At 39.4% G+C, this 72,089-nt stretch overlaps 2 protein-coding genes across 2 annotated transcripts in view; both read left to right on the top strand.

Moving 5' to 3' along the window:
- Positions 1 to 37,099: 37,099 nt before the first annotated feature.
- On the top strand, positions 37,100 to 58,850 carry LOC128371107 (protein Aster-B-like). Its single transcript, XM_053331314.1, has 17 exons — positions 37,100 to 37,371; positions 39,129 to 39,213; positions 39,366 to 39,469; positions 39,608 to 39,703; positions 39,986 to 40,066; positions 41,660 to 41,775; positions 42,427 to 42,595; positions 46,168 to 46,339; positions 46,462 to 46,605; positions 48,554 to 48,672; positions 48,790 to 48,932; positions 54,367 to 54,470; positions 55,163 to 55,354; positions 55,513 to 55,600; positions 56,315 to 56,422; positions 56,622 to 56,742; positions 58,624 to 58,850. The coding sequence occupies exons 1-17, from the start codon at positions 37,156 to 37,158 to the stop codon at positions 58,711 to 58,713; spliced, it is 2,148 nt and encodes a 715-aa protein (XP_053187289.1). The 5' UTR covers positions 37,100 to 37,155; the 3' UTR covers positions 58,714 to 58,850.
- Positions 58,851 to 66,341: 7,491 nt separating this feature from the next.
- The window catches only part of LOC128371416 (dapper homolog 3-like), a 25,080-nt gene continuing 19,332 nt past the window's right edge, over positions 66,342 to 72,089 (top strand). Inside the window, exon 1 of the mRNA XM_053331733.1 lies at positions 66,342 to 67,057. Within this exon, the coding sequence (XP_053187708.1) occupies positions 66,773 to 67,057 (285 nt within the window). The 5' untranslated portion in view covers positions 66,342 to 66,772. The remainder of the gene's footprint in view (positions 67,058 to 72,089) is intronic.

The following is a 72,089-nucleotide window of genomic DNA, read 5'->3' as shown; positions in this document are numbered from 1 at the left end:
TTATATAGAGGCTGCGCTTCAGTGCCTCGTGTACTCGCATTATACAGATATACACGGCGCAACACTGGAGCTAATTTAGTCCAAATGACTCCAAATGACACCAAAGTTGTCAGGGTGAGTAAATGATCGTATTTTATGCTAGAAATAAGGTCCAGGTTGTAAAAAAGTAGTTCTTGTATGAGTCGTGGTCTCTGTTCCCAGACGTAGATATACAACTTTAGTTAAAGTGATTTTTGTTGTTGCCAAGAAAATTCTTAATCTTTCCTTTAATAACCATAACACATGCCATGTAAAAATTGTAACACTGCTTTATTTGCTTAAAGTAGATCTATATATATATATATATATATATATATATATATATATATATATATATATATATACATACATATATATATGGATATATAAGATTTCAGCCTGACTTTTCTTTCTGTGTTATTACAATAGGAAAGGTGAGAGGTACATTGAGATATGAGCCTAGGTAGTGTTCCACTGCTCTAAAATAACCACCATGTGAATATATTACTTTACTATATAGTACATATATTAATAAATGTTTCTATAATGTTATTTTATTGAAAGTAATTGATGTGTCTTTGTTTTACTTTATTTTAAAATAGTAACGCTCACCTCAAGAGTAAGAATTTAAAGCAGAGTATATGATGAAATGTACAGTTTTATTGTTGATGGTGTTATTTTTCTTTTCTTCTTGCTAGTGTTATTTCCTTTCCCATACAGACTTCTACGTTTACCACTTTTTCTCCTGTCACCATCTGTACACAAGCATTTCCCAAGTTCCCACACTCATTTTTAGTCATTTGTGCTATGTTAATGAGAAAACTGTCCAGAAGTTTCAGCAAGTTGTTGTCGGGGCAAAAGAGCAGAGTTCATCTCATTTTGTGTACATAAAAATTCACAAATCTTTATTCAGCGCACGAATAAGAAGCTCATGACCACTGTTCTGTACACATGAAACTCAAATATTAGGAGTGGAAATATTTCTTCAGTCACTCATTTTACAATTCTAATTGGTCAGCTTAAACCCATAGCAGACGTTTTTAATCAAGGTGCAATGTGTGCCATTTTATTTCAATCATCAAACATTATCATATAAGTTGAGACATTTTAAGACGTTTTATTCCTGTAAATAAGTCAAACATTAACAAGAACGTGAGGTCACTGGTTCAATGAATATGTGTTGCAGTGTTTTCCAGCTCTGAGGCTGATTTATGGCACAGACCAGAGAGAGACAGAGAGAGAGAGACAGAGAGACAGAGAGACAGAAAGAGTCCAGCTTTGAGACAACAGAGCTCATGTGTGAAGACTGTCAGATAGATGATGGAACATGATGACACAACTCAGTTTACTGGAAATGTGCTCTTAAATGTGAGCAACACTAGTATTGTCTATAACACACAGTAGAGGGAATGAGTCTCATTCATATACAGTCTTTTATTTATCTTGGCAAATGATCACTGTAGAAAAAACATGATCTCACAACTTCAGTATTGTATTAACCCTGGGTGTTATCTCATGTTGAATTAAAACTAAAAAGTGAAACCTTTTGTATGCTGTGCTTCATTTAGACAGTGTTTTTATCCAGCGCTTCTGAGTGGTGCGAAATTTTCTCACTAGTCACCTAAAGCCCCAGTGCATTTATTCATGGGGAGGCTCCCTCGTGGTTTATTCTGGTGGAAATGAAGGCTGGTTAATGATTTATCACTATGCAAATGTGTTTACCTCTGCTGTTGTGTGTCTCTTGAAGTGAGGTTAGTGCAGCCGTGAGGTTTGTATGTAGCCGTATTTCTTTGCTTGTATATGCAGGAGTGTGCGTGCATGTGTGTGTGTGTGTGTGTGTGTGTGTGTGTGTGTGTGTGTGTGTGTACGTCAGGAGGGGGATATAACAGGAAAGAGGTCACAGGCTTGATGATTGTTAGTTGATATTCAGTGAACATATCAATTCATAATGATTTTCTTCACTTGTTTTACTTACACATTTAGTCTAATCTATCATTGTATTCTTTCATCCCACAAAATAATTGATGCTGCATTGCACCATTTGCACAACTTGTGTCAACACTTTCACCAGTGAAGCATGGTACCAGGGAAACATAACAAGGACAAAAGAATCATGCTCACATTGTATTTACATGGACTTCCAGGCATGTATGCACGCACACACATACACACTTGGCAGCTAATACACACAGTAGACCAGCTCTGCATAGACAGCACATGAAAAATGCAGTATCCTTGTGCAAGCATGCAGTGTTTCCCTGTGGGCTGCAGGATGATGCCAGAGCACTGTACCTGCAAGTGTGCAGAATGTGAGCAGGTGTGCACTGGAGTAAGATATACAGCCTAGAAGAAATGGGTCACTCAGAAAGAGCAAAGAGGGAGGGCATGGGGGGGTGGGGGGTGTCGTATGGTTGGAGGAGAGGAATGTGAGGGAGGTACAGAAAGGCAAATTCTAATGGGGAGGCGTGGAAGAGGAGTAAGAAACAAAAGAGTCTGCTGAGGATTTAAGAAGCAAAAGAAGAGAATGTATTTGTGTGATCTGCTACCAGCAGCTCAGCTCCCCATCCAGTGGGTTTTGATACAGTGAGACTGTAGTTAATGGATGGGTCACCATGGTGGTCCAGAGTGGCGTGGGTATCAAGCAGGGCTGTCATATGCGGGTGTCTTCTCTCAGGAGGAGGCTGGCCTTCCACAGGGTCAAGTGAGTGTCACTGCAAATGTTCTTAACAATGCATGTGTGTTGTACTGGCTCTATCGTGTGCTAGAAACTACACAACTGTTTGTTCTTACTGATTGCTACAAATAAATGTTAGGGTTTTAATTACATTTTAGACTTTTACTTTAGAAACGGTTTCTTATGTAATGTTATCCAAACAGACGGACACAATGCACAAAAGCTGCTTATATTTGCATCAAATGTGGAAATAGCTTTCAGTCCATACAGGAGAAATTCGCATATTAACAGCTGTTAACACAAAAGTCAACGGTTCCATTTAAAGGCACTCTTAGTAACAGTGCATAGTGCCTTGAAGGGCAACTTTACACATTTTCAAATTGTTTCCTTTGATTATAATGTGGGGAATTCATGTTTATGAATGACAGTAACTTCCCTCTGCACGCTGTGGACTTTGTCACTATTGACACTATAAACACATCCACATGTGTCGAGCCGGAAGTGATGTACATCAGCAATGATGTATGATTGATCTATCTATCTATCTATCTATCTATCTATCTATCTATCTATCTATCTATCTATCTATCTATCTATCTATCCATCTATCCATAAACAGATCACAATCTGAATTGTGACCCTCGCAAAAAGTTTGGCTAGAAGTTGGCAAGCACATGCAATGCATTGTAGTCTCTTTAGGGCAATAAAGTAATTGCAGCTTTTTTGTGTTTCTAAGTGTTTTCTGGCCATAGGGTACCCCTTGAAAAATAACTTTAAAATAATTGCACATTATATAAGGGATCCAGTGTTTAGATGTGACAGACTTTGCAGCTATGAAATGACTTTAAAATGTGTGAACAACAGTGAGTCAAGGAATCAAATGAATCCTAAAGACTTCTGTTTGATCTACTGTGGTTTGCATTGTGCCTTATTTGTCTCTCTGGGCAAAAGTGTCAACAAATGAATAAATGTAAAGGTACAGTAAATATAATTCATAGTTTTCTTTGTACAGATGTCCATCAGTTACAGATGAGATTAAGAACATGTATGATCATTTTTGGGGTTTCTTTTCACCAACATTAAGGACTCTTTATCCTTCTGTCTCTAGAGCTAACAGAGGGGCTGGAAACCTGAGGTGAGGTTCATCAACACATTACAGCTTATAATGTACAAATGTTTCCTAAATCAGGCTGTTTTTGCTTCTCTGAGGTGCTGAAAAAATTGTTTGATCTTTTCCAACTCCTCCTGTTATGGAAACAGCAGCTGTGTGGTTTTGTTGAGCTTGTGGTTTTAGGACATTCTTAAGTCAGACTGCGTACTACAAACAATACTGTGAACCCTTACCTCCCTTACCTCCATTACATCAATATTCTTTCAGGAGTTAGGCTACACTGACACAAAGACCCAACAAAACCTTTCATGTTAAATAGATGACTTTCCCTCCTGGCTACACTCTGAACTTGGATGTTAGAATACCTGATGAGTGAATGGGACCCACCAAAGCCTCTGGTGCCCTCTGTTGGTATGGAGCAGAAACAGTTTCAGGGTGTCATTGGAAATGGATCGAGGGTGTTTCAGGTTTTACTCTGCTGTTATCAAAGAACATCAGTATTCATGCTCCAGTATTCAGTAACCATTCTTCCTCTCAACATTTGTTCTGTCTCCATCCCTCTTTAATAACTAGACACATATAATCTATTTTAAATATGTATCAATTTAGTGAAATTGTTGCTCCATGTGTCTTGTGAAGTCAGCTGTTCATTACACAGTAAAGGTATTCTGTTGCATGCATGGTTTTGACTGGTTTGTAAAGTATAGGTATGGTGTGTAAAGAATGGTGATGCACATCATGTGAAGTATCTGCCTTCTTTTGCACCTCTTTACCTTCACTAAAAGAAAGGCTGATGTTTAACTTGTCTTTGATGCTACAGTATCTTTTAGTTTAGTAGAAATCTGGTTCTAAACAGCCCCTTTTATGAATGTGTTTTATGTCACATCAATAGCATTTGTTTAAGGTGGAATGATTTTACAGCTGTGTTATAAGAAGACAGATATGAGTTAAACTGACAAAGAACAGACTTACAGAACTATGTATCAGGTTGGTAGTTTATGCTTTATCACTACAGGGTCACACAAATTACAACAATAATATAATGTAAGAAATGCATTCTTCTCTGGTACTGAAAAGGAAATTACTATTGATATGTATGGCTGGCAACAGTCAAGTAAGCTATGCGGCAGCTGGTTGGCAGAAAAATCAATGTTGTCATCAAACTTCTTTTGTGAAATGTTTAATCAGTTTCTGACGTGGAGGGAGAAGTGGACTCGTCCTTCCAAACACTTGGATTTCAGTGAAGATCAACCTTCTGATCTCAATGCCATTCTTAGAATAAATTAGACTTTTTCATATTATGTACCTGCTTTCCTGTGCTGCTTCATGCATACCATACACACCAGGTCTCTTAACTTATCCACAAAACTCTTTTTTTCCTTTTTTAGGTGCTCCTCCAAAACAAATTTGTATTAGTAAGTGGCTTGTGGTCTGATGCTAAAATGTTGGAGCCTGAAATGAAAGCTCATGGTTTTGGTGGAGGATATTGAGCTTTGACTGAGGTTCCATGTCAGATTCACTCCAACATTTCTTTTGTCATGTTTCAATTTTAAATTAAAAAGTAGTCTATTCAAAACTTAACCAATTATTTTATGGATCTAATGAAACCCTTATATTACCCAGCAGGGAGTGTTTTTGTTTTATGTTGATTTTGTTTTTCAAGAAAATAGCAAGATGTGCAAAAATTAGTGCATGCCAGGGGAAGAGAGCTGATTTGTCTCCTCCATGAAATGTTTTGTTTGTTCTTCTTGCTCTCTCATCTAAGTTGTTACATTCCTGTGAATGAATCTTCTTACACACTTCAACAAAAACATCTCTCTCTCTCTCTCTGTTTCACACACACACACACACACACACACACACACACACACACACACATGCAGTGTGTCAGAAACAATTAGTTGGTTCTTTGTTTTGTTTTTTAAAATCAAATTAGCAAAATCAATCAACTCTAACACTTCTAAAATATTTGTTCAAATGCTAATGATTCACCGATTATCTTCATGTGCACTTCCGGACATGAAATGTTAAAAAGGGGGGGGGGGGGGGGGATTTAAACTATGTTGAAGTCCTGTATTTATTCATAAAGATCAATGGCTGAAAGTATATAATTACCACTGTGTACTGTTGCATCCATCTCCAAATGAATGTGTGTGTGTGTGTGTGTGTGTGTGTGCATTGTGTGAACTGAGCCTGGGTCTCCAGAGATCTCCAGCAGGATATCCCCGTTAGCATGCAGGTACAATTACACTGATCACACAGCTATCAGTGGTATCGTAATACTAGTCACCTTGCCAGACATGACACTTCTGCCATTCAGATTCCACCCCAAAGGGACTTGTCTGAGATCAATGTGAGGCTGAAGTAATGCAGTGTAACTTAGAGCTAAGGAAATGCTGTGGTTAATCTGCTCAATATCTTTCAGGAAACAGAAAGTGCTCCATTGATTTCAGTGGTAGGGTTAGTACCAGAGAGACACTATCTGCAGTGATACACAGAGCATGTTACTTCTTCTTTTGCTTTGCAGCTAGGGTGTTCAGCACATTTATTTCTAATTTGTTGACAAATACATACAATATATGACTACATTTAAAAATCATTCATTGTTGCATACTTCTCACCACTGCAAACAATTGTTGCAGATCACCTGCTCAGCACCAAACAGCAGACAGACAAAGTTAGAGACTAGCTAGTGGACATAGTGGCACACAGAAGAGGATTAGGGCCACTGTGGAAAAAAAAGAGTCAGAATTCTGACTTTTTTCTCATGTTTTGAGTTTGTGTGTGTGTGTGTGTGTGTGTGTGTGTGAGTTTGGCCACACAACACAATGCAATGATAATGTTCGATTGTAGACAATTGTTTGGTCAAACATTAGCTGTAAAACATCAATTATGAATGTAGCAAAGGTTCTATGTATTCCAGATGATCATCAGATGGTATGAAATACATGGACATCATGAGTTGCATGCATGAGCAGGATAATACATGAGTCACACATTTGACCTGGGTGACACAAGCATCCTCATAAAGGGCCCTGGCACCCAGTAGCCATCTCCTACAGGATCTTGACAATCAGTCATCCAGAATTGATCAAACTTTAGTTACATGCATAACTCTCATTCTGTTTCATCCTTCCTGACTGTCAGAGGTGGTATACTGTATACTCAGAGAAGACCACTGTTCCCAAAGGATGATGGGCGACCACTCTGTAGAAGCAGAAAAAAGTTAAAGGAAGAAGCCCAAGTAGCTACAGCACAGATGTCACTTTAAGGGCGCACTCACACTAGGGCCAGTTGTTCCGTACTGTGCTGAAGCACAGCTTCAGCTCCCCTGTCCCCCACTGGCCCACACTCACATTACCCCAAACCCAAGTGTACTCAAGTATGGTTGCCTTCGACACATACATCATCATTAAGTGACTGTTGATTTACGCAGTTGTAGCAGCGAGATGGAGAATGAACCAGAAAACATGGCTCAAACTTTATGACTGAGTTGTCCAGTTGTTGCTGGATGCCATCCTCTGCCCAAATCTCAATCAAACACTCTACCTCTTCATCTGACCAACGTGAGCCCTTCGACACCGCCATTGTTATTGTTGTTGTGGAAGGATGGTCGCATGGTTCATTCGTCTTCACCACGTTTGGCGCGTTGTGTACGTAACCGTGTGCGCACCACGTTTCGAGCATTGTGTACGTAAGCGTGTGCACTGCGTGACCAAGTGTACCGTGTTCAAGCACACCTCTTCCAACCGTACTGGGCAAGGGAAGTGTACCGTACTCAAACATGGTACACTTGCACTCACACTAGCCAAATAATCCGGACTTTAGGGGGCAAACGTGCTTGGGCACAGTACCATTGCCTAGTGTGAGTGCGCCCTAAGGCAGCCCAAGAAATGGAGACACTCCTGGTTGAATGACATTTCACAGGTTAGTCCTGTTTAGAAGCGGCACAGCCAATTTTGTTCCCTCCATGACAAAAAAATCAACGCATCAGACTCACAGAACCTGGTGGACTCATTTATGGACTGTATGAGATCCCTATAGGCCACCTTTGGGCAGCTGTGGTTCAAGAGGTAGAGCGGTGATCCACCAATTGGAAGATTTTTGGTTCGCTTCCCGGATCCTCCAGTCTACATGTCGATGTGTCCTTTTGGCAAGATACTTAACCCCAAATTACTCCTGATAGCTGCACCAACAGTGTGTGGATGGGTGAATGTGACATGTGGTGTAAAAGTGCTTTGAGTGGAACAGCTGCGCTACGGTTTAGCTCCGTCCTCTGCCCGGCGTCAACTCACACCGGGAGCGTTACAGCAGCAGAGCGGAGCATGCTCTGGTAGAGAAAGCTGCCTTTTAAAATGAAGTTACACTGTTAATACAGTAATTACGGCAGCACAATCAAATCCGAATGAGTGCCTTTAGTCTACCGTAATTACTATAGTAGCAGCACAACTAAATGGCTCGATTTTGTTAACTTGCTCAATTTTGGTTGATTTGGTAATTTTCTTAGATTTTTGTGCTTATCTCATGTGTCAGTAGGCTATGTAGCTAGATGGTGTCTTTATCTGTCTGTTTTATTCCTGTTTGTTGCTGAAATACGTTAGGGAGGCTGCACGGGTTGTTTTATTTTGAAAAACGGAAGTTTTATTATGCCGATTCTGTGTCTGACTTCCTGTCTGGTGCAATCTGCTCTGTTGAGCTTGTCGCGAGTTAGAAACAGATCCGTCAAAAATAGAAATGCTGCCTGTTGATAGCGCTGCGGCGCGGAGTGCTGCTGCTGGGACATTGCTGACACGCTGCTGAGACGCTCCCGGTGGAAACACTCTCAGTGGTACCTATCAGCTCCGGTGACCGCGGCGCAGCTGTAACGTGCTGCTGACGGACCCGGTGGAAATTGGGCTTGCCTGGGAGGAATCTGTTACCACTTTCTTCCAGTGGGAGGGAAGTGAGGATAAGGTAACACAGAAGAGCTTGAATGCATATGTTTCCCTTCCTGGTACACCTGTCCCTCAAAGGCAAAATGAAGAAATTAAATGTGGTGGGGTGCCAGTGGCAAGTGTGCCAGTGGCACCCCACCACAGACCAGACCCTTAAGTCAGTGCTTGTAAGCCAGTCTCTCCATGACACTGCATGAGGAACATCTGCTGTGCAAACCATGTGAAAACAAAGAACCTTGACAACCTGTTTCAGCTGCCTGAGCTCAAGGATCAGGTAAAAGCTGCCATCCTTCTTTAAACAAAGAAATACATTCAGTTGAACCCTTTCAATTGAATTCAACTTTCTACATATTGGCACCTTTCATTAGAAGCACTGGAATATTCTGCCCAAGAGCCAGAGACCTCAGAGGGTCTTTGAGAACAGCCAGTCTAATGAACTTTGGGGGGTGGTACCTGAACTAAATGCTGTATCCCTTGGAAATAATTAGTAAAGCCCAAGGGTTCAGGCTTCATCTTGAGATACTATCAGAGAAGCAATGGATGCATCAGTGACAGGCATTTGGTCTAGACCATATTGGGCAGTGTATGTCATAGCAACCAAAGCCCTGTAGTTAATCGGTATATGGATGAGCACCTTGGGATCTGGCCAGCACCTCTGTAGTTCGTCAGTATATGGCACAGAGGGTGGAACTCTGGAACTCTGCAGGCAGATGGTTGTGTAGTGTACTAGATAAAGGCACGAGAGGGAGCAGCCTCTACCGGGGCAGTGTCTACACCAAGCCGTATCATGGCCAATTGGATGGCTGGCTTAAGTGTGGAATGACCAGCTTCAGCCACCCTTCAAGGAATCTGCTCCTTGCTGTGATTTGTTTGGGCAGGTGTAAACACAGTAATTGCACTTGGGTGCAGACCGCAATAAGTGCACCAAGTGCATTAAATCTATATTTTCCATTATATGGAAGTCATTACAACATTTAGAGAATCACAACTCACAACAATGTGACTTCTTTAAGTGACACTGTCTAACTAAATAAATGGAAAACTTTTGTTTGAAGTTCAATTCGAGGATCTTCATTTAAAATTCAGTTTAACACCTGATAATGCTCCTTGCAACACATTGTCACACAGTTATTGAAATTTTAGCACTTTTTTTTACCCATCTTTGAGTACATAGTACTGTGTCTGAGCATTAAGGAGACACATCATCTGGTTATTGTAAAGGTCTCACCTAAATTCATATTTCTTGTGACTGATGATGTGAGATAGAGGATAGGTGAATCATTTAGGCTCCATGTGGCTTCGGGCTTTCCCGCGTTTTATCCCTGGCATTTCAGAGGTTCCCATAGTAACAGGTGCATCATTGGCTGTGTGACATAAATTGGCCTCCCATACTGCAATGCATTGTGGGCAATGTGACTCAGTGCCATTTTAGTTGTCTTGGGGACAAGGGGAGGGGAGGGCAGAACAGTGAGGTAGCATTATTTGTCACTTTTCTCTTCTCTGTCCCTCCAGATGTGTATGGAAAAAACATTCACACTCATGTCTTTGCATTTAAAATTCCTAAATCACAAATTCAGTCAACATAATGCAGACCCACAGGAATAAATGACACATAGTGATTAAGATAGTCACTTATCCAATTGCCTTCATAGATAAATACTTCCCTTTTCCTATTTTCATGCATATTTAAATCAATACATGGTCTTCTGTTCTGACTGTCGTCATACAAAAAAACCCCACACATAACCATACACATTAGGAGATTAGAGGGCCAGCTGCTAGGACTGACCAAAACAACACAGACAGTAATCCCTGTCAGAGCATCCAGTGTATGTCACTAAATGAGGCAGAGAGAGATGGACAGATCTTGGCACCAGAGTGGCAGTGGTGCTCTGTGTAGTCAGGAGGTGTTTAGGATGAGGGGAATGGGGGCATTGGACGGATGAGAGTAACAAAGCATGCTCAGTTGCTTTCTCTCTCTCTCTCTCTCTCTCTCTCTCTCTCTCCCTCTCTCTCTGTCTCTCTCTCTCTCTCTCTCTGTCTGGCAAATGTCTTCATCTGCAGAGACGGAGTCTGCTGCATATGGGAGAGAGAGCATGTGAGCAGTTGCTGCTGCTGCTGCTGTATCCCCACACACACACTCACCTAAGGCACAAAGACATGCGCAAATACTTCACACACTGCCATCCAAGCTCACCTCGCACACACACTTTCAGATGAGGCTGAAAGCATCCGGAAGAGGCTGCATGCTGAACTTATAGCAGGGCTGTGCTTTAGCCATCCACGCATTTTATGTTCAATCTGCTCCTTCCATGGGCAACTGCTGCAAGGCCTCGAGTCCCAGGATTGAACCCCCAACTCCTTCTACCATCACCACACAACAACAACAGCAACAACAATATGGCACAGGATGACTGAATGGCTAATTGAGGAGACCTGGCGATGGCTTTTGGACAGCACTTTCTGCACTGATGAAAGGCTTCAAGCTCAACTGGTAAGACTTCTGATATACTCTTTGTACATGATGTACATTGCACATGCACACACAGAGTATGTTGGTGTTTCAAGATGTGGAAATAGAAGTGGATGAATGGAATGGAAGTACAAAGAGGAGATATTTGTGTGGTATGTGTTTTTACTTATATGAATGGTACTCTCATACCTACACTCTTCTCTCATCTCTTCCGTTCCTACCATCTGTTCACCAATACCACTCTGTGACCTTAATAGCAGGCTTTCCTGGCTTTTGTTCATTACTATCCACCATTGAGGGCCCTGTGCTAATTTCTCCTATGTCTCCCTGTTACTCCTATTTATCCTAATCTGACACCTGTTTTACTTGCAGACTATTACGGTGACAATATCAGCATTGTTTCTATGACTGTCAGTGAAGAGAGTGGAGGGTTTGGATTGAATGGGCCAAGTATATGTATGTTAATGTCTTGATTAGATGTAAAATTCCTTTTCTATGTTGGTTTTTGACATGTTCACACTCACAGTTTGCAACAATGACATTACATTGCTCTCTTAAACTGAAGCACATCTGTGCACTGATGGTGATGAGAATAATGCACTACTACAGGGCCTTGTGCTGAAGGTATTCAACCAGGCTTGTGAGGTCGGTGAAGGCAGCCCTCTCACCCTCCATTGCTCCAGCATCCAAATATTTGGGCCATTCTCTTCTTACGAGTTGCCTCTAAATCCCTGCTTGGTCCAGAATTTGACTTTTAATTTTCAGTTAACTCTTATTTTCCAGATACATGTGGAGATTGCTGTGACTATATTTTGTATTCTGCACTTGAACCTAGAGAAAGAAAGTGTGTTAGTCACATGCATAAACCCGCCCCTGCTGCTGTAGAGGTATAAATACATTCAGCGCACACTACTAACTGGCTAACTGTAGACTGTCTACGGTTAGCCAGTTAGCTGAGTTACCCGCCAAGTTAGCAGCCGAGCTAGCCGCTAAGCTAGACGTAGCGTCCATGTTTCTGGTAGAGGTGGTGACTTTGATTGACAGGTGACACTTGGTAGGGGGCGGGGTTTCAGTGAACTCGGCGGGCACTCCCACAGCGTTTGGCAGCAGAGAAAGAGACTGAGTTTTACACAACTTTGAAGCCTAATTTCATATATTTGGCGATTTTTTTTAATCATTCAAATTTCGCAGGGTGGTTAACAAAACACTTGCAGCTAGTGCTCATAGCCACATATAACAGAACAGAACAAACTCACATATTCATGGACGCACAGGAAGATAAATGTCCATTAAGCGTTTAGATGTCATCAGTCTCACTCTGCAGGTACAGGAACACAGAGAACATGAGAACTTTAAGCGAATGGTGCAGAGGGGACAGCCTTTTTTACAGGGATACTTGGAGTTTGGTCATCTTTGGGTCATTTAGGGAAAGTTACAACTTGTGAACTTGACCCGTTTTGATTTATAGATTTGCAGTATGATTGTTGGTGAAGAAATGGATGGTTTACAAAATCCACAATTAATGCCAGCTTCAATTCAATGGTTGTATTGTTTGAAAACAATAACCTCTGAACACAGTTACATGAAAGAGACCCAACTACAAACTGCCAGTAGTAGTAGTATGGAGTGTATAGTTGATTGGTCAGAAACTAACCTGGATTAATTTTTCAGTTCCAGTTTTTACAGTCTTTGCTATTTAATTAAATGGCAGACAGATGAGCTTGCAAGCAGCTCAGATCAGGGTTGAGTTTTCACAAACCACGTTCTCTGAAATCACTCTTAAAAAATAAAAGTACCCTTGTATGATGAAAGAATAAAAGAACAAGAAGAAAGTAACTGCCACTGTTCTGCAGGTCAATGTATAAAAAGGATTTATTGCAATATTTAAAACTCTACCCCTGAAATTACATTAAAACGTTACAAGTAACCCCATAGCAGGCAGTAATGCCAACAGCTGCTTTCAGGGTGGTAACATTAGAATGTGTGTGTGTGTGTGTGTGTGTGTGTGTGTGTGACGCAAAGAGGATGCAGGAATTAAAATGGCTGCATTCCAACGCTTTCTAATTAGGAAAGCATCCTTTGGGACAGCTGCTCATCATTATACCTCTGCCACTACTCATTAACACTGCACAAAAGTAGAGCTGAGTTACCTAAGAATAAGTGCATATTAAGAACAGTGTCCACTGGGTGTCTAATGCCTGCGCTGCATAGAAAGGAGTGTTATATAGTTATAAAAGGACAGGTATGGACATGACTGATATTGCAATACCTGGAATAAAAATTGTTAGAACAGAATATACACCTCCATGATTGTTGAAAACAGGACTTAAACTTGAGTGGCTGAGAAAAAAAAAGAATACAATTAAATATTGCACATATAAGCAACAACCCATATGGGCTCTTTTTGAAAATATTTTCATCCCTAATGCTATTTCTGGCAGCTGAGTAAACTGCTATTCGCTGGGTAATCTGCAGGGGACATTCGTCCTCTGAACCAGCAGGGGCATAATATTTCAGGTAAAGAATGCTGACTAAGAGTGCAGAGCAGAGATGTTAGACCACTAACTGACTGTGGTGTGAAGGCCAGAACTCGCTTACACAATCAACTACTCACAACTAACTACTAACATATGAACTGTGAATCTGTGAACAGAGAAACAGGGGTTTCAAATAGTGACGGTGTGAAATTCCACAAATGATTGTAGCTCACAAATTGCAGATATATTTGTGTCCTACACAGTTCCTGCATGATCATGCATATGTTATGATTTTGACTCTTGATCAGTGAAGCATGTCAAACTGAATAATATGAAACTGAAAAGATTTTCATGCAAAATTGCAGCTTTTGGGTAACTATCTATAAAGCTGATAAAAAGCTCATGAGCTTAGTAGGGTTTGCAGATGATAGAATGGGAGAGAAACTGAACTGCACTTGGAAGATGCAAATAATTCTGGGAAGGCGGTGTGTTGAGCAGAAGCTGGACTGTGTTGATGAGACTGTGGTTGACTTCTTGTTGTGCAAGGTCCATGGATCTCCACAGATTCAGCTAATTTGAGTTATGACAACTGAAGCCAGATGTATAAAACTGAATGAATGCATGCACATTTTTTATGTCAGATTTATAAGCTGTGTGTACGCATGGTTCTGTTTAAGGAATCTTATTGTGAAACTGGGTGCATACACACAACCTTCATTTTCACTCCTACAGGTAGATAAATGTAACCCTTAACCAGTTGTTTTCATATTTATACGGCTGAAAAGTGCAGTCTCTGCAATTGTGTTCTATCAGGGCAATTAGTTATTTAATGTGCCCATAGCATTAACTTTTCATGGACCTGTAAACAGTAATCTGCAGTGATATCTCATCATTTTCAAACATCAGAAATGTAATCAATGATTAGTTCAGTCAGGAACACCATTTATTGTAACAAATGGAAATAGGATATGGATAAATCTATGTGTAGCAGTAAGCATGCTGCTGACCTCGGAAATTCATTGAAGAATTAGGACGCAAGCACACATCCTGAAGATGTTATGTGAACAACCAATGCTGCAGACCTCAGCTGTACCAACTGCTTCTGAGAGGGATGTAGACATGCAACCCAGGAGTGGTCATACTGCTCATGTTAGCAATGAACCCCAGCCAACCAATGCACTCAGCCTGTTGAGCTACAGTTATTTAATTGTATCCCAGGCAACGTAATGTTCCTAGGCACCTGAAGACCAGCACCACTGGCTTTTAGAGTGGATGCAGGAACCCAGGTAGTTGCAGAGGAAGGATGGGAGGTGCTCAGTTCAGAGTAGGGCCTCATGTTTGTAGAGGAGATGAAGGCAGGCAGTAAACCAAGACCTTGACATAGCCTTTCTTTGTCAGTCAGGAACAGAGGTTCACCTTGCCCCGCCTGAGGACGCCACTTCAGGTTCCAGATTATAGAGGATAAAGGACAAAAGCAGTGTTAGTTTGAGAGATAATTGATGGACCTTTACTCATCCTGTCTGTTTTTGAATGTTTAAGGTGGAGAGTGGACATGTGAGTGTTTATGGTTAAATCAGAAATGGTGAAATCATGCTGTGGGTCAAAAGTGTCTGAACTAGTTGTATATTCACCACACGTGAGGAAACCATAAAATGCAGTGAGAAAAATGCTTCCAATAATAATCGACATCAGAACCAAAACACCCCCGCCTTATGTGAGATACCAGTTTGTGCACTAGTGGTAATGAGAACAGAAGGCTCTTATCATTGCTTCCTGGATGCTCTTTTTGGGCCATTGAAGAGAAGGTGAATGGAAGGATTTCCAAATAGGCTACATCGAAAATGAAACTGAATAGCTGCTACATTGCTTTGATTTGATGAAGAGGGTTGAAACAGTGAATAATAAAAGCACAAATCATAGATCATCAGATCTACATCCTTCATCTAAAGCAACATGATCATGAAGTTTATCCTCACTCTTAGACAGGTCTAGCAATCTGGATATGAATGATCTGCCCTGGTAAATCACTCTCATGTGAAGTTAAAGAGGCCTAATAAAGACAGCAAGTCGTGCTTGGTAATAGACACTGTGTCTAACACGCCTTTCATGGCTTCCTGAATGTGGACCAGTTTTTGAGGGAAATGATGCTAGCATGAGGTTAGTGTCCAATGTGATGCTTAAACACCTAGTTGCTCAAAAGGCTCTTTAGCACTAATGCATCGATCTGGTTTGGACTGAGAATAATCTACCACTAGGAAATCTAAGAGGTGCAAAACAAATGGCAACTTGCACTTATTCAGCAGAACGCCTCTGAAAGGGTACTGAATGTGCAGGGGCTACTGTGGCAGCCCAAAGTTAGACTGACAGAAAAGTAAACCATCACACCATTTCACATCAAAAAGTTGCCACTGCCACGGATGGAGCAGCATGACCTTAAAAGGTGTCATTATGTCTGCTTTACCCAACCATGCACCTTCATCAGCTTGCTTAATGAACTGAATTGCAGAGAGACTGATTGATTGAGTTATTTGATTAGTTATTTAATTATTACATTGCTGCTTTTGCAGAGAAAGATTTATAGTAGCTACACATAAAGAGAGCACCCTCATACAACATAGCCAGGTCTGAGATAATGCTAAATATGAGTCCATCAGATACTTCAGCTGAACACAGCACAATTTAACTCAATTAATGTCATTGCCTGCAAGGATTTGATTCCTCAGCTGAGAAGAAAAGAGACTGCAGGAAGTGGGTACTCCCGTTGATGCTGTGGGGACTGCATTTCCCAGGGTTCTGTGCAGCGTGACGTCAGTCGGGAGCGCGCTGATGGCAGTGGTCATAGCTGCAGCCAGGTGATGCTGAAGTTGAAGTTTGGAGAAGATTTTAACCCCCGCCAGTTTTTAATGAAGGAGGCTTTTTCTTACCAGGAGGGAACTACAATTGACGGCCCTTTCTTCTGATTCTTTGGGTTTCAAAGACTTGTCTTTATCCATAACAGGTCATCATCCAGCTAAAGAAGTGACGTGACGAGCACAGAGATAAGTAATGAAATAACAATAGAAGTTTATTATAGCTTTCATACCTTGAAGCTTTGCCAGCAGCAGTGTGAGGACAGTGTTAGTAAGATCAGTGTAGGTGAGAATCATATTTAAATAGGTGTGTGAATGATAAGGTATGGTGATCCAATCAGAGGCTGTCAGCTGATTACAGCTGGGGAGTATGACTTCCTGCCCTGCATGAACTAACGCAATGCTTCATTTATTGTGAAACTGGGCACATACACACAACCTTCATTTCCACTCTACAATCAGACATAACTGAATGAGGACTGAATAAGGATGAATGAGGGCCTTTAACCAGTCATTTTTGATACAGCTGAAACATGAGAAATGTAATCAATGATTAGTTTGCAGAGGTCATATCAAAACCAGCTATACAGGGTGTGTCCCAAATAAGGATGGAAGGAAATATTAACAGCAAAATACAATGATGCCTACTGTGTATAAGAATAATTATACAACTGATCAAAGAGTACGGTTTAACAAAAGTCATCTCCCTTGAGATGACATTTGTTGATTGATTGATTGATCAGAAAAAATAATAATAATACTTTATAATAATAATAAAATGCTAATGCTGGATTTATGTCACAGGTGCGCCACGCCGGGCGGAACAATAATCATTTTATGTTGATTATTATGTTTTTATAATCGTGGGAGGCCAAAATCGATATCGCGATTAATATTCAATTAATCGTCCAGCCCTAATAGATAGATAGATAGATAGATAGCCTTTATTGTCCCATGGGGAAATTCGTTTTCACAATCTGTCAGAAACACCACCAAACATTGAACAATATACAAACAGAGATATGTCAGTATAATTGTATGTAATTGTATAATATGTCAGATGCTTGTTAGTCATCATTCCAGGTGTTTTTCTGCTCAAAATAACAGTGCTTGTGTAGTTGTGTAACTACTGCATGTACACAATATTATGTTCTGCTACATGATCATGAATGTATGTGTAATCAGGTTGAAATTATATCTTTACTTTATGTTTGAAATGTCACCAAATCCTGATGAATATTGTTTTCTATATGTTTAAGATGTGTTTTATTGCCTATATTTATACCTGAATGTTGTGTTCAGACCAAGGTGTAAAGGGATAGTTCAGGTTTTTTGACATGAAGTTGTATGACATCCTCATCATCAGTGGCATTTCCCCCACTGCCTCCCGCTTTCGGTGTTCCGGCTAGTTTCTGGGGTCACAAAGATAAAGTGTTTTGCTTCAAAAAACAATATGTGTTCAAAAGACCGTGAAACAGCTGATGGAAAGGTGCGCAGCTGGCAACAGACGGCAGACGGTGATATTTTACTCGTAATTTTTTAACATTTATTTCGGTTTTTGGACAATGCAAAGCTTGTTTTATGCATTTATAAATGTTAGTTTCTAGGTTGTGAACATGCATTTAATGTGTCAATTGAATATAAACTTTGTAAACGGATTTTTTGCTACCTTTAAAGTCGACATGTTTCCACATGCTAGTCTACAGGGTTTTCTGTACGTTTATCTGCTAACAGGAGCTTGAGACCTGTGTGCTGTGGGGAGGAGACTGCATGTTACAGAGCCTTGTGTGTTTTTCTGTGTTGGTTGCATTAAAGGATAATTACCATTTTTTACAACCTGGACCTTATTTCTAGCATAAAATACGATCATTTACTCACCCAGACAACTTTGGTGTCATTTGGAGTCGTTTGGACTAAATTAGCTCCAGTGTTGCGCCGTGTATATCTGTATAATGCGAGTACACGAGGCACTGAAGCGCAGCCTCTATATAACGCATTATCTGCCACCAAACTAGTTCATTTCACCAATATTTAGTTATGATACGTTAGTGCTATTCCCCTCCGAGCCCTTGGTGGCATGTGAGGCCAGGAGATACGCATCTGGATGTGTCAATAAACGTCTGTATCACAACACTGGAGGATTTCCACTCCATGATAAACCCATAGACATATATATGTAGACGCCGCATTGACTGCTGCTGCTGATTGGAGCGACGTGCTTACACAGCGGCCATCTTGGTACAGGGCCACTCGCTCCTGCAGCGCATTATGTCTATAGAGGAATGATGTGTTTGCACTATTAAAAAGTGATCATACATCACTCAATTGTAATAAAAATAAATAAATAAATCAATTAAACATATATTCACACAGGTTGTTTGTTACAAATGTCAGACAGATAGACAGACAGACAGATAGATAGACACGTTTTTAACAAATCAAACCGTTTGGAAATCGGTCGAGATTTCAGTGAATAATTCTACTTTGAAACTGTGGAGTAGCTCTTACCTCCGTAGACATACATGCACTACTGCCTCTGCTCGCCCTGTACCAAGATGGCTGTGCTTTAGGCACGCCTCTCCACAGTCAATGCGGCGTCTACGTATATATGTCTATGGATAAACCGGGCTATGGTAGAGACGTTCAGAAATGACATCATCCAGATCAGAGGTTAGTAGGTCAACCTACAGACCCCGGATGTTGATAACACTAAAACACATGCTACTGTACTATCAGAGAAATAAATGCTGCTTCCAAAACTAAAGCTAACCTACCGTCCTGCAGCAGAGGCTTCAGAGTCCGCCATGTTGGTCAGCTTGTGCAGTGGATACGTCCGTTACCATGGCAATGCACGTCCATGAACTTCGGGGGTGGAGCCCCAGAAGGAGCAAGGGGGGAGGGGGAGTGTTATAGTTTTCACTCAAATATCAATAACTTTTGTCCTTGTTTTCTCCCACATCGCTTACTATACCTTTTTAAAAGAGCAACCAGCAGCTGATCGTGGTCCTGGTCCTTCCTTCCTTCAAGCATAACATAGAACACAATGCAGAACTTATAAGGGTTAATGGACGTGCATTCAACCTGATATGAAACTGTTAAAGACAATGCATGCCTGTTGCATATGCAAATTGTAATCTGAATCAAATTGATGTTTTACTCAAAACCAGGAAATCATGATTCAGTTTGTGTTATGCACTCATCTTTTTCACAGACCTGCAGGCACTGACTCACATAGCCTACCCTTTAACCTTCTGCACATATATAAAAGCACCATAGTATTATGTACCATAGTCAAACATACAGTAGCTTTAGCTATGCCTCCTTTCTGTCAGGTTGTTAACTGGAGCAGATGAAACCTTCTCAATGAAACACAATGTTCATCTATGCCATTATGTCTTTAAACAGCAGCTAATGGATATGGAGTACAGCTCTTTGTTGACTGTATTGGATTAATGCAGGGACACTTTTGTTGTGGCCAAGTAAATATTACATCATCAATACATCTTTAAATCCTGCCAGATACTGTCTTTGCAGTAAGATTAAATATGCAGTGTATAAAATCATTAGTATCATCATTTGTAATCATTGAGAATGTCACTGGTCAACACCGTCTGCAAGTGTTTTTGCCATTCTGTTTATTTGCATGTTCCCCAGTAACTCTCCTCTCATTCCACACCAGTCCTTCCACTATTACAAGATTGCTTCATCTTAGGGATGGGCATTTGAAGACATTTCAGCCATAGATGAAATCATCAGGGGGCAGTAATGATCAAGGGCAGTGACATCACTAGATCAAGGTGTTGTTCTCAGATGTCACTTGATTACATCACATCTCTGGCCATACATGCATTTCTTCTTCAATGGTCATTACAGCATATTTGTCATACTTTATAGTTAAGGTTATATATTTGATACAGTTCATTATAACATCCTCAGATAATTCTATATGTCTTAAATTCAACACACAACTAATGACTTATGATATGTAATGATTTATGGTCACTATTATCCTGTATGGTATATGTTACACACATCCCTTATTTGGTTCCTACTATCTGTACACTGAGAAAGACATCTATAGCTTCTGCCTGTAGGCATTAATATTACCTTACATTTTCATAATTTTCTCTGACTGCGCCCTCCAGTGGCTGCATCTCAAACAACTCAGCATTGAAGCACTCTGTGATTGGCTGCCACATGGCTCAGTGGGCAGCACAGAGCATCACAATTGGCTGCTTCGGTCTGAGGCCATATCATAGGGATTTGTCCCGGGGGAGATTAGGAATCTGGGTTACTCGACAGAATGGGATCGACTGTATGCACGGGATGGATGACTGTAGAGGAGGAAGAACAATATAGAAAATGTTCATCCTTAGTGTTTATATGGAACAGGGTATACTTCTCCATCACATTCTCTCTAATATTCCTCTCAGATCTGATTCAAGCCACAGTATCAGGACAGAGCAGCATGGTGACTAAAAGGGATGTTTGAAGTAAATATCTAATACAAATATGTAGCTTTGTTTTGATTATAACAAACTGATTGAATATATTTTCATGTCCACAAGTTGATAGTTGATAAGTTGATAATCAGAATTAGCTGTGTATGGTAGCAATTATACAAGCAACAAAAAATAAATGTTATTATTATGCTACAGCTATGAAATCATATTTCCCTACAGACTATGGCCTCATTGCATTTGTTTGAATCTGTGCACTGCAGTCTGTTAGTTTGATGTGATTTTAAACCAACTGTGTCACAAATATTGTCCACTTGGTAATGAATCAGTGGGAGTTAAATAAATACTTGGTGTTCAAAGTTGTCATATTAACTGTCTGACAGCAGACGTAATCCTGACAAAAAGCTGGTACAAGTCAGTTGAAATCACAGGTCAGCGAGAGGTTAGGGAGCTTTTCAACTCTCTACAGACAAAGCAATGCAAATACATCACCATGCAGTCTACTAAATGAATGAATAGACTTTATATATAAACCATACAGAGAAAATGTATTATTTCATTTGCATATATATATATATATATATATATATATAGACACCATCAGTCATTAATACATGTTTGATTCATCTAATGGAAAAATAGACATTCACAATCATTATTTTATGGTGCTAATTAAGACATTGACTTTATCACAACTTATATTTGGCATTGAAAAATGTAAGAGTATGTATGTGTGTGTACGTGTGTTTGATCGTGTGAGCATTTGTGCGGTCTGTTTAATGGGGAGGGGCTGGCAGCATGGTGTGACAGTGAGGGTTAACCCACGTCAGCAGCTTTCATTCATGGAGCTCATGAATTAGTGAGAGGAGGGAGTGGCCCTATGCATGCGATGCTGAGGCCCAGTCACCAGTAGTGTGCTTTGGCATCCAATCACTGCATGGTGGGTCGAGGGGGGTGGGGGGGTTTGCTGAGTGAGAGGGGTGCAGAGAGAACGAGGGCCTTTGCAGCAGCAGGAGCTTGTGAATCATCCTGCAGGAAGAAAAAGAGAGGGAAACAATAAGAAAGGAGACAGGAAAGAAGCATGAAGCACTAGCCTCTTCAAACCACTAAACTGCTTTTCTTGAAGGGGGGGGGGGGCAGCGTATCGGTCTGTTTACGACCAACCCCCATACACGGACTCTTTGCCAAGGACCCATCCTCCTCCTCCTCTCTGCTTCCTTGTCTCCTCCTCTTCTCCTGCTATTGCTGTCTGAATGAGTGGATGAATGAAGCAGGTAGAGTCTGATGCTGTGGGCTGAGGTCTTCTATGGCTGCCAGGTTGGTTAGTGTCTCTCCTAATAATACCTCGTCCCCTGTCTCTGTGTGGCTGTTGCTCTGTGCTTGCAGTGCTTGTGTGTTATTGAGAGAGGATGTGTCACCTTGCACCATTTTTTACATCCCACCATGTCTGCTGCGTTATTGAGACACAAATCATTTCATTTTCATCCCAGCGGTTCTGCATGATGGCTGTGTCTGTAGACAGCAGACAGTGTGGTGTCTCGCTGGCATGTTCTGGCACATTTTATAGTTAAATTAATTATTCAAATACAATAATTGTTGTTGCATATTTATTCAACTTCCCCACAGATGGAACATGAAGTGATTCAGTTTGATAGGATTTGATATTTTACAAGTTTATAGTGCAGAGTAATCAATAACTACACATCTGTGGTGTTACAGTTAGAGGAGAGAGATATTGAGTTAGTCAGTGTTCTCTGTCAGCGTCATTTGCCGATACTGGTATCACATCATGTGCTTTTTTCCAGCCGAAGAAAATCAGTTGAGAACGAATACGCTAACTGACATGATAATGCCGGTACTGGCAGGAAGGCTAGATTGACCTCTGTACAGTAGGTTTCTAATTTGACCTTTGAATGAGGGCTGCAATGCAGTGGGGGGTTGCATCCAGACTCACTGTGTATCTGTCAGTCTCACCACTTCTCTGGGTTAGACACCTTGACTCAGACAGAGCAGTAATGAGATGGTCTGAAGTTGAGGCACATTTGATCTCACTATCTTGATAACGGATTCCACTATTGAGAGTCTTAATATTGAGTATTATATTAGAGAACTGCTGTACTTTAATAGTGTCCCTCTGTCTAATGCTTGCCAAGGGAATCCATACATATAGAGTATTGTGATGATGTTCTCTACAGATGTTAGTGTTTGTGTCATCACTTATGATGTCTCAGTCATTCTCTGGTCTAGTCATTTTCTGGGATCATGGAGTGGCAATTTATTATGCCATTGCTTTAGTAGCACCAGCTGTTTTCTACTTACAGCAGCTGCAGGTGTTGTTACAGACTGATATATGAGACAATATCATTTTACTAATACAGTGGAACTGTATATTGTAGTTGTCCATGTCTCATTTGATCAGTATATTTGTAACATGCCAATTGTTGTTTTATATTTATCAAGCATGAGTCACCATGTTACTGTTAAGAGTTGTAGTTTTTTTGGAGCAGCTTGGAAGTCGAGTGGTTACCATGTATGGCACATGGCAGTGTCCCTGGTTCGATTCTGGCAAGGGACCTTTGCTGCAGGTCATTCCTCTCTCTCTCTGTCTCTCTCTCTCCCCCCGTTTCCTGTCGGCCTCTATGCCAAGTACTCTCAAATAAAGGCAAAAAAGCCCAAAAACACATCTTAAAAAAAAAAAGAGTTGTAGAGTTTCAAGTTATCCATTTTTTTAAAAGCTGCACTAATCAACATAATATTATATCAACAATGAACCACATGACTGAGAGGATGCTGCTCATGTTGCAAAGCCATAGCAGTTAATGCAGCTTAAAGCTTTGCACACATGACCCTTGTGACAGTTTGAGTCAATTCAACAAAAAACACAAGCTTCAAGATCTTTCTTCTTCTTCTTTTCAGTACTGCCACAAACTCTAACCAGAGCACCCCCGCCTGCTCACCTGTCCTGCGAAAGCGTTCCCGCTCGTCCACGCCCCAGCTGAGCCCTGAGGTCGACAGCATCATGGTGGAGAAAGGTTCATCAGACCAGGCCTCAGACCGTTCCCCCACCACCCCTGAACAGCAACAGACCTCCCAGCACCCACGCACCTACTCCCAGTCTGTCCATCCCACCAGTACCCGGAGTGGTGGCAAGAACTCCAAGGTGAGCAGACAGACAAAGGTGTTAGGTAATCACTGAGGTGTTCAGATACACCAAGTAGCATACCATGTGTTCAAGGCAGTAAGCAGCATTGTGCCAAAGATATAAACATACATAGATACAGCATCTGGTCTGTGGAACGTACCTCTGCCATATTGCTGTAGGGATCTAGACTCTTTAATCAGTAGAGAATGCCAGACTTTATACTACTTTTGATGCCAAAACCAAGAAATGATGAATAACATTTCATAGGCAAGTAGTCATTTTACTCTTAATAACATGCTGAATTTTACTGTTATTACTTTGGAAAATGAGTTTGATCTTATTGAATATACTGTGGAAACCCAGGAAGGCATTGACAACCATCACTTTAGCTTCATATGTTTGATTGTGAGCATCTTTCATACATTGACACCACACGTCAAAAGTCCAAACCCTGCAACTAAACAGTAGCAGTTTAAGAAGACAGATGGGTACAGTACTGTTGTTCCAGAGTTATTCATATTCATGCTGGGAATTTGTGGGTAAAGTCAACTTGTAGCTTGTAGTAAACCCTGTTGAAACTTTTTGCACACATTGGAGCCCACCAGAGCTCACACACCTACATGAAGATCTCCCTTAAACACTCAAAGAATAAATAATAGTTTAGCCAATCAGTGCAAGCGTTCTTCGATTTAATGTAACGTGATTGTCTGAAAGTCATAATAATTGGAAGACTTTCAAAATGCATTTGTATAAAAATCAAATCATTTAAAAGTGGGGGAGTGGTGGCATTTTATGTAATTTAATGCTTCTATTCACATGATGGGTATCAATGAAGTAGTCAATTAGTATCGGTATCATTTTAATCGCAATTAAATATTTTAATCAATTGACAGCCCTAATTAATATATATATATATATAAATATATATAGATTTTTGGTATGAAAACCATCAATTTGGTTCAACTAAGTATTTTGTACTGCACATAACTGTCTGGCATTTTGTGAACTCAAACTGCTAAACAATTGACTGATAATTCACTGAGTTATAACAGCTGTAAGAGAAGACAGACCTCTTCTCACTATAGACTTGTAGTATTCAGAAGGGCCTCTGCCCTGCTGACATGTCAATACAATGACTAGCAGCGCAAAAAGTGCCATTCATGTGTTTATACTGTATCTATGGGATTGTGTTTTTAGACTGTTTTGTAACTGAAAGAATACTAAAGGCAAAAAAACCAAACTTTATTGATCTCCCTAGGGGTTAAGTGATAAAAAAGAAAAGAAAATATACAATAAACAATCTCTAAAATACCACACTCAACAAACAATCTCTAAAATAATCTAGAATTATATAAATCTACAATATACATAAATTCCATATACTATATACAAGTGTGCATTGTTCCTGGGATTAAACAGTAAGGATAGCTTCAGTCTTATTAGTGGGAGTGGGAGATACTGGTGATATTTAAAATATACAAGCACAGGGTTAAGGTTAACTGGGATCCACAGTGTAAAATATAATACCAGTAACTGAACCAGACTGAATTAATGATGTTATTTCCCCCCATGAATTCATTTCATAAAAACATACAGAAAAAAACATTTACAAATGGATGGCCAATCAGAGGAGGAATCATCAATGATAATGAGTCTTAATGATCTTTATTAGCTCTACTTGTATAGTCTCCAGCAGCAGTCAGAGATGGTAGTATCTCAGAACGCTAATGTCAGTTTCTTACTCTTACAAAATGACTGTGTAAAACTGAAGTTCATGGACAGAACTATTCAGAATCACAAAGCTTATCATGACAATCAAACACACATCTCAAAACCTGCATTAAAACACTGGCAAACTATTCATACTGCATTCACATTACAGCCTGAACCAAGCAGTACATGTGGATCAACAGAGAGAAGAACAAAGTGAGTCTCTGTGTTGCTGAGCTGAGCTTGTGTTTATTGTGATTGTCTGCCTCATGGATCCACAACAGTACCACAGCACCATCTACTGACTGTCTGATATAAAGACTGTACATTATGTTTGAATAATACAATTATTAACACACATTTAGTGGGTGCAGGTCAGACCTGGTACACCCCAAAACACATATTTGCCTCAGATGGATCTCATAGTCATAGTTCTAGTCACTGTGGTCTGTCTCAGCATGTTACCCACCAGTCATGTTCCTGATGAAAAGCAGCTGTTCTGATGTTGTTTAAGAGTTGTACTAATCACTGTTAACCTAGCTTAGTTTAAACAAAGGTAAGCCATGTTGTTCACTTGATCTGATCACTTAAAAGCCACATATTGATTTTATACATGAACATGAGATGTCCTAAATCTCCATCATTATAGAAGCACAGCATCAAGGCCCTCTAGTGGTCAACACAATGAACAGTTCTTAAAACATTTCAACACCTACAGAAGAGAGGAGCAGTCCCACAGCAGGCTTGGGAGGTATAGACACACATTCATTAGAAATGAATGATTTGTATTTTCTAACATACATAACATACAGAACACTCCACTACTCACTTTAGGGTTAACGTGTATGAAATCCTCTTTTATCAAATATTAAACAGCAGTCCTGCAGCATTGTATGTGTGAAATAAATCAGAAACCAATAAAACAATACTATTATTGATCATGACTGTCTCACTCTCATGATTTCATTTCATGCCAGTGTTCTTTGTTTCTTAGAAGATGTGATTTTGTTAAAGCTCACATTATAATTTTATGTCCATTTCTTTTCTCTTTTTCTTTTCATTGTTTTAGACTGACTGCTGTCGTATGCTTTCTGCTGATAGCCACTCAAAGTCATGGACTCTTTGATTTCATTTTTTTATACTTTGCCATGTCTTTGTTTTTGAATCTCTTTCTTTCTTTCTTTCTTTCTTTCTTTCTTTCTTTCTTTCTTTCTTTCTTTCTTTCTTTCTTTCTTTCTTTCTTTCTCATGCATGCAATAGTCTCACAAGCGACATCCGAAAGTAAGCATCATTCTTCTTTGGATCTTTTCTCTTTCCTGGAACTTATTGTGTCTGAAATTTATCCTCCGATTATGAGTTGCCTCAAACTGCTTGAATATTGCAGGAATTACTTTGAATGAATCCATCTTGAAGGTGACATATTCCCACCACTAACAGCTATTATATATATACATAATAATAATCTGAAATAAGACTTAATCTGAAATAAGACTTCAATCAAATTCAAAATAATACATAAAACAAACAATATATAATTATGACTTTAAAAAAGGAACAAGCTTCATTACACAGTTCACAACTAATCATAATATGCAGAGAAATATTTAGCCATTCAGGATGCATATAGAGTGTGATGTCAGCCAATAAGAGGGGATTTTTATTGCTCTGGTTGTGTTACTTGTTAGTAATAACAACAAGCCAACTTCACAAAGCACATTACTGTGCACTAATGTGGCTGTTAGCTGTGTAGTTTGATAAAATCAGTTAAAATCTCCATGGTAACAGCAATGTCTCTCATTGGTGCATCTTGCATTAGTATTGCAGGTAGGATGCTACTTAACAAAAGTTTAAAGTTACACATGAAACCAACCTATACTTTCTAAAAGAACATAGTTTGTAAAATGCAAAATGTCAAATTCTCAAATCTATTGCTAACTACCAGCTACACATCTGTACTATCAATCAATCAATCAATCAATCAATCAATCTTTATTTGTATAGCGCCAAATCACAACAGAGTTATCTCAAGGCACTTTACACATAGAGCAGGTTCTAAACCGAACTCTTCAGGTTTTAACTTTAAAGAGACCCAACATTCCCACATGAGCAACAGTGGCAAGAAAAAACTCCCTTTTAACAGGAAGGAACCTCAGAACCAGACTCAGCTGGACGGCCATCTGCCTCGACCGGTTGGGGTAGAGAGGAGAGAGAGGAAGGATAGAGGAGAGAAGCACAATGAAAATCAACAATGAAGCTAGAAGGTCCGGGACTGGAATCTGTCATCCGGACGTCTACAGGCCCAGATTACCTGTGAGACAAGAAAGCACAGACAACTCCAGGGAAGAAGTTTAGGTTATTGAATGTATTAATAGTACATGAATGTTAATGGATATAGATGGATGGATAGAGAGAGTGAGGGAGGAGGAGAGAATATATATATTAAGCCTACTCTTAAATGTAGGGAGGGTGTCTGCCCCCGGACCAAATCTGGAAGATTGTTCCACAGGAGAGGAGCCTGATAGCTGAAGGCTCTGCCTCCTGTTCTACTTTTAGAGATACTAGGAACCACAGGTAGACCTGCATGCTGGGAGCACAGTGTTCTAGTAGGTACATAAGGTACTATCAGCTCTTAAAGATATGATGGAGCCTGACCATTGAGAGCTTTGAAGGTGAGGAGAAGGATTTTGAATTCTATTCTGAATTTTACAGGAAGCCAATGCAGTGGAGCCAAGATGGGAGTAATATGATCTCTCTTTCTAGTTTTTGTCAGAACACGAGCAGCTGCATTCTGAAACAACTGGAGAGTCTTTAGAGACTTGTTAGGACAGCCTGATAATAATGAATTACAGTAGTCCAGCCTAGAAGTAACAAATGCATGGACTAGTTGTTCTGCATCATTTTGAGACCGATTGTGTCTACTTTTTGCAATATCACGCAGATGAAAGAAGGCATTCCTTGAAATGTGTTTTATGTGGGAATTAAAGGACAGATCCTGATCAAATATAACTCCTAGGTTTCTTACAGTGCTGGAGGCCAGAGTAATGCCATCCAGAGTAGTTATGTCATTTGATAATGAATTTCTAAGGTGTACAATAACTTCAGGTTTTTCTGAGTTTAATAACAGGAAGTTGCAGGTCATCCAGGCCTTTATGTCCTTAATGCATGTTTGTAGTTTAGTTAATTGGTTAATTTCATTTGGCTTTATTGATAGATATAATTGAGTATCATCTGCATAACAATGAAAATTTATTGAGTGATTCCGAATAATTTTTCCTAAAAGAAGCATATATGTCATATATACTATATATACTGTCAGCATGTTGCAGTCCTTCTTGAGGTGAACTGCTGCAGTGGCTGATTGGATACTCACATTTTCTGATATTTAGAAAGACATAAACCTGGAACCTCACATACACCAAGAGGCTTACACACTTTTACAGTTTTGATTTGTAATCTTCATACAGATCATTTTCACACAAAATTCCCATTTGTGTCATTCAGGTGAACATGTGTTCATGTCTGTATGTTTACATTCTCACATCTGCAGCATCTTTCTTCTTCTCTGTTTATGAATGCTCTTCCCAGCATGACAGGTTGAAATTCATTAAAGTAAGCATGCACCTTTCTGTTATACTTTGCCCTTACCCTGACCCAGTATGTTAACTCAAACTGACCTCTCCTCATCTGTAGGTCACGTTGTTCCCCTGCTCATCCTGCATCTTCCCCACCACCCCCACCCCCTGTTCTCATGATACTGTACATTCAGTGAGCTCTCTACAGTTGCCTCTGTACAACACAGTAGTTGAATTGGCAATAAATGTCCACACTTCTAATGACTATTTTTTATGACACATTATTTTCAATGATTTAATCTCCCAGTGATCTAAAAAGTCAGTGAGTGTAAGTGTAACAATAATATAAAGTTTTGGAAATAAACACTTGATATGAAATGTTCTCAAGGCAAAATTGTTCTTACAGAACACCCAAAGCAGGGGTGTGATGCGTCAGTGTATCAACAGCTGCTCAAACAATACAGATCTAACTAATCTAGAACGGAAAGAGCAGACATGTGTAACAAGCTACTGAGGATGTTTTACCAGTCTGTGGTAGTGAGTGCACTGCTCTTTACAACTGCATGCTGGGGAGGAAGCAACAAGGTTGCTGATGCCAACAAACTTAGCCAGGAAGACTAAATATGTGTTTGGGCTGGAACTGGAAAATCTGGAGGCAGTGGCAGAGGGGAGGATGAGGGACAAGATCAGTTCCATCCTTCACATCCCCTCTCACCCGCTCTAAACTGTGGCAAATTGGCAACTCATTCAATCACAGACTAAAAAACAAGACAGAGTGCTTCAGGCGCTCATTTGTGCCCACTGCCATCAGACTGTATGACAAGAACTGTGAAAACAGGATAAAACAGCTGTGAAGACCCACCACCCCCATCTCCATCCCACTCCATCCTATGTACAGTATATATATATATATGTACATTTTTGTCTGTGTTTGTGTATATCTGAATGTGTATACAGTATATATATATCTATATATATATATAGATATATATATATAGATATATATTAGTGGTGGGCACTAATATAGGTAGATTAATCTCACTGGTTTTCCAGGGGCTCATCTCCTGTTTCCAAAATGCATCATAAACTGCTTGAGAAAGCTGCTCTATGATAATTGGTGATGAAAATAAATCATGTTCAATAAGATGTACTTGTGTTTACTAACTGTTTATTCAGTTAAACATGAATTTTGAACTGTAGGCCTACATAAGAGGTCGTGATGAACTGTTTACAGTCAGTAGCTTTGTGTCAATCAGTCTTTCAACTTTCTTACACCAGTCACTCAGGCAGACCAGCTTGTTCACATTTTCTGGTGACAAACTAGATCTCCGCGCTACCACTACATCCGCGCTAAAATATTGTAACGAACTGGGCATGTTACTGTTTTGTGTTTTACAAATTTGAGAGTTTAAGCCAGATTCTGTTCTGTTCAGTTAAAGTACTGGCTTTTCCGAGTGTCTGTGAACGCGTCTTGAGAGTGAGCCTTGCAGCTAGCGTGTAGGTGTGTTTGTCGTTAGCCTGTGCATAAGAAGACGGCAGCACGTGTGTGTCTAGTGAGCTACTGATGTTAGGTTTTTGTTGTTTTGGCGTTGGCTACGGCCCACAGTAGCCTGTGTAACAGTGAAGAATAAAAAGCCAGCTAAACCGGCTAACGTCTCGGCGTGTGGTTATTGAGGGACGTTACAATATCAAGGTGAAAGTCATCATAGTTTGCGTAGTATAGACCCAGCTCCCAACCCAACTTTGAGAATAGATTGACGGCGATTTTTTTTTGTTGCCCGATAAGAGTCTGACGTTAACGCAGCACGTTAACGCCGAGTGGCCCACCACTAATGTATATATATATATATATATATACACACATGTATATATGTATGTGTGTGTATATATATATATATATGTAAATATATATACATATATATATATGTGTGTGCGTGTGTGTGTGTATATGTGTGTGTTCATTACTTCACTGACATCATTTATACATACATGTCTATAGCCACATCTACTGGAACCATTACTTCATTACTTGAAGTCATTTTTGCACAACTTTTCCTATTTTTACAATCCACACATCAGGTCACACAGCCTAGTGTTGTAATGTGTATAATGTCAATAGATCATATGAATTTCCCCTCTGGGGATCAGTAAATACTTATCTTAATTATAAACCATTAAATATTTATGACTTACAGTATGAACAGAGACAGACTGAAAATACTTTGTATATTGAGTCCTCTGATCAAAAAAATCTATATTTTTGATCAGTATAGGTGACACCTGTTTTGGGATAAATGTGCTTTTGTGTATTTATTTTTTCAAAGATGCCTTTTCTTTTTCCCTGAATATATCTGAAAAAAGTGTTTATTTCTGATAATGCTGTCACTTTGTGTCAAGTATGAATGTGTGATATTTGTTTAAAGGCACAATATTTCAAATATATAAATGTAAATTATTTAAATGATTATTGATTATTTGCTCTTCTCTCTGTCTTGACCGCCTCATCCATGCCTCGATGTGACAACAGAAAAGTCAGAGCTGGTACAATGTAAGTTCATATCTACCTTCTACCTTCTGTGATGTGTGTCTTAACACATGTGATGTGATTTATCATAACTGGACATGTCTAGTCTTCATGTTAAATCCCCCAAAAAGTTTTTGTTAAAGTTATTTCGCACAAGATAAGAATGTTTTCTTTATTTTATGTCTTAGATTACAACAATAGCTCTTGACTACAGTCACTCTGAGATGTTCTAAAATGAAGGAGGGTATCATAGTGTACCTCCCTCTACATAGAGGCTGGATACTGGCTCAATGCACTCGACAAGAGGAAGGTGCTGTTCTTGTTCACACAGCAAAAGCCTTCACAGTGAACGGATGTCTATTGTCTTCAGTATAGCAAAAGAGAAAATAAACAGAGGAAAATTCCAGGGGTTGAGGACAAATAGTAACATCCTATTTATAAGAGAAATGATAAGTAACGTGGTCTCCATTTGTAGAAACAGATCAGCATAAGATATCACATACGATTTAGAAAATAATTTGACATTTATATATAGAAATATAAGATCTAGATTGAATTCAACCAATAAATGAATTGCCAGTATAAAGAATTTTCTAGTTTATTTACTTTCCCGTTGGTAATGAAGAATTGAAGGAAGCTGTAATCGGTGTGTATTTGTGTTCATATTTGTTGGACTGTGCAGCTGTGTGTCACAGTCCATACTGTAGTTGTGTGTGTGTGTGTGTGTGTGTGTGTGTTTGTGTGGTTTCCTTTCATAGCCAGTGTCATAGTTCACACAGCTTGTGTTGGTAGGAGAAGAGACACATGGAGACATTGTCCATCTGATCTGTGAACCAGTCCCAGTGTCATGAAGTGCTGCTGCTTCTCAGTGTGTCTGTCTCTCTGAGAGCAGGGCTTCATGTCAGAGATGGTTGCTCTTTTTTATTACAGTTCCCCTCTTTGGCCTCTCTTTTAATCTTTAGTCACGTCGCTTTAAGCCTTTTGATGACGCTGTGATTGATTGTGAGCTACAGGGTCAGAGTCCTGCTCCAGGCTACATGGTGGTACATAATACATATAGAACTCTCAATGCAGGCATTACAGAAGTGTTTGTCTGTGCTGAAATGTTTAGCAGTGTCTGATAGTGGGGCACGGACTCTAGGATGAGCATGGTGCTGGTAGAGATTGATTTAATATCAATCCCACATGTCAGTCAGGATGTGCAGGTTAAGGTTTCTAACTATTTACTGCAACAATATGCATTTTAGATTGAGTGTGGATCTGCTCATGCTGTGGAACAAATCTGACATTAAAGTGTCACTGAGCTTACATGGAAGATTAGATAAACACTACAGTACAGTTTGGTTGAGAACCTTTAAAATATCAAGAGTGTCAACTCTGTCATATTTTTCGACTAATAGAATGTCAGGATGTTGACAAAAGGGCGGCTCCAGTGAAAGCAGTCAGACTGAAACAGAGATCTGAAACAATTAACACTGGCATAGTGAAGGCCTGCAACTGCAAGTCAGCATGTAGTTTTTTTTAAACCATCCTAACCCTAACAGTGTGGCTATTATTGTAGTCATGATGTTGAAGGAAGTAATCATTTTAATCAAAAATACAATGTGTGTCATTCTGTCAGTAGCAGCTGATTTAAATGTCAGATCAGATCAAATTTTGGAGAGAATAAACTGATAACATGTTTTACTTGTTGGGAATTAAAGAAGAGTTTCAAATGGACTCAGGGAGGCTAATGGATCTGTAGCTCAGCTAGAGCTGGAGGTGCAGATGACAGGCAGTTTTATTTTTCAATGCCAACACTTAAAGGCATTGTTCTGAGTCTATACATTTGTAGCTGTAAGTGTGTGGGACTAGTTGTACAATAGGAACAGATTTCAAACTAATGCCCTGGAGAATGACTCGTGCTTGTATTCTCTCCATCTCATTCTTACCTGAGTGGATTTTATTGCAAAACTGTGATCATGACTGTGAATCTGCAGTCACATAATCAGACTCTACCCCTCTGCTCCCCTCCATGGTATTACACCCACACCCATACATCTGATCCCATAGTAGAATTCAATGGAAAGAGATTTCCAAGAAGTCAGGAAAAAGAGAGTGAGAGAGAAAAACTGGAGCTGGAATAAGAAAGAATGACAGAGAAAAAAAGCAGAGTGGAGAGATAGGGGGCGTTGTACTTGGCAAAGTTAACTTGTTTACAGCAGAAACACACACACACACACACACACACACACACACACACACAATGGTTCTCTCTGTGCACTTTGTCTCTTCCCATGAAACCTCAATATTCAATTTTTGTCTCCTTGGAAAATAATCTGCAATGGTTGTGAAGAGAATCGTTTTTTCTCAGAAGATCAGGAGTTTGACACACAGCACACACATAGACAGACAGACACACACACACACACACACACACAGCACACACACACACACACACACACACACACACACACACACACACACACACGTGTAATGCTATACTTTGTTAAGTATATTATAGTCAAACCTAAAACACCCCTTTGAAGAAGTGAGGACTGGTCAAAATGTCCTAATTTTTCAACTATACTATACTACCTAATACTAATACTAGTAATAAAAATAATAATAATATCCACCTTTATTTATTATTTTTATTTTACAGATTCAAATGCATTTTTGAGGTGCTAGAATTCCTCAAATATCACAAAACTTTCCACAAGCATCAGAAGTGGTGAAACTGGGCAACTCATTTGGATCTAGGGCTTGGGTGTCACAAGTTGGTTCAATAGTGCCCCCTAAGAATTTTCAAAGTTAAAGCCCCCACCTTCAATTTTGACATAGATGAACGAAATTTGGTATGTAGCTGTAACACCAGGTGTAACACACGTACAAAAAGCCTCTTGGAGCCCTACAGGAAGCCAGTCATTTTGAATTTATTCTGCAATACTTGTGCATATGTGCTGTTAGCAGGCAAACTCCTCCTAGAGAATTAACCAGAGCAGCAAGTGACATCAAAAGACATTTACAGTGTTAAGATTTTGAATTTTGATTATTGCTGGTCAACGCCGCAAATCTCAGTGTTTCACTACAAAACACAAAATGATTGTAAATGGAATATACATTGTCCTATCTGTCCCAGATTTCTCAGTCCAAGCCTGAACACATCTCCATGTCCATGTTGAGTCACAGTCATAGTGACAACTACTAATAACAGGAAGTTACAGGTGCTGTGCTTTGACAATCTCTCTCTTCTTTGCAACAATATACAGTGATTGGGTTCATGCATGTTTAGTGGACTCCATAGTCATTTTAGACACATTTTACATCATACTTTGGCTTTCATTACCTCTGCCCAGCCAGATGATTTTCCCTGTATTTTATGCAGACATTTATCTAATTCTGTTCTTTCAGACTAATGTGAAACTAAATTGCAAAGGAATATATGTTTAACTTTTCTAAACTCTTTCTAGAGGATTCAACATTTTACTGGTAAATTTGGTCAGCAAGATGTCAAGACCTTCACTAACTAAACTTTTGAGAATTTATGGAATGCTGTTGTCATGGTAATGCAGAAAATGTGCAAGTTTTGCCTTGAAAGAGGAAGCTTTTTTTTAGGGGGTGGGGGTATGATTAACTTTGTGTGTGCAAACTTGACATCACCAGCCAACAAATGTGCAAGCTGATCTACTAACACAGCACACTGAGGTTTGTGTCTTTCATCTGTGTAAGATAATACGTTCTGTTTGCCTTAATGAATATGTAATATGAGACGTTTTAACCCCAGTGTGTAAAATACAGGGAGGAGAAAATGTTAATATGTTATTTAGTACAAGCATTGTGATTTACCAAACCTGAAGGTCATTTTGGTGATGGTAACTGTAATAGTAAATGGACTATACTTATATAGCGCTTTTTTCCACCTGTGTTAACATTTTTTTCTGGTAATAGTTTTTTGCTATAACTCAATATGTTTGCTAACCTCTTCCACTAGAACTTCTAATTCCATGGGATCACATTTCATTTTGCACTGGTGGGATTTCTGCTCATCCAAACTCTCCATTAAGACACAAAACCCTCATTTAAATACTGCTAAATACCCATACTACTTCTTAGTAGATCACCTGCAAAACAAACGCTAACCAAACGTGCAATGTTGCACTGCAAGCATAATTTAATAACCCTTTATTTTTTTCCAAATCTCATTTTAAAAGTACACACACACACACACACACACACACACACACACACTTACGCTTTTGCAGGAAGTGAATTGGTCCCTCTATTTCCTGTTGTTTTGGTTGCTGTTGGTCACAGTCTGCCTCTCTGGCAGGCTAAAGGAAGAGAAAAGACTAAATAGCAGGAGAGTGGTACAACTAAACATTTGGAGGAAGCCTAATATGCACTGGGTACATGTGAACAAAAACAGAAATACACACACACACACACACACACACATTCTCCTGTTGAACTCTAGTGAACCCAGACTCTCCTTGGACACCCCCCCCCCCCCCTCCCCTATTTTTTTCTCCTCTTTCACATGCTGTAGACCACAAAAACACACTCACATTGGCTCCACCCACCTCCATGACTGTTTCCAAACACTCGAGGCTGTCACAGAACAAAGTCGGAGGAGGAATCTTGGAATTCTGTAGTCACACATTACTCCAGTCATACCTTGTCTTTTACTCGACAACACTGTTTGGCAGTGGGACATCTGGAGTGTGTGCTGGAACCGCGTGAGTGGAGTTATAGTGTGGATGGACTGATGCAAAATAGAAAACCTTCTGCAAAAAATCTATATCAGACTGTTCCTTGGATATGTGATCTGAAGAAATGAATCTACATTTTGTGAGATCCCGATGAGATCATGGACAACCCATTGTATTCCTCAGCTTGATGACAGCTCAAAACATCGCTAAGACTAAGGATCTATCATTGGACTGTATAATCTGTACAAAGTCTGTCTCTTCCTTTGGGATATTTGTTGTCTAAGACAGGATAACTGAAGATGTTCATTTCCAAGTTTTTGCATTAATAGAAAACATTTGGGCTTTGTGTGTATTTGGATGAAATCTCTGACCTGACAGGCATTTGAAGATAATCATTTGGTGCTCTCAGGCCTGCTGCTGCTGCTGCGTCCCATCAGACACTACTTGAGTGTGTGACAGAGGTGTGTTTGTGTATGGGGAGTGGTGACCTGAATCACTGCTTTTCATACATGGAAACAAAATGAAGGAAGGGAAGCTGGATGCAAATACAACAAGTTGGCACAAGGACAGACTGATGAGGAAAGAAAAAAAGCAGATAAAAAGAAGAAAGAGAATGGTGGTGCAGAGTGAGAGTTTATCAGTCCAGGACTCAGAGACTGAAAGAAACTGGGAGCCTGAGCAGGAGCAGCCAGTCCAGTGGCAGCAGTGGGACTTGGACTCAGAGCAGGTCCCTGCTGTAAGTCACATTGTCTGCATAGTGGACCACAAAACAGCAATGGGAATTGTGTGGCTAAAAAGACAAGATCATTTGATGAAAGTTGGTTTAAAACTTGAGAGAGAGGAGTTAAATGTGGCCAAATGTTTGGTTTAGTGACTATTGACAAAAACGACTTTACTTCCACTTATATCTATTACTATATACAAATCTCAGAGCAGCCTGGACTCAGCTGAGATTGTATCAACAACCTGTAGTCTAAAATGTGTGTGAATCATACTCAGCTCTGTTTCACATTTAGAATATAATATGCAGTTCTGTAAATGTCATCCTGCAGCTATGACAACTTGGTATGACAATTTGGCTCTCTGTGTGCCTCTGGTCCTCTCCTGATGGCTAAGTACAGTTATCTGTCAGACAGAGCAGGTTTGGACTTGGCTTTGACCAGACTTGTTGAGAAAATGCATGTTCAGACATTGTTGAAAAGTCACAAAGGAGAACAGTAAAAAAGTAAAGAGGTGAAATGTGAATACTTCATAGTTACAGTAAAATAAACCTAACAGTATATAGCTAGTCCCCTAGAACTGACTTTAATATGCCACTGAATTACAATTACAACAGCAAATAGGTTTTGTCTTATTAACATAATGAGAAAAATGTTGTTTATTAATGTTTTGACTGATTTAGACAGCTGCAAGAATGTTAATACTGAATGAGTGAACTGTTCAGAGACAGCATTGTTTTTTTTTGTTCCACCAAAATATCTGATCTTCCAGTACAATATCAGCCAGTACAAACTAGAGCAATATTCAATTGCATGCTAATGTTTACTTGTGCTGGCAGCACAAGTTTTGGGAATGATCACAGTCTTATTTTAATACAGTTGAGGCTCAGCATGTTTATTCACAGCATGATCGCTCACTAATCAACCAAAGTGCTTCCATTGCCTAAACCTAAACCTATACAGGCAGGATTCAGTTCCTCTGAAATCAAACAGTTCACAATGACTTACATATTAAACTAAACTATAGGATATATGGACATTGAGACCTCATGTTGATGGTGGATGAAAACAGGGTATCCTCAAAATGATTAGCATTCATCTGCATCCCTACATGTGTGATTTACCCTACACTTTATTTAATGTCAAACATCAAAGGTATTTTATTGATCATTTCTCCTTGAAAAAGACAATTAATAATGAATACTGTATGTGCATATTATGAGAAATTCCTATCATTATGTATAGTATAATTTATCTTTAACGTTAGTATTTTAGTGTGTGAGCATGTTAACATTTGCATACATACAAAGTAGCACTACATTAAGTAAACCTGAGGCTGATGGGAATACCACTGATTTAGCAGGACATAAATAAAAGTATTGGACACATTGGAATGATGGATAATGGCACTACAGGAAAAGTAAAAGGATCATACTAGTTCACCAAGGTAATAAAGCAAACAACTGTAGCAATGTTTCACTGAAGTCCACTGAGAAGTCCAAAGTCAGCTAAATACGTCCTCTGGGTCCATCAGTGTCTGCTCAACATTTCAAGACAGTCCACCAAACAACTGAGATATTTGTGTGTGGAGTTGTGGGCCGACAAACTGAATATTATCCTCCTCAGACTTAAAAAATACATGTTGGTTATATCATTTCTGTTCTTTTGAAAGAAAAATGTCTTTCTGTCCAGCATGAAAAATGAGTGATTGTTAATGTGTGTTTTGTAAGCGTTGTCCATACCTATGTTTACTGTGATTGTGTGTCCACTGCAGGTTTTGAGTCCCACCTACAAGCAGCGCAACGAGGACTTCAGGAAGCTTTTCAAGCAGCTGCCAGATACTGAGCGCCTCATTGTGGGTGAGTCACCCCACACTGATACACACAAAATATCATCTTCAATGTGAACATGTTTTAATGGCTGAACAAACATGAAATGGACTGCTGAATTGTTGATCCTGTGTATAGGACAAAGTTGTCATTCTTAACCTTTGACCTTTAACTTGTTCCAGACTATTCATGTGCTCTGCAGCGGGACATCCTCCTGCAGGGACGGCTCTACCTCTCAGAGAACTGGATTTGTTTCTATAGCAACATCTTCCGATGGGAAACCCTGGTGAGGACAGTGATGCACTATAGTGGCTAGGGGTGCTGACTAGTTGCCTTTGTGACTGAGTTTATTTATCCTATACTTGAGCACTTTAAATGTTATCATCAACCTTTGAAGTGGTCTTATCTGCTTGTCTGTTTCAAGCTAATGGTTCGATTAAAGGACATCTGCTCCATGACCAAGGAAAAGACGGCTCGCCTCATCCCCAACGCCATCCAGCTGTGCACTGACAATGAGAAGGTAGATCAATCACATATACAGTACACTACTGTACAAACTGAGCAGTTCACCTTGCATAATCACAAGAAACATCTTGATTGACAATAAAATGGAGACAATTTTATTATAGGCCATATTTTGATGTGTAACATAACTGCCACTTTAATATGTATTTACTTTTAATATTATTATACAGAACCACAAACTGCTTTTGATGATGACAACAATGCAGTCTGTCTCTCCAATTGGAAGATAAAAACTCTTTTTGACTCATGAATCCATCCAACTGTGTTCATCTCTTAGCATTTTTTCACCTCATTTGGGGCGAGGGACCGGACATACATGATGATGTTCAGACTGTGGCAGAACGCTCTCCTAGAAAAGGTGAGAGTGACTACACTGACATTGTAGAGCTGATGATCATTATGTATTAGATGTGCCATTATCTTGCTTGCTGGTAGAATCATAATCAGGTACAGTAGATGAACTGGATGCAGTATTTGCAGACATTCAAATCAACATGTTTAACTGAGCTCAGACTGAAACACGCTTGTCAAAGTCAACTGATACTCAAATGAAATCTAATGCTATTAGATATGAGAAATATATGAGCTGTTTTTTTTTCCTTGTAAGTGAGAGACTATATCGAACACCATAGTTTTTAAAAATGTAAATATCCATAAAAAACTAATTTTCACACAACCTCAATTGTAGAACCAGATGTGTACATTCCAGTTCTACCACAAGAATCAAGCTGAACCCTTACAAAAGTTTTATAACTAGTATAAGATGATATGCATAACAAACAATACACCCACCTTGCTTGTGAGCAGACCTACAATGTATTTTAATTCAATGAGTCAGTAGAGGTTCATCTCTCTTAGTAAATATCTATCTAACGTTGTAAGTCAGCTGTAACATTCCTAATGCCATTCACCTCTTTTAACATTTGCTCATAGCATGTCCCTGTCACACAATGCAGGCCGTTCTCATCCTCTTCCTCTACAATATGTTGGACAATGACATAGAACATTTTTTCTTGTATACATTATTCTTATGTCATTGTCTGACAGGTGACACACACTATGTGCATTAACTCAAGGTGCTAATCAATTAGTCAGGTTGATCTTTCTAGTCCTCTCATTGGATGATTGTGTGTGCATATATAGAAGTGTTGTGATGCTGTACATGATATGCCTGATGAAGGTTGGATAGACTGAAATGTTGTGACTCAATAAAACAAACAACAGTGAGTGAGACAGTGTGGGAGTGATTTTTCATTTTTTGAAAGCAGAGTTTCAAAAATGTATTTTTTGAAATAAGGAGACTCTACTGTTGTCATAGAAATAACACACACACACACACACACACACACACACACACACACACACACACACACATATATATATATATATATACACACACATATATATATATATATATATACACACACACACACACATATATATATATATATATATATACACACACATATATATATATATATATATACATATATGGGATACATGGTTTGATATGATCCTAACCATATGATTTACCCTGTCTGACTGATGACATCTGTTTCACTCTTACATTTAGCAGGGTATTCAATCTCCTTGCTTGCTGACCGGTTTCCATGGCAAACACTTGTTTACTCCAATGAGGGTTAGGCTAACGATTTACTTTGGTAGCTTTTCTACCTACAAACATAACACAATAACACTGACAAAAAAACAACCTTCTTACAATTTACCAGATATATTAATGTTACCAATGAGGATTGTTTGATATTTCTTAACTGTTTTAGTTTCTCCTTGTAATGTTGGTAACAGTGGCTGTGTCCGAAATCACTTCCTTATGTACTCAGTCACTACTTGCAATAATGGACACTAAACAGTGAGCAACTCCAAATTTCAGATACCAACTAATTATTGAATCACTCTGCTTTTGTCTGCTTTTCTTTCTCCACTGACTTAGCCATTGTGTCCTAAAGAGCTGTGGCACTTTGTCCATCAGTGTTACGGTAATGAACTTGGCCTGACCAGTGATGATGAGGACTACGTCCCCCCTGATGAAGACTTTAACACCATGGGGTGAGTATCCCACTCAAGATGCATCCATCATGTGTTCCATTTCACAACACACTTTCCTTACTTACGGTGGGAAAATATCTGTAATGTGCACATTGTTTTTGTTTGTGTACCATTTCAGTGTCTCTACGTCTGGCATGATGGCTTTCTTCCTTACTTTCACCTCAACACTTATACAATATAATCAATGAAGTTATTGTCAACTTTATATATAAACATTTAAATGGTGATATAAATGAAAAGTGGTGGTAGTAAGTTAAAGAACACAAGTGCTGCTTAATAATTCAAATCAATTATTTCTTCTTTTAAATTCTTAATTAAGTTCAAACTACAAGTCTTAATTAAATAAATAAAGCTTTATAACTTTACATTATGAAAATGAATAATAGAGTCAAGGGTTTTATGGGTTTGTACTGTCAAAGTGATGCAGAGGTAAGTTGGGTATTTATCAGAGATCAAAATATTCAGTGTCTATCTTACATGAAAATCAGTCATGATAAAAACAGAAAGGTTTAAAATTGCAGCCAGGACTCCCACTATCATGAGCACCACCTCCATCACACCCATACACATGCATGTGTGTAGCCCAGTGTGGGCAGTGTGCAGCAAGCTGGTAACCTTGACCTACAGCTGCTGTCCGTCTCCATGGTGCAGGTACTGTGAAGAGCTGCCTGTGGAGGACAGCAACGAGCACAACAATGACACCAGCAACACCCTCGCCAAGAACACTGAAGGCAAGCCCGACATCAGCCCTGTGCTGCCTCACAAAGCCTTCCCCAACATCGCTCTGCCAGAGGTGACCAGCACCGACTCTCCAGTCCCTGTGAGTAGGCTGAACAACCACTGAACAACCACTTTGTCATGTTAGGAACTCCTATAGTTCAAACCACATGCTGCCATGAAGAACTGATACTGAACATAGCTCAACAATGATAAGCTAACATAAACACACAGTAACCAGGGATGTGCAGAGGATGTGAGAAGGGCTGGAGCCCAAATTCATAAAATGAAGTAATTAAATAAATATATTTATGGAATGACTACATTAGATCATCACTGTTAAAGGGATACTAAAATGTATGTATTTAAGACAAACTGATGACTGAGGTTGGTTCAAACACTGCTACAATTCATGTATCATGTCATAATACTGAGGCTTGATAAACATCATGCACACAAGCCAGGTTTCTAAAAAAACACATAAGATTTAGATTTATTAGACACAGTTTGTTTTTTTAGTGATTCATGATTTCATTTTTCACAGCTGAGATTCCTTCATCACCCCCCCCCCCCCTCCAAAATAAACTGAAGAAATACTTTAAAAGAAAAAGGCCTGAATTTAATTATTTGCCTAAATACATAATAACACTGACTAAACAGTTAACATTCAACACTCATGTAAATGTAAGTACATTCGTTGTACTTATGTTGAACCTGTAGAGTAAGCATAATGCATAAAAAGCAAACAAAGGAAATAAGTATGCTTATGGACAACAAATATACAGAATCTACTTTATATACAGGTCAATTTGTTATGTATCTTGTATATACTGTCTATACAGTATATACTGTCTATACAGTATATACTGTATTAGTACTGAGTTATATCTTTCTGTCTCATTGTAGTAGGAAGTCAGCAATAAGAAATGATAATGGGAAAAGCTTATTGTCTTCTGGAGACAAACTCAAATCCCCAGGGGGTCCCTTCCCACCTTACACACCAAAACAAATACAATCTTGTAAAACAGGTATTTTGTCGAAAGGTGTCGTGAGCTTCTCAGAGTGCACAAGGATCCTGTCAATTGTATCATGTTCTTCATAACCTGCACCATGGTGAATGCTAAGGTGAGCAATTACAACAACTTTTCTTTTACACTGAAACACTTTTGCTGCTGCACTGTCTGAACAGACACATTGTTAATACTACATGAACATCTGTTGAAAGCTTTTGTCTGTGTTTTACTAACCTCCTGTTACACTAACGGGAAATTAATGTAATCCAAAATCCATATGGAACGATGTAATGCCTTAATCTGACAGTTAAACTTTTGTCCTAACTGGTAAAAAAAAGAAAGAAAGAGGAAGAAAATAGTGAATATATTATATGCACATTTTTCAATAAGGTTTTGTCAACTGTAAAACATGCCTACCTGTGTTTGAATGTTTGTGCACAACAAACTGAATACATGTGTACATGTCTGTGCAAAACTGGTTTTGTAAGAACTGATTATGGTTTGTGCATATTAGACTTCTGACAGATCTGCTTTGCACTGTTTTTCTGTGGGAATGGACAGAAAAATGAGCATATTTATGCACACATTTCTGTTTCTGACAAACAAGAGATACAACACATCAGAGTAAGACATTGTCACATTCAGTAAGCTGTGATGTTCAATTCTTAACTGTTCAGTTAAACAGTGCTGGTGGAGCAGGGATGAACAGCAGGGGCTGCTGGTGAATGTCATGGCTAATATGCAAGTGAGATTCTCTTTATGCATCCATGGTATCAACAGATAAAATGGACAAATGTGCAAATCAAGATCTTTACAACATGGTTTCTACTTGAGACATCCCACCGTGTGAATTTGTGCAAAGAAATATACAAATGTAAATTGAGTTTGTGCACACAAAGTCAAGTGTAGGGGTACAACTATTTTCACTTATCAAAATCTTACATGTAAATAATATGTGCACATTTTTTTCTTCATGTTTGTGTTACAAATTTGAAACAGGCTTTGTGAGACAAGGGAGGGTTTGAGGGACAGGTTCACAATTTTTCAATTTTTAAAAAAAGAGTCAGGTGTTCATATAAACAGTAGAGAAGTTTTTCCTCTCTGTAATCATTCTTCATGTTCATTGTGGTACAGGCTGACCAAAGTGGTCTAATCTTTAATAGAAGGCAGACACAGAAGGCTGGATCAGTTGTCCAACTGTATTTTTATTATTATGAATTATATAATGTAACAAAAAATTGTACAAAAGAACAAAATTAACTTAACTCACAAGCATAACTGAAATAAAATTAAAACAACGTGTACACAGCTACACTCTAGCAGAACAACCCCCCTGAGCAGTCTCACAGCTCCTTCTTATATAGAGCCCTCTATCAGCCTGCCCTCTGAATGAAAGTGGACTATACCACTCCTCAGGTAAGTCCTGAGCCCCTCCTGAAACAGGTATGTAACAACAAGATTAGCAGTTAAACAACAGTCACATGACATCACTTTTATACAGCCTGCCTCCATTACATCTGCAACCAAACTTAAATCAAATCATAAACAATCTTAATATCTACACAACAATTCACCAACCACCCCTTCACATGGTTCTTCCCTAGTGACATCACTAATGATGTCACCAGTCTATAAATTCAGGAGACCTAGGCCACCTCCTCCCTTTGTTTCCTGAACACATGTATGTATGATGAGTAACAAAGAAAGATATAAAACTTTATGTCCTCAAACTAAACCAATAAACTCTAACTTCAATACAAGTGTGTGTTTTATTTTAACCAAAAGTCTGCTGAGATGTAACTTAACCAAATATACTGCAAAACACAAACAAACCCGGGATAGTAAGTATCTGCAAAGTATGATTACTGACTAACTTATGATTCAAACAACAAACATCAAGTATAATTAAATTAATAACTTATGGTACAAATGTAGTTGATGGGGACAAATGGTGTGCTCTCACCCACTTTGTTACATTCATACTGACAATTAAAAGATCTCCTTCAAATGTGCTTTCAATGGAAGTGATGGAGGAAAAAATCCACAGTGTGTCCATACAGTCATTTCAAAGTAGATGATCAGCTTCTATTGAGCTTCAGCAGTTAGTCATATCAAGTGATATCTGACACATTTAAAGTCTTTTTAGCATTAAATTCCCTCTTAGTGTTTCCCTATTGAGCTGTGGTGGAAGTATAGTAACAAAAAGAGGAACTTTGGTGCTAAAAACACTAACGTTGAAACATAGAAGATGAAGATTTGACTCATTTGGACTCTGAAGCTTCATATTAGCTTCACATCTACTTTTAAATCCATGTTTACACAGAAGGACTGTGGATTAATGGTCCATGATTACAGCAGAAAAAGCAAGTTTCAATGGTCATTAGGACTCCTGGCTGTTGTTTTAAGACTTATGAACCCATCCTTTATTTATAAGATGCAATGGTCCGCATTATGGGGAATGCAGCACCTGGTGTTTTTGGAGCTTGAGTCATACCAGGGACTAAAAGTCAGGATAACTCTACTCTACTGCTTATCATTAACCCAACTCTGTTTCTTGTTTCCCAACTTCATGGGAGTGGAATACTGAATCTCTGGAGCAACCCTTTAAACAATGGAGATCCTTGTTTTGACTATCCAGTGTTTTTTCTTCCTGCTCCATCAGTATGACCTGCCCCCTGTGGAGGATGTATCCAGCCCAGTCCCTGACACAGACCTCCTGACCGTCCCCATGCCTGAGAGCCACAGCAGCCACATCCTTTCACCTTCACTGGACCTCAATGACAACGAGGATCTGCCCACCGAGCTCAGTGACTCATCAGAGACACATGACGAAGGTGTGTGTATGGTCCCCTCAATAGAACCTAAAGTGTACATGTTGATTGCTGTTGGTTTTGTTTATCTGTTCAGTTTTGACCCCTCAACACATACTCACACACAGAAATACTGTTTTGTGCAGGAGAGGTGCAGGCTTTCCACCAGGACCTGAGTGGCAGGCAATACATTAATGGGGTGTACAAGTTCAGTGTGGACAAGATGTATGACTTACTCTTCACTGAGACTGAGTTCATGAGGGACTTTCAGGAGCAGAGGCGGTTCTCAGGTAAACTCATTATAATACATTTGACTCCTTTTTAAATGTATTTATAGCAACAAATCACAGCATAACTAGGAGCTGGTCCAGGACAAGCCTGGCCGGCCCTAACTATAAGCTTTATCAAGAAGGAAAGTTTTAAGCCTATTCTTAAACATAGAGAGGGTGTCTGTCCCCCAGATCAAATCTGGAAGATGGTTCCACAGGAGGAGGAGCCTGATAACTGAAGGCTCTGCCTCCCATTCTACTTTTAGAGATACTAGGAACCACAAGTAGACCTGCATGCTGGGAGCGCAGTGTTCTGGTAGGTTCATAAGTTACTAGGAGCTCTTTAAGATATGATGGAGCCTGACCATTGAGACCTTTGAAGGTGAGGAGAAGGATTTTGAATTCTATTCTGAATTTTACAGGAAGCCAATGCAGTGAAGCTAAAATGGGAGTAATATGATGTCTCTTTCTAGTTTTTGTCAGAACACGAGCAGCTGACCAGCTGGAGAGTCTTTAGAGACTTGTTAGGACAGCCTGATAATAATGAATTACAGTAGTCCAGCCTAGAAGTAACAAATGAGTGGGCTAGTTTTTCAGCATCTCTTTGAAACTTTTCCTTACAGTGGTGCTGGAGGCCAGAGTAATGCCATCCAGAGTATTTATATTATTAGATGATTTGTTTCTAAGGTGTTTGGGGCCAAACACAATAACTTTTTATTGTTACAGTTTTACAGTTTTTTCTAAGTTAAGTAGAAGGAAGTTGCACGTTATCCAGGCCTTTATGTGGTTGGAGGTTATTTAATTGATTGGACATCTGGCTTCATTTATACATATAATTGTGTATCATTTGCTTAACAATAACATTTTTTTTTCTAAATAATGAAAGGAAGCAGATTTAAGGTGAATGGTATTGGACCAAGCACTGAACCGTGTAAAATCCTGTGTAATGCTCAATGGTGTCAAATGCAGCAGTAAAAAAAGTACAGAGATAAGTCCTTTCATTGGTGCAATTAGGAGGTTATTTGTAACTTTGAGCAGTGCTGTCTTTGTGCTATGATGAGCTCTAAATCATGACTAAAAATCCTCAAATAAACTATTATGTAGAAAGTCACACAGCTGATTGTTGACTGCTTTCTCAAGGATTTTGGAGATAAAGGGAAGGTTAGATATAGGTGTATGTTTAGTTAAAACACCCAGAGTATGCTATATATATATACACATACACACATGCATGCTTGTTAGGAGTAAAAGATTAAAAGTAATGAAGTAAAAGAAACTTAAAAAGGTGGGTTATTAAGAAGAACCAATAAAATAGAATAAACAGAATAGTCCAAGTTGTAAAACAGGCTGAAATAGAAAATAAAAGACAGATTCATAAATAAATAAAATTCAATTGAATGCCAAATTAAAAATGTAGGTTTTAAGTTTGCTTTTAAAAATATAAACACTGTCTGCTGCCCTCAGGTCTTCAGTAAGGCTGTTCCAGAGATGAGCACCATAGTAATAAAAAGATGCCTCTCTGTGGGTTTTTGTCCAGACTTTCGAAATAATTAAAAGGCCCCTAGTACTACTGACATGTTACACTCCAACATGATCTGCAGTGATAAACTTCTGATTTGTCATCACTCACTGTAACAAGGCAAATGCTAAGACTATTCAAACAGTGACAGGCTAGGAATCCAGTACTATTGTAGTCTATGTTGGATAGCAATACAAACACAATCAGGGATTGTCTTGGAACTGTTTATTATGTCCATTTGAAATTGAAGGTTTACAAAGCTTTATTCTCATTATGTATTAGAGAGCCGCACCAATTTTTTGTTCAGGTGAAGTGGAAGAAAAGTGGCACAGCTTAAAATTGTGTTTAGTCTCATGCAATATGTATTTTGAGGCATTTGAGGTCCAAAAGATGTGACGGAATGAGCTCCACAGACTACCTTTAAGTTTCGTTTCATGTTTTGTCTTGTAGATGTGGTGTATCAACCATGGAAGAAAGAGCAGGATGGGAACCAGACCAGAGAGATCATGTACACCATTGCTCTGAATAATCCTCTGGCACCCAAGTCAGCCACAGTCACTGAAACACAGGTCGGTGGATATTTCATGCCATTAGATCATTTCTTACTAATTTCTTGAAATCTGTGTATTTGAATATGTAAAGGAGTCCACTATTCCTTAAATGTGTCTGCATGTTGTTGTGTTCAGACTCAGTACAAGGCCAGCCAGGAGAATGAGTGCTACATTATCGATGCAGAGGTGATCGCTCATGACGTTCCCTACCACGACTATTTCTACACGCTCAACCGCTACATGCTCACCAGAGTGGCCAAGAGCAAATGTCGCCTGAGGTAAGGGGGTAATATCTCACTCCCTTTATAACATAGAAGTGTACCTCTATGTGTGAACTGTGTGAAAACTAAACCCAAGCTCTTAAATCTTCAGACTCTAAGACTTCTCAGTGAGCACTTGGCAACAAAGATGGAATGAAAACAGCAAGAGTGAGGTTGATCAGTTCAAACATATATTTATAAAAAGAAGGAAACACTGAATGAATTCAACTTAACTCTGTCACAGGAGCATACTGATTTGAAACAAATTCCTGTGTCGGTCTTTCATTCCAAACATTGTGCATCCTCCCTCTCTGAGTACTTCACAAAACAGCATCACATGAACCATTACAATAGTCACTGCAAAGTCAGTCAAAAGTCAAAGGCTTCCACTAAAGACCAGATCTAGATTGAATGAAACAGACTGGTTTAACAGATTTGCACATGGATTTATTAAACCTTTAAAGTCCTTGTAAGGTAAGAATAAATATGTGTTCTGAGTTTGACATACCACAGAAAAGTGTGTTGTTAACCACCCTGCCAAATTTGAATGATTAAAAAAATCTGCAAATATATGAAATTAGGCTTCAAAGTTGTGTAAAACTCAGCCTCTTTCTCTGCCACCAAACGCTGTGGAAGTGCCCGCCGAGTTCACTGAAACCCCGCCCCCTACCAAGTGTCACCTGTCAATCAAAGTCACCACCTCTACCAGAAACATGGACGCTATGTCTGAGAGCTTTCTGCGGGTAGCCCGGCGGCTAGCTCGGCAGTTAGCTCGGCTAACTGTAGACTGTAGTAGTAGTAGTGTGCGCTGAATGTATTAATACCTCTATAGCAGCAGGGGCGGGTTTATGCTAATCATTCAGACCCGCCCACTAAATCCTGAACACAGAAATGTTGAAACACAGTTTGTGAAGCCTAGCTCCACAATTCAAATCTAAATGGTTGAAATGCTTTTTACACCTTTTTTAGAAATACATTTATGACCTATTTAATGTGTTGAGAAGAAAATGAATTCACTTTACAGTCTTTAAAATATCTTTAAATGAGAAATGAAAACTTTATGTTGATTTTCAGCTGCTCTTTTAGAAACATGGAATTGGTGACGTTTACAAAATGTGTCATTGATGTGCAAGTGTACATTCAGTACAGCCAAATAGTATTTGAAGGAGACCTATTATACTTTTCATTATGATCAGTCATTTAGGGCCCTATCTTGCAGTCAGTGCACAGCGGATGGCAGCGTGGTGCACGTGTCTTTGTTAGTTTCCCCCGGCGCAGTTGTCATTTTCTCTTCCTGCGCCCACGTTGTCTAAATAGCAAATGCACTTACACCAGTCTGTGCGTCTATGGGCGTGTTGGTCTCTAGATGAGGTGTGGTCAGGCACGTTGGTGGCGCGTTGCTATTTTGAGGCAGAGGAAAGTGATTGAGCTACTGACCAAAAACAAACATGTCTAAAGTCGCTGGTGCATATGTTACTGTTATTTAAGGGAGCATCATCAAGAGTCCTATATGCTCCTATATAGGTGGATATATAGGAGCAGACACTGTGCTTGTTACCACACGGACGCACAGCAGCACACAAACATGCAAAACATCACTAATAAAAGGACCACAATGTGAATTCGTATTATGATTGTACATACAACATATTAAAAATGCAAGTCATATTACCGTTACCGTTACCATCCTCTTCTGCTAATCGGGGGTCGGGTCGTGGGCGCAGCAGCCTAAGCAGGTAAGCCCAGACTTCCCTCTCCCCTCTTCCCTCTTCCCCCTCTCCCCAGCCACTTCGTCCAGCTCTTCCCGGGGGATCCCGAGGCATTCCCAGGCCAGCCAAGAGACATGGTCTGTCCTAGGTCTTCCCCGGGGTCTCCTACCGGTGGGACGTGCACTGAACACCTCACCAGGGAGGCGTCTGGGAGGCATCCTAATTAGATGCCCGAGCCACCTCATCTGGCTCCTCAACGTGGAGGAGCAGCGGATCTATTCCGAGCTCCTCCCAGATGACTGAGCTTCTCACCCTATCTCTAAGGGAGAGCCCAGCCACCCTACGGAGGAAGCTCATTTCGGCAGCTTGTACCCGCGATCTTGTTCTTTCGGTCACTACCCAAAGCTCATGACCATAGGTGAGGGTAGGAACGAAGATCGACTGGTAAATCGAGAGCTTCGCCTTTCGGCTCAGCTCTCTCTTCACCACGACGGATCTGTGCAGAGTCCGCATTACTGCAGACACCGCGCCAATCCGCCTGTCGATCTCACACTCAGCCCCAGAAATAAGAGAGCTCTCCCCCGGTACATGGTCGAAGCTCTCCCGGAGGTGGGAGTTGAAACTCTCTCTGACAGGAGACTCTGCCAGACGTTCCCAGCAGACCCTCACAATACGTTTGGGTCTGCCAGGTCTGACCGGCATCCTCCCCCACCATCGGAGCCAACTCACCACCAGGTGTTGATCAGTTGACAGCTCCGCCCCTCTCTTCAACCAAGTGTTCAAGACATGCGGCCGCAAGTCCGACGACATGACTACAACCTCAATCATCAAACTGTGGCCTAGGGTGTCCTGGTGCCAAGTGCACATATGGACACCCTTATGCTTGAACATGGTGTTCATTATGGACAATCTGTGACGAGCACAGAAGTCCAATAACAGAATACCGCTCAGGTTCAGATCGGGGGGGCCGTTCCTCCCAATCACACCCCTCCAGGTCCAACATACAGGCACCAAGCCGGGGGGCAATAAATATTGCCACCCCTGCCCGGCGCCTCTTACCAGTGGCAACTCCAGAGTGGACAAGAGTCCAACCCCTCTCGAGAAGACTGGTTCCAGAGCCCTTGCTCTGCGTCGAGGTGAGGCCGACTATATCTCATGTCCCCTCCTTGGGCTGTGCCCGGCCGGGCACCATGGGTGAAGGCCCGGCCACCAGGCGCTCGCCACCGAGCCCCACCCCCAGGCCTGGCTCCAGGGGGGGGGCCCTGGTGACCCGCGTCCGGGCGAGGGACACGGAAAACCATTTGTCTTGTTCGTCATTAGGGTCTTCTGAGCTACCCTTTGTCTGGCCTCGCCCCCCGGACCTGTTTGCAATGGGAGACCCTACCAGGGGCATAAAAGCCCCCGACAACTGAGCTCCTTGGGTCACTGGGACACTCAAACCCCGCCACCACGATAAGGTAGTAGCTCAGGGAGGGGACATGTCATATTAGTTAGTCATAATATTTATCAGATTTAATTAATTGTAAAAAATGGAGAGCGCCGCTGTGGACAGTCCTAACAACCTATGAAAGTCTGTAGCCTCTGATGCTCACAGAGCGCAGTGCTATTACACACAGCTGATCACTGTTTATTAAATCAGCTGATGACACCAGGCTGCTGCAGTATAACTACACACACCTCTACACTCATCATATCTCCATATTCTTCCTTTATATGAATTAAATGTGAGGTTAGCAGCTCATCAGCCAACTTTCCTTTCAGCAAAAGTAAGTCATGTTATATTATTGAAACATTGCTGGGTAAATGCGCTGTTATAATAGCAATCCACCAATGTGACAGCGCTCCTGGATATTAAAGGGAATGAGAGATGACACTCTGATTGGTTTACCGCGTGTTACGCCCAAAACACGCCTATGATTAATGAGGGGACTTAAGTCCATCCCTTTTAGACCATGCGCCTGGCGCAGTGAACATTTTTCTTCTGTTAAAATAGCTAAAGTGGATTTGGACACTCCCCAAAGGCACTTGCGCCACACGCTTCACGCCATGCGTTATAGATCATTAAAATAGGGCCCATAATGTTACAATGTTTGATATTCATGTTAAAAGTCAGTGTTGTTGAATAATGAGTTCTAACAGTTTTTTTCTGCTCTCAGCCCAAACTGACATTGGGTCATGACTAGGGTTGCAAAGGGGTGGAAAATTTCCGGTAAATTTCCATGGGAAGTTAAGCTGGGGAATTTTGGAAATATTCCAAATTGGAAACTTTCCATGGGAATTATGGGAATTTATGGGAATTAAATGGAAATTTATGGGAATTGATGGTAATTTAGTGGAAAGGTATCATCATTTGATTGATTAATTGGATAAAGAATTCTACCCTTCATTAAAAATCAGAACATGTTGACGTTGAAAAAAGGTGCAAAATGTCGCTTGATGTGCCTGAGCTGTTGAAGTTATATTAAATTATAAAATTATTTATAATTTAATATAAAAAAACAACTAAAAGTTATTATTCTTAATAGTTTCACACACAACTCTGAAAAAATACAACAATGTGTCTGTGAAGCTACACATCCCTGAGGGGGGTGTGTCCAATGTATCCTGGTGGAGATACAACTCAAAATATACAAGATGTTTTTAAAACTATTAGTTATTGTTATTTACTCAGGTGCAAATGATATAACTAGTAACATCAAAGTTCCACTCCTGTCTGTTAAAGTGATATTTGCTGTATAAATTGTGGTTTATTTGGTTTTGACCAGTTTTATTTTTTCCACCATAAGGCTAAATATAGCACTTACACATAAAAATATCCCAAAATATATTACCATATAATGTCATCAAAAGCACAGGCTCAAAAGTCTGGCTTCAAGTTGTGTGCTCTGGGCTCAAAAGTGTGGTCCAGAACTGTAGAAATCATCTGTGCATGTGATGGAGGAATGCACAGTACATGTAGGGGGCATGGTCTCAGTAGCCCTGCAGTAAACAGTGTGCTATGTGAGCATGTGATAGCATAGATATTCAACTGTACTGCATGATATCTGGTTGTTTAAGTCAGGATTATGCTAAAATATTATTTTACACAACTATATTTAAGTTCCCTAATAAGAACATACCTTCAGTTTTGTAAATTCCCGGTTTATTCCCGTTAATTCCCGTTAATTCCCATGGAAAGTTTCCAAGTTTGAAAATTCCCGGAATTTTGCAACCCTACTCATGACTGATTTCTTTATATGGACTTCTGCTGCAAGTTCTCTGCTCTGCTCGCTAACGTTATGACATTTTACTATTGTTTTGGGGCTAGTCTGGCACAGCAAAGTGAAATAAATTGTTTACACGTTGAGGTGTGCTGGTCATCTGCAGCTCTTCATCAAACGTCATCATCGTTTTGTACTATCCCTCCCTGATCCACTCAACAAACAGCTCCAAACATCTCCACGTTGTTATTTTAACTAGTATTATTTAGTGGTGCTAAAAAAAGTTCTACTAATTCAGTGAGGAACACATTCCTTCCTGTCATTATTTAAAAGCTTTTATTTGAAGCAGTAAAGCAGGAAATGTTGGGTTTGCATTAGCGGTATCTTATTAGGACTCTCTGTGATGTGGCATAAATATATTTTTTGAACTGTGAATCATATACATCTACTGTAGTGGAATCTCAATTACAAAACATACAGCTGGAAATGAGCATAACAGGTCCCCTTTAAATGTATGTGTATTTGTGTATGTGTATTCTACAGGGTGTCAACAGAGCTTCGCTACAGGAAGCAGCCATGGGGGATTGTGAAGGGCTTCATTGAGAGGAACTTTTGGAGTGGCTTGGACGAGTACTTCAGACACTTAGGTTAGCACTAAAATACAAACACGTGCATGACACAGTGTAACCATGAAGAACTGTGCTAACCCTTCTTCAAAGATGGCCATAAAATCCACTATCCACTTTGCATTATTCTGAACTTAACTCAACTATATTACACGTTATAGAACATTTAAGGACAATTCCAGTACTTTTCAACCTGGGTCCTATTTTCACAAGTAGCTTATTAGGAAATGTATGTATTATTAAAGTTTATTTGGACAGTTATTTCAGGCTCTGCTGCTTGCCCCAATATATACAGTGTTTTGGTACTTCACCACAAATGGTGAAGTACCAAAAACGGCATTACCCATAGTCAGGATGGTGACAATTATGAGAATAACACAAAGGTTGATCCTTAAAGGTTTTGCAAGATTTCAACTTCCGTATGTCTCTGTAAATCTTTACAGAGTAGTGTCGCTGTCACTAAAAAAGTGGTCATATGTGATACACACTAAATAATAGAAAGTGATCACTCACTCTGATGTCTTAATTTCATGTGAATAAAAGAGAAACAGGGTGACCGACTCTCACTGCAACCTCTCTCTTGTCAAAGCTCTCAGTGCTCTCTCTCTCTCTCTCTCTCTCTCTCTCTCTCTCTCTCTCTCTCTCTCTCTCTCTCTCTCTCTCTCTCTCTCTCTCTCTCTCTCTCTCTCTCTCTCTGGTTTCATCCTGTCTAGAGTTGGAGCTGACTAAATTGGATGTGGTGCTGATGGAGGCCCACAGACTGTCACCCAAAACCAAGGCTCTAAAGAGGAGAAAAAAGATGCTGGTCCATCACCTGAGGCCGACAGAGAACATGGATGAAGCCTTGAGCCCTGTTACCACACCTGAGGATGAGGAGGATATTCATCACATCAAACATGTGGCAGGTGAGACAAATACTGGTCTGTGGTCTGCCAAATAGAGTTGGACTGACAGTGAACAACAGCATCATTCACTGTAACTTTGAGAAAGACAAAAATAAGCAGTAAAATCATTTTTGAGATTGTGTCTCAGTTCCTTCTTTCTATGTCTTGAATATGTGCAGGTTCCACACAGACCAGACACATCCCAGATGCTCCAGCAGGCCTTGCACTTTACAACTTCTCCAAACTGCTGCTTCTCATCAGCCTTGTGTGAGTAATGGGATCACTTGTAGACTGTCATTATTCTGTTACTGCTACTGCTACAGCCCCTGCATCCTCACTCAACTTTTAACATCAGCTAAAATACTTTTCTCTAGCTCCTCTGACCTGCTATGTTCTTACCATCAATTTACTCAATCAAATCTGAGAGTATGGCTCTAAATAGTGTTTTTGAGTGTTTCTTTTTTCAACTAGATCATTTTTTTGTTTTATACCTTCGACATTTTCAAGTATCCAAGGAAACATCCTCATATGTCTTGCTTTAGTTAATGATGTTATTAAACAGAGAAAAGCTACACATCCAAATAATCAACAAGCTGAAAAAGGAGAATGTTTAACATTTTTGATTTGATAAATGACCTCAATGATTTATTGATTATCTGAATTGCTCCATTAAGATACTCTTTGAATAATCTTGCAGTCATCTGTTTTAGTTGTTTTGCTTTTTATTACTAACACGTCTGATATAGTTTCATAGATTATTTGGATGTTCTCTTAATTCTGTCTGTGTTCTTTTGTGTTTGCGTCGTTGTAATCTACCTGTTTCTCTCTGTCCTCATCTTCAATTGCATCCAATAGGATCTGTATAAGGTATTCTCATTTCAGCCATGACCATGACTCATTTCAGTAAATGGCATTAAGTGACGTGCTGTTGAACAGTTTCTCTCTGGTTTCTCTCTGGTTTCTCTCCTTCTCTCTCTGCAGTCTGGTTCTGCTGGTATTTCTCAATGTGATGCTGTTCTACAAGCTGTGGATGCTGGAGTACGCCACACAGAGTCTCACTGCAGCACAGACATTACGACCACAAGAAAGGTAATCACATGTGGACGTGGAGGCAAGAGAAGGGAAATCTGTTTATTGTTGTATATTTACTCTGTTATTTATGTTCTCCAACATGTACAGATGTTGATGAGTAAACAGTGAGTGACTGAAGTCCCTCCTATCCTGTGTGTGTGTGTGTGTGTCGATCGGTGTGCTTTTTAATTAAATCTGTATGACTGTGCCTCATCAGCAAAATTCCTCAGACCCAGCTGGAGTGGGTGCAGCTCCTGGACTCCCAGCAGCGTTACCATGACGACGAGCTACAAAAGTGGAAGGAGATAATCAAATCATCAGTGCTACTGCTCGATGAGGTGAGACATCAGGTCAAACCTTTTTATTTCTTCTTTTATTTTAGTTATATAAAGTTCTCTCTTTCTTTACGTTAAAAAAAAGGTATTTTAAGGAGCTATTAAACAAATCATCAATAATAAAAGAATTTAGTGGCAATGTCTCCTTCACAATAACAGTATCCACTATTCAAAACACACAAGCAGTGGAGTGGTTTGATGAGAGAGAGAATGATGTAAACAGTGTCACTGTTTGAGTCACCACATCTCAGAGCAGTTGTACATTTATGGTGTGGAAGACTGTAGGGCTGTTTCCAACAATAAATACAACATCAAAAGGAAGTTATTTCCCCTGGGCGTATGCTGTCTTTTCCCTCCATTAAATCTCTGCACACTAATAATGTTTAGATAAAGTATTTAACACTTTACTTACACACTAACTGACATGGTGACATCATCGCCACACACACCAGAGGGTCAGTTAAGGACATAGGGAGGCCTGTTTGGTCATTGTGCTTACTTACTAAATTAAAAAAAGGGAAACATTTATTGTTTAATTGTATTGTCCAGAGTGACACAATTGGCATTTTGTCTTTTTAAAGGTTTATTTTTGGGCTTTTTTGCCTTTATCTGACATTAGCTGGCATAGAGGCTTCCAGGAAACAGTGGGAGAGAGGGGGGAATGAGCTGCAGCAAAGGTCCTTTGCCCGAATCAAACCAGGGATGCTGCCATTATGTGGCATGTGCAGTAACCACTCAGCTACCAAGGTGCTCCACAATCAGCATTTATGGTACAGAAGGGACTCACTCCACATGTAGTTGCATCACTCAGGAACAGAAAGGGTCAACAATGTCCTGCCTTTCTGGGACTCATCTTAAAAAATGTATTCGCCTAAATACATTTATACATATATCACATATATCATCACATATATATATACACACACACACACACACACACAGTCCTGTAGTCCCTGTCAGCTTTACAGAGTACAGTCTAGACCTGCTCTATGTGAAAAATACTTTAAGATAACTTTTTTGGAGATTTAGCGCTATATAAATAAAGATTGATTGATTGGTTGATTGATTGACTGATTACAGCCCACAGTGTCAGTCAGCAGGCAGCTGTTTAGAGTGAAAAGGCTTTGATAAACACTGTACACACACAGCAGCAACCAGCTGACAGACACAGTAAGAGACAATCTGATGAACATAGCAAAGCATTTAGCAGCTAAAGAACCAGATATTTTTCTCAAGACTAGGTGGAGACCAAAGAGCTGAAAATACTGTTAGATGGACTTACATTTATTTAGCAGGTGACCAGGGACACAGCTAATACTATGTCCATGTTGTGGTTACAGCTTGTCGCGCTGCTCCTGAGTGGCAAAGAAATCAATTCTAGCAGGTTTAAACTGTGTAGATGTGTTTTTTGTTATTGCTGTGAGCATCACAATTCCAATTCCACCCATTGCATTGTGGTGGAGACAGGTATGACTGTACCACCAGAGGGATGTGACAGTAAACCAATCCTAACCAATCCTTCTAATCACTTTGAACTACTGTGTGTTGTAGCACTTTTCTTAAGATAAGTAGGACTGAGGTCATACAGTGTTTAATGAAAAATCTCTTGCCACAGTCAGTTTTGTGCACATTAGGATGTTACTGAATGTTGATATGTTGGCATTGTACCAGACAGCTTAGACAGAGTAGTCACTGACACATTCAGTTGACAGGTTGTGATGTATGGTGTGATGTGGTGTGATACTGGTGGGAACATGTTGTAACAGTAGTCAAATATATAGTCATGTACTCAGTCTCAATAAGTGAGTGTTAAATTCTATTCCCTTCATTTTCTGATACTCTTGTAATGTATCGGACATATTTTTCTCCTGACTTTCCATCCAGCTAAGAGACTCCCTTCTTGACCTCCATAAAAGCATCGGCCTCAGGGACTACAATTCTGAGCCAGAGGAAGAGAGAAACCAGTATCAATGATTGATAATCTCAAGGCGTACAGACATGATGTGCAATATTCAACCTACGTTTTTTGAGCCTGTGGAAAGAATGTGGCCTTTTTGAAGGCGGAGAGAAGAGGATGGAGTTCAGTCAGAGAGCTTTTCTGAGAAAGCAACTCCTGAGAAAGCAACTCCTGACCTCATGGACCTGCAGTGGGTGAGAGTGCAGAAACACACCACAACACATCTAGTCCATGGTCCAGAGGCCAACATTTCACTTGTTGGTACCATTCAAGGTGGCAAAGGTTACTTATATTTTTTGAAAACATCAATGTTTGTAGATAATATTTTGGCATGATAACCCTTCCTGAGTCAGCTGTTGGAAAAATGCATTTTAGACGTTGGTACATATCTTGGTTTATGCTCAAGTTCAGAATATTTTACAATCTTTAAAAATATTGTGTTTAGTATCATTTTAAAGGGGACACTCTAAGCTTTCATTTAAGCCCTTTTGTGAAACTTTTAGTCACACATGTTTTTCCACAATTTTCGCCTAAATCATTTTTTACTTTCTTTTAGTTCTGTGACATCAAGGAACATCAGAGACACAAAACACTAATATAAGAATACTCACAGGACTCCAAAGATTCAGGAAATGTATAATATACCTATATTATTTTATTCTGAGGGGTGATTTTCAGCCTTTTATTATAAGCACAGTTTTACTCAAAGTAACCAGACCAAAGTCAGTTAGGTGTCTTTATACATTTCTTCCAATAGACAATGAAAATCCAGTATAATAAGTTACCACAGTGATTTGATAACTATGAAAAACTAACATATATGTATATATATATATATATATATATATATATATATCTGGTGCAGGTGGTGAGCGCATCCAGTGAATGGCCAGCCTGCCATCATTGTCTGTCCATCCATACTGAGTAGGGCTTGGCGCCACAGAAGTAGCTTGCAGACAGCACTTCCAGATTGCTGCCTGATAGTTGGCTCATTGAACATGCATGAAGAGACTCTACAGTACATGGTGACAGTTGGCTGGACTCCACTTCTCCCCTTTTAGTGCATAAGGACTGCTGCTGGAAGGGTTATCATGCCAAAATATTATCTACAAACATTGATGTTTTCAAAAATGATATGTAACCTTTGCCACCTTGAATGGTACCAACATCTGGTCTGGCCCATGGACTAATCCTACAGAGAGATTACAGCAGTGGTGAGGCTCATTTGTAGCTTTTACTGCTGTGTTATACATCTACCGGCCCCCGCTTCACATTCCTCCTCTCCACACAATGCTGCATCGCTGTCTTTTTTTTTTGTTTGTTTTTTTTAATTTAGTTTTTTTTTTGACTGACCCAATGAAATCAGACTGACCCAAAGCATGCAACTTCTTCTGACTCCTGCTGTTTTTCCAAGTATAAATTCATATAGGAATTACATGTGCTTTCACTCTCAGAGGTGCAAAAGTGAATTCAAAGACTAGCAGAATTTCTCCCCTTTTGAAAAACAGCTGCTGTGTTTCTCTGTTTCTACCATGGAAACTGGGGAAGATGATAAGTGACTCTAATAAATCTACAATCTGCAGTATTTAAACATTTTGTTCAACAGAACACTGAGGAATCTAAATGTAATATACATATATGTGTGTGTGTGTGTGTGTGTGTGTGTGTGTGTCTATGTGTGTCTGTCTGTGTCTCATGTGGTTTTTAAGATGGCAGTCAGGGCTATTTTTACCAGGCATATTCATCAGATCAAGGCTGGTTTCCTTGACAGTTTATGCCACACTGTTTGTGATAGTGTGCTATATCTTTATGTTTTCTATGGCATAACATAATGTGAACTGGCCAGAGCATTGCTCTGCAGTTTTGATTTAGTGATATGTTGATAAGGGGGGTTTGATTTGCAAGCAGAGAGAATGTATGGAAAGAAAACAGGAATGCTTAGTTGAAGATGGCACATCTCCAACTTTCTTAAAGTGTTGCCAAGGGAATAAAAAAAATACTTTGTTCACAGCCAAGCATTAATGTCATTCCACTGTTTTAATGATTTTCTCTGACACATCTCTTCTGCTTCATCGCTGCCAAGGCTCACATATCAACAACTCTATCCTTTTTTGGATACTCAACCTTATTTAAACCATTTCTGTGCATTGCATCAATTCATGTGTGGTTGTCATGTTAACGATGTTTATATAGTGTGTACTGTGTACCAGTAGTCCAGCTGTTAAGTTGGCTAAATGTTAGATGCAGTGAACATGAATGTGTGCAACATTTCTGCAGTGCTACTGTAAGTTCTTCTTGTTGCTTTTATTTTACACAAGTGTTTCCCAGCGGCAGAGATACAATCACAGTGGTTTGAGTTGGAGCTCAGTGGGCAGAGACACAGTCAGAAGTTACTATAGTTCAAAGTCAAAAAAACAAACTGACACTGACTTCATGCTAATGATATTCATGAGTTGGGAAAGTGAACAGTTAGTCACATGTGATTCTGTTACTTTGTGATGAGAAAAAACTTGTGAAGACAAACATTTGAAATGATGTAATCCACCACTGACAAAGCTCCAACCACAGGGTTCCAACATCAATCCACCACTTCTTTAAATCTTAAACTATATTTTTTATACATTAAAATGGATGAAATGGATGTGTGTGGTGTGCATGGTGTCACTGACTAACCCACGCAGATTAATCGCCAAATTCTGCAGAGATTCTTAAAGTTTTTTATCTCATTGTTTTGGGTGAGCAATCACAAACTCTGCTTACTCACATCAAACAGTTTTTAGTATCAGCAGCAGATTTGTTCAGTTGAAAAAAGTTCTGTTCTCTCTACATACATGTTTAAGTATATATGTTCTTTTTTTAAACTGCACTTATTACTGGGTGTAATAATGATTTATACAACTGGACACCCTAAATATATATTTTTAATTAAAGTAAAATTAAAGAAACTAAATTAATAGTAAGAATGTTATAATAAGGAAATCCAAAACAAGTTAACATTGAATGAGTGGAGCATTTAGAATAGAACTTTATTGACCTCTCTAACTGAGATTATTTTACTGCATTTTTTAAGATAAATGCAAATAGTCCACATACACACATGATGTCTTCTTTCACTAGATTAAAATAAAGGCTCAGAGGAGTTGGTCCACTCAGAGTTCAGGATTATACTGAGTTTGTTCATCTTGTTGTGTGGAACGAGCCTTCAACCTAAGCCCAAAATCACCAAAACAAAAGGCCCTCTCTAGAGCCTGTCTTTGGTTTGTCTGTTCTGGGCTACCGTAGAAACATAGTGGTATAACATGTGAGCTAGGATCTCAAAAACACAATGATTCTTCAGGTGATTATATGCTCAATTATTATAAATATATTCCATTTCTGCCAAGTCCGTTCCACTAGATGACACTAAATCTTACACACTGCACCTTTAAAAGCTTGCAGTTACTGCTGCTGATATGCCATCATGCACTTTTAACACCAGTTGTCCCCACAAAGGCAGCCTTTTAAAATATGTTTGGCCACACAGAGCAGTAGCAGGTTTTATGATATAAGTCCTCTCCACTGTGTGACTTTGGTTTCAGTTAGTTTTCGAGGACTTTTTGGCTCAGATGAAGTGTACCTGCCTGTGGATTCTGCCTCCGAGGAATGTTTGCCTAACCAAACTCTACACTGCTCACTGTTCACAGAATTTCTGTTCAAGCTTTTACATTTAAGAAAATTTTACTCGTTATTCAGTGTTTGTGTCATTATTCAGAAAATGTGTACATGCCCCGTCTTGGTTTCTATCAGTGAGGCAGAAATGGAATCACTCAGTCTATAAGAACTTATCTGTGGATCATTTCATGACTGTTCATATTTCACACCTTTGACTGAACTGTTAGGGATCAGTATAATACCTATGTCACACAGAAATCCTGTATTGCTATGGTTACCTGTTTTCTGGTAATTGTCCAAATTGGATACATATATTTTGACATTACGATGAAAGTCAAACTATTGAAAAACAAATGGAAAACATTTTGAAACATGGACTTTTTTTGGAGATACACTGTTAGTGGATTGGCTTTGGTGACAGGTTTCATTCACAGAAAGAACATCTTCTATTAAAGCTGCAGTTGGTAACTTTGAGGAGAGAGAGGACTTCATCAAATTTGAAGAAGTACAACTTTCAGATCCCTCCCCCTCCACGTACACGCGACCACGTGCACGCAATCGGTAATACATGAACTACACTCCACACAGCTAGATATAAAACGCTTTACAGTGACTTTCACATGGCTATACCTTACCTAGAAACTCGGAGATATGAGCTTGACCGAGCTGAGGAGGAAGGGGGAGGGGGCTGTGTGCGTGAGCAGTGATCGACAGCTGTCAGATCATAGACATATATACGTAGACGCCGCATTGACTGCTGCTGCTGATTGGAGCGACGTGCTTACACAGCGGCCATCTTGGTACAGGGCCACTCGCTCCTGCAGCACATTATGTCTATAGAGGAATGATGTGTTTGCACTATTAAAAAGTGATCATACATCACTCAATTGTAATAAAAATAAATAAATAAATCAATTCAACATATATTCACACAGGTTGTTTGTTACAAATGTCAGACAGATAGACAGATAGACAGATAGATAGACACGTTTTTAACAAATCAAACCGTTTGGAAATCGGTCGAGATTTCAGTGAATAATTCTACTTTGAAACTGTGGAGTAGCTCTTACCTCCGTAGACATACATGCACTACTGCCTCTGCTCGCCCTGTACCAAGATGGCTGTGCTTTAGGCACGCCTCTCCACAGTCAATGTGGCGTCTACGTATATATGTCTATGTGTCAGACACTCCATCAGACACAATCCTGGCTCTGATTGGTTCTTTTTGTCCGGTCGCGGTGGATTCTGGCTATTTGCAGTAGGAGCAGTAGGTGGGGCTAAATGAGCCTGGTTTTTTACAGATTACTAGTTTCATGTAATGCTGTCTTTACATGGTGACAAATATGACAAAAGTTACTTTTATAAGACTTACCAACTGCAGCTTTAAGTCCTTTTTGAGAAAAGAAATACATACCAAGGAAGCATTACACCCAGAATCCTCAGCTGCTAATGTCTTGCAGTGAGTACTCTGAAATACTGTGAATTGCATATAAAATGAAAAGGCAGATGTTTTATTTTATCATTTGTATGGTATTAGAAAGAAGATATTCAGAGATGTGAAAGGTGTCAGTGGCTGATGCTGAGTTGACATAACTAAAGTTTAAGTTTTCCATGAGTGTGCAGCTGTAACTGTCTTCTCAGTCATAATCCACATTTATAGAGAGGAACATTTACTATGATTCCAAACACAAAAAGGTCAAATGTGACACAGTTCAGACACTAAGCTGTCTTTGAGAAAAGTGTGTAGTAGGTCTTGTGTGTGCAGAAATAATTAGGCATTATAAAGTGTGACACAACTTCACTTTAACTTTGCACATTATTATTGGGATATATATGAAGAGTAATAATACTGCATATGTTATCAACACGTGCTTTATTAGATTTATAAATGTAAAATAAGAATTTTGTGAAATCGAGACAAAAATCCTCTTAATGTCAAATCTGTATCTGAATGTACGCACAACATTTACTTTCCTCTCAAGTACAAAACTAGTTTGAGGTCAAATTTAGATTTTATTTTATTTATTTTTTTTCTCTTTCCCACAGTGTTGGCTAGGTGACAGGTACAATGATCTGTACTCACAACACCACATTTGTACTTGACAGATGAATTTGTGTACATTAATGTATGAATGTAAGTTTGGGTTGTTGCACACAAATGTACAAAATGTTTGACCATTTTACCAAACTGATGATTTATGCATTTATGTTTTCTTTCCATAGATCAGAGTGTTTACAGTGCTATTCTGACCTGATATCATAAATGACTCAAAAGCCATTTTAAAACACTTCAGTTGAGATGATTAACTTTTATCTTTTTTTTCATAACTTTTTTCATCAGTGGAATCTCTTGTATAATAAGATAATAAGCCATGTGGCTCCTCTACTGTATATGAAATGCATGGCTGTCCTATTAATGCTAGTGATAAGTATCACGTCAAACTTCATGCATCTATTATATAAGTTTTATTTTAATGCATGAGTGTGAAAATACTGTAGATGAACCCCAAAACGACCCTGGAGTTCAGCTCAATAAAGACACCAAGTGTTCAGTGACCGGTGACACATCTCAAAAAATGAAGATTTACCAGCTAAATGAAACTGCTGCTTACAAAAGAAGAGGTTATTCTGAAAGGAATTCATCATTTAAAGGAAACAAGATGTGGAGGTTTTACTTATTGTCAAGTTTCCATGACAATCCCCAAAATGTTTCCTCAGCTTCAACTCTCAGCAATCAATCTACACACACACACACACACACGCACACGCACACACAGTATTTTCATCTTACTCTCATGTAGCTCACTTGGTGGTGCAGCATTGTATACTCCTGTATGTGCTTACAGTAACTGACCTGTGTTTGGAAACTTATTTTGATCCAAACTATTTATACAGACATGATAATGTAATGTATATTGTTGTGTAAACTTCTAGTACAGATTCTAACCCTCAAACCACGCTGGCAGTGGATTGAGGCAGAAAAAAGTGCTTAAAAGGAACATTTTGTTTTCAGAGGTCTGTGAGTCAAGACCAAAGAATGAATAAAAAGACATTATGACACTTCTTTTTGAATTTGCATCATCTGTTTACATCCACAGTCACTCTATGGTGTTTATCATTGGGATAACAGAGGTTTGGGTCCAACCCTAATAATTATAAACCATACAGAGCAAATGCATTGGGAAAAATGCATTTCACACATATTTCTCCAGAAATAGACAGACACACAGACAGAAAAAAAGGCAAATAGTATCTAGTAAGAAAAGATAAAACATGCAGAGAATATAAAGACTAAAAGAAAGACCTTAATCTTTAACTCTACAGAATATATAGTGATATGATAGTGCCCTTTAATATACTGTATATTTGTGATGAGGCTCAGTATAGTGCTGTACATGATTAAATCTTAAAAAAAAAAAAAAAGACAGTTAGTGCAAATATACTTTGAATGTCCATACAGTATTCTGGGCACAGTTTGGAAATGTATGTTTTTAACATGATAAAGGAGGGATATTTAAATAATATCTAGGTGAAAACTCTCTCTTATTGAAATACAATATATAATATATTTACATGAGTAAATGTATTTGTGTAACTTTCAGCAATAACGTTTACAGTATGTCCATGTTACAGTGTTAAACCACAGGGTGGCGCTCTCAGCTTTGAATCTACACAACATGAAAGATTCCCTCTTTGCCTGTGGAAACTTTTCATTTTACTTTACTGTGCTCATCCCTGCTCTTTTATCACAGTTTGCTAAAGGCGCATTATTGGTCAGTGTAGCCTTTACCACACAGTAAATGCATCACCTACTATAGGAGTGACTACACACTGTATATGTGTTTGTACAGCATGTACCCATGTATCTACACAGTACTCACCACAGTTCATACTGTAGGCCTGCGCATCAGTTAACATCAAATGATCCAAAAATATATAGTTTTGATTATTGAATAGTTTTAATGAATCACAACAAAGAAAGTTAAGACCTCACTAATAATCACCACAATCACACCAGTGTATAGCTCACATAGCCTAACATTATATATTCTATCATTATTTAATGATATTAATCCATGTTGTTTATTCAGTTTGGCTTTTTGATACTTTGATAAAGTTATTCATTTATTGCAGTGAGTCTGTTGAGGGTTCGGTAGATTTTGGGTGTCTGGCAGGGCCAACAAAAGGCTGCATGCCTTCATAGGCTCCACCAACAGCTGTCCAAGTGAGGCAGCACAGCAGAGCGCAGGCTAGAGGAGGGGAATGGGTCCGAGTCCGACAGCGGTGAGTTCAGTAGCTGAAGCCTCCATCCGATGCCGCCTCATTGTGGGTATCCTGAGAATAAGACGAGTCTGTCGAACCACAAACGGATTCATTTATCCTCCCTTTGTCGGGGAACAGTGAAGAAGAGAAGTGGAGGGTAGGATGTCTTTGCAAGAGCTCGGCTCTTTTGGAGTCATGTTCCCTGCGTTCTCTCTGCCCATGAAAGCTGAGCGCAGTCGGAATAAGGAGCGGCTGGAGGCCAGCCTGGCCGGCTTGTGTGAGCTGGAGCTGCTCAAACAGAGGCAGGAATGCCGGGTGCTGAACGCTCTCTGCCTCGGAGACTCTCCGGTTCCCGGGCACCAGGCATGGGGAGCTCTACGGGCTCGTTGTGCCCCGGACGCACCAAACGGCGACGCGTCGGATGACTACGGCCTCAGGCTCCAAACTGTAAGTTCTATTTCTTAAGGTTATTTCGTGTTGAAGGGGGTATAATCTAGCAGCTGGCTTTGCAGATGTAAATCACAGTGTATAGTGCAGTATAAATTTGGCTTAATTGTAGTGTCGCGTGCCATGTGATCTGTTTCCAAAACTTTGCATTTAAAGGGGCCCCGAAATGTGATCCTTGTTGGATAACAGAACCCCAGCTTGGTATGATTTGATCCTATCAGAACTATTTTTGTTGTCAGATGTTGTGTTCAGTGGGGGAAATGGCAGCGCTGGATCAATTCCATACATTAACTTTATATGCTGACTTCAACAGAGCAAAACGTGAACTGGCTTTGAAACATTTTTTTCTCTTAGCTCTTGGAACACTGGAGCTCCTGGACCATCATGTGGTAACTACTGGGTTAGGTTACCAAACACAGAATCTATGTGAAAAATAAAACAAAAGAAAATCCTCTAAGCCTGTCATAGACCTCATTGTGCAGTTCTGAAAATGCCAAGTCAGGAGGGCCCTTAAAGGCACACATTACCATTTAAGGGCAAATTTGGGGAGACTTAGAGCTTCATTACCTTATCCATTACCCAGACATTTCTGTCCCTAGTTTGGATAAATTATCTCTAAATGGGATAAATAATAAGATAAAGGCTGAGGTGATTGTTTTTTGTAAAGACTGCCTCACCCATTCAGATTGCACAAAACCATTTGAAGTAGATTCCAAAGTCAATATCAGTGTTTTCATATGAATCATTTTTTAAATATAATAATAACCTGTTTTATGGCAGCTACATAATCTAAAGAGCCTGTTTTCCATCTGCTTAATGTCCTGAGCAGATGATGCTTTACAATAAAGACTAGAAGATACAGCAGCTTGGATTGTTTGGCAAATACCAAATATTTAGCTTGCAATGGAAATGTTAATATTAAGGGTGTGCATCTCTCCTATATATGACGATTCAATACATATCTCGATACATGGAGTACGATATGATACAAAAACGATACATTTTAAAATGGAACGATTCGGTTCGATTTGATTCAGTAGGATTTCGATAGCCTCTATGACAATGAAAAACAAAACAATATTTAAGTTCATTATTGACACAAATTAGAGTTTTTATCATGTCCCGAAAGCCCTCATTCTCCACAACACAGTATGGGCTTAAGTCTTTAACAAACGGAGCTTTCAATCAATCAATCAATCAATCAATCAATCTTTATTTGTATAGCGCCAAATCACAACAGAGTTATCTCAAGGCACTTTACACATAGAGCAGGTTCTAAACCGAACTCTTCAGGTTTTAATTTTAAAGAGACCCAACATTCCCACATGAGCAAGCACTTCAGCAACAAACCGATTCATAACTTTGTAATTGGGTCATCGGCCGGTTCATGCTAGGTTTAGACAGATTCAGGGGTCTGTGTACCGAAGCACTCGCATTGTTTAAATCAAAACCGATTTTCCAATCAAATCTGTTATTTGTTACACCCCTAGTAAACATAACATCAGTATAATTCACACTGTAGTACTGAATACCCAACAGCAGTCTGAGACATCACAGTAAATTTCATACATGTTAGCACGGATGAGCTTTGACTTGATTGTCAAAAAACCATAAAAGTGAAAATGTAACAGATGTGATATGATTTTTGAAACAACTGTAAGCAGGTTATAAAACTGTGTTGGTAAAAACGAAGGTACAAGTATATTAAGATCTTGTGTTTTTAATGGGGGACAACTTTGTCTTAAATCATAATGTGAACATTTATTTTCCATTTTAAAGAGCAATAAGCATGAGATAATGCAGAGTCTGAAGTGTCTGCATCAGCTCTGTGCAGAGACAAATGTGCAAAGCAATGCACTGGATACAAAGATGAACTGACCACTCCTCACCAACTGAACAATGTGAGACTGTCCACATCAAACAAGATGGATTTCGTTGGATTCTTGACAAAGAAATATTTGGAGTATCACGAGTGCAGCATAATGCTGAGATTTGGCCATGAACCAGCTCTCTGATTGGCCAGTTGAGGCTGAAGTGTTCCAAAAAACATAAAGTATAGAATCAACATTAATACAGAGACTTTCTGTAGAGAAAAACATGAGTCTAATTCTGTGTTATCATTGGGAAAACAGTTTAATCTTATGACTACATAGAGAATTTGGAACATTCCCCGAACTGAAAGTTTATGTAGGCCTAAAATGCAGAAAATCAATGTATAAAGTGCTGTTTGAACGTTGTGCAGCTAGAGAAGACACTGTAAGATTAAGATTCAAATGCTGTGTTGTTCATGTTATATTTGAGTATTTAGCCTGCTTTTCCCCACCCTAATTCCTAAACCATGACACCAGATATCTAATTCAGTGGCATTGAGACGGTCTTAACGGCTGCAGGACTCTTCGCTGTGCACTGATGGATGCTTGAAATGGCAGAAATTCCTTTTGAATTCCTTCTGTGAAGACTTGAGGACACCATCAGTGTTTGGAAAAAATGTAATCTGATAAAGGCTTTCAATTACAGCATATTTCATGGACGTCAAGTCTGAGAAACCACAAACAAATCGAAAAGACATATTGCAATTTGACAACACAAAGCAACTAAACCATATGACTGAGCTGTAATCATCAACTGAATATTTGTTTAGTAGAACAGTTTATAACTAAACCACATAAACCTTTAGATTTGATTGATCAAATGTAGCTTTATAATCTCTTACAGTCACTACTTTCATACTTCAACCTTCATTTGTTTCATCGGGCAGGCCCGCTTGAGATCAGGAAATATGAGAATGAAGAAAACATTGAGTTTTTAAATCCAAACAAGCATCATGCAAGAAACAATGACGAAAGTCCCACAAGAATTCACTGAACCGATTACATCATCTAAAATAAATCTCCAAAAGAAAAAATCTAGCTTGATAGTTGTTTACAGTTCTTTTTAAAGGTTGCACAGTGTTTGAATCAAGGTCAAGCATGTCTACATGAAGACGTTTGGAAGTTAAAGGAGCATTCTGGCAAATTTTGATATTTTCTTTATTGTCAACCAATCTCACATTCAGAGCCAAGTTAACAATGAACTCATACTACATGTAGGTGTTGTGGCTAAACTTGTAAGATTGTAATACAGCTTTAGGGCTTAGGTTCACACTTTTTCAAGTAAGTCTTAATACACTGTACTCATACCTGTGTCTTATATGTGTAAAATATTTACTGTACTCATTCTTCCTGTCCATAATGACCCATAAGAGATCCATTCCTACAATGATTGCAGTATAAGTGAAGGGGAACAAAATCCACAGTCCTCTTTTTGTGTAAAAATGAATTCTGAAGTTCAGCTGAAGCTATCATGAGGCTTCAGCAGTTTGAGTTAAACAAATACTCACAGTGTTTACTCCACTCTTTGTTCAAAAATACACAAACCTCTAAATCTCACTGATTAACAAAGTCTAGGAGGAGTTATGTGCTGGAAGTCTGTCTTAGACAACTGTGTGTCAATGTGAAGTTCAGGCAAGCAGCCTGAACAGGAAGTCATTGCACCCTGATAAAATCCTTCAGACTTTAAAAAACGTGAAGCTGCCAAAACTCTTCTCCTTGTAGGAATAAAAGTTGGAGGTAGCCACAGTCAGACAGTCTGGAACAGAATCTGACTGGTCATCATGGTGTTATGATCCCTCTGAGACTTCTCTGTGGTTTCCAAGGCCAGCTTCAAATTCCCAGCCAGATCCTGAAACATTTCACTTCCAAGTTTTGACTTGTTGAAGTATATATAAAGGTGAAGGTGTAAAAATAATGATTAATTCCTCATAGTCTCTTCTTTCCAAAAGCATCATACTGTATACTCATCTGTTCTGGAAGAGTTGCTTACTTGTTTTTTTCTACATACTTCATTTCAGTCTGCTTTAAAATCTTTTTTAAATATGTCTGAACGACCATTCCATTATCAACCTCATCACTATGTTGTTGTGGAGGTATGTTGACTCCCAAGAACTCTCCATCATCACAGGATTATGACAAAATAATCAGATTCTTTTGGAAAACATTTGTGGCATGTATGTGGTATATGTGTGTGGTCAGTATGTGTGTGTGTGTGTGTGTGTGTGTGTGTGTGTGTGTGTGTGTGTGTGTGTGCTGTATGGATACACTCATGGATCATTTTGTCCCTTTGTTGATGTGGCTGCATATGGTCTGTGCTTACTAACAGTAAGCACAGACCATATGCTGCTGGAAGGTTTTACATGAGACATGCCTTTCAGACTGTTTCAGACCTCCAAGGGTTTGTATATATTAATATATTCTTCATTCAGTAGTACTTCCTCTGAACTGTGTAAGTCTGTTGATGTGTTGATGTGTTTCTGTTGTGTGCGCATGCAATGAAAAAAGAGGTGCAAGGACTGGAGAAACAGAGCAGGCAGTGAAAGAATGCACTATGTATATATGTGTGTGTGTGTGTGTGTGTGTGTGTGTGTGTGTGTGTGTGGGTCAGAGAGTATTTATTCCTCAGCAGGAGCTGCTGACAGCCATGTGACAGTTGACAGCAGCTGGGGAAGCAGTACAACCTTCACTGTGGCCTCCTGTATGCGGAGACTAATGAGAGGACACAGAGAAATGTGGACTTGATGAGTGTGTGTGTGTGTGTGTGTGTGTGTGTGTACGTGCATAGCATGGTAAAATAATAAGAATGATAATCATATCAGTTATAGTTTATGCTTATCAAGTAATTGCAGTATGTAACAGCATGATGTTGGTAGTAAAGTGATAATGGAGGATTAGTGTAGAGGATTATAACTTATTTAAACAGCAGAGCAGCTGATGAAACATGATTAGGAAAGTGAACAGTAACACTCTCCATTTCCTAAACAGTTGCTGTTAAGTTGCCTTTGAGCAAGGCACTTATCTGTTTAGCATCCAGCAGTGGAACACAGTGGCTTTCCTGGGCTGACTGCATGTATACATTTGGTATGGTGATATATATGTGTTACAGTGTGTTTACAGTGTGTTTGTGCTGTCACCCGGCACACTGTAAGTCTCCAGTAGAG

The sequence above is a fragment of the Scomber japonicus genome, chromosome 13 (genome assembly GCF_027409825.1).
Source record: "Scomber japonicus isolate fScoJap1 chromosome 13, fScoJap1.pri, whole genome shotgun sequence".
Lineage (NCBI taxonomy): Eukaryota > Metazoa > Chordata > Actinopteri > Scombriformes > Scombridae > Scomber > Scomber japonicus.
The sequence above is the reverse complement of the archived record's forward strand: the minus strand, read 5'-3'. Positions and strand labels throughout refer to the sequence as shown.

Excerpts from the sequence above, each read along its gene's own strand:
- LOC128371107 (XM_053331314.1), top strand. The coding sequence starts at position 37,156 with ATGAAGGAAGGGAAGCTGGATGCAAATACAACAAGTTGGCACAAGGAC. Across the intron at positions 39,470-39,607 it reads TCTTCCGATGGGAAACCCTG|CTAATGGTTCGATTAAAGGA; the intron begins GTGAGGACAGTG and ends GTCTGTTTCAAG. Across the intron at positions 56,743-58,623 it reads CAGTGCTACTGCTCGATGAG|CTAAGAGACTCCCTTCTTGA; the intron begins GTGAGACATCAG and ends CTTTCCATCCAG.